Source organism: Miscanthus floridulus, chromosome 2, assembly GCF_019320115.1.
Source record: "Miscanthus floridulus cultivar M001 chromosome 2, ASM1932011v1, whole genome shotgun sequence".
In the NCBI taxonomy this organism is placed as follows: domain Eukaryota; kingdom Viridiplantae; phylum Streptophyta; class Magnoliopsida; order Poales; family Poaceae; genus Miscanthus; species Miscanthus floridulus.
Window position 1 is genome coordinate 8,728,981 of NC_089581.1, and position 70,489 is coordinate 8,799,469.

General features: G+C 46.2%; 5 protein-coding genes across 5 annotated transcripts; 3 read left to right on the forward strand and 2 right to left on the reverse strand.

The window, feature by feature from the left end:
• Positions 1-7,812: 7,812 nt before the first annotated feature.
• Positions 7,813-10,239, forward strand: LOC136537853 (non-specific lipid transfer protein GPI-anchored 13-like). Its single transcript, XM_066529827.1, has 3 exons — positions 7,813-8,332; positions 9,147-9,251; positions 9,758-10,239. Exons 1-3 carry the CDS (start codon positions 7,960-7,962, stop codon positions 9,883-9,885), a joined length of 606 nt encoding a protein of 201 aa, XP_066385924.1. The 5' UTR covers positions 7,813-7,959; the 3' UTR covers positions 9,886-10,239.
• A 16,375-nt stretch (positions 10,240-26,614) lies between these two features.
• On the forward strand, positions 26,615-32,059 carry LOC136516371 (exocyst complex component EXO84B-like). Its single transcript, XM_066509758.1, has 7 exons — positions 26,615-27,069; positions 28,457-28,554; positions 29,011-30,049; positions 30,480-30,992; positions 31,118-31,306; positions 31,419-31,552; positions 31,740-32,059. Exons 1-7 carry the CDS (start codon positions 26,878-26,880, stop codon positions 31,906-31,908), a joined length of 2,334 nt encoding a protein of 777 aa, XP_066365855.1. The 5' UTR covers positions 26,615-26,877; the 3' UTR covers positions 31,909-32,059.
• Positions 32,060-32,808: 749 nt separating this feature from the next.
• Positions 32,809-33,786, forward strand: LOC136516380 (germin-like protein 3-7). The gene has a single exon (XM_066509766.1). The coding sequence runs from the start codon at positions 32,915-32,917 to the stop codon at positions 33,596-33,598; it is 684 nt and encodes a 227-aa protein (XP_066365863.1). The 5' UTR covers positions 32,809-32,914; the 3' UTR covers positions 33,599-33,786.
• A 2,404-nt stretch (positions 33,787-36,190) lies between these two features.
• Positions 36,191-38,924, reverse strand: LOC136537854 (UDP-glycosyltransferase 91C1-like). Its single transcript, XM_066529828.1, has 2 exons — positions 38,267-38,924; positions 36,191-36,930 (listed from the first exon to the last, which is right to left on the reverse strand). Exons 1-2 carry the CDS (start codon positions 38,922-38,924, stop codon positions 36,191-36,193), a joined length of 1,398 nt encoding a protein of 465 aa, XP_066385925.1.
• A 6,868-nt stretch (positions 38,925-45,792) lies between these two features.
• On the reverse strand, positions 45,793-58,890 carry LOC136516383 (homeobox-DDT domain protein RLT3-like). The gene is made up of 18 exons (XM_066509771.1): positions 58,659-58,890; positions 57,940-58,030; positions 57,458-57,862; positions 56,665-56,717; positions 55,604-55,837; positions 55,444-55,506; positions 54,839-55,061; positions 54,645-54,745; positions 51,349-51,435; positions 51,137-51,268; positions 50,081-50,221; positions 49,842-49,964; positions 49,273-49,728; positions 48,385-48,750; positions 47,641-48,291; positions 47,386-47,490; positions 47,077-47,269; positions 45,793-46,342 (listed from the first exon to the last, which is right to left on the reverse strand). The coding sequence occupies exons 1-18, from the start codon at positions 58,671-58,673 to the stop codon at positions 46,320-46,322; spliced, it is 3,462 nt and encodes a 1,153-aa protein (XP_066365868.1). The 5' UTR covers positions 58,674-58,890; the 3' UTR covers positions 45,793-46,319.
• Positions 58,891-70,489: the final 11,599 nt, after the last annotated feature.

Consider the following 70,489-nt stretch of genomic DNA (forward strand, 5'->3'; position numbering starts at 1 on the left):
GAGGCTACATATATGGAAGGAAATAATAATTATGCATGGAAGGAAACAATAATCATGCATGGAAGGAAACATCAGTGATGCCAAATAAAAGATGTGCAGGTTATACATGGTGAGACCGGTAAACCTTCTGCAATTTCCTAAACGAATATTCCCACCATTAGTATATAGGTCCATTTCCCTGCGTTTCTTCGTGCTCCTATTAGCACATAATATGAAAGTATTGTTGTGTCCATCACCATTTCTAGTTGACTACTTCCATTAGCATATACTTCCTCTACCCCAAAATATAAGCCGTTATGGGATGCGTGCAGATCAAACTTTCTCAACTTTGACTAGGTTTGTAAAAAATACGTGCAACATTTATATTTTCAAATAAGTTTATTATAAAAATATATTCAATGTTCTATGTGATGATACTAATTATGTATTATAAATATTAATATTATTTTATATATAATTGATCGAAGTTAAAAAAAAAGTTAACTTCTTGGGAACCAAGAATGAATTCTATTTTGGGACAGAGGGAGTATATGAAAGCAGTGTTGAAAATATTTTAATAATCAAGTTCGTCTCTGTCTGATTAGTAAACTTAGACATCATAATGACATAAAAAATTTCAACTCTCATGGACACCTCCCTCATGGACCAGTGCAAAGCATCTCAATCCTACAGCATACACAAATGGCAACCTTAAAGTTATGATATTTTCAAAGGGTGGATAATAAAGACCATTTTAGACGTTCTGGTATTAGAGTATATATGTGTAGACACATAGGCATGGTGGTGCAAGTGAGCAGCCAGCAGGAGTCGAGAGTCAGGGGTGTTTGGATCCTAGGACTAAACTTTACTCCCTGTCATATTGAATTTTTAGATATCAATTAGGAGGACTAAATATGAGCTAATTATAAAATTAATTACATAAGTTGTGGCTAATTCGCTTGCCAGCGCCGTGTACAGGATGGTATGGAGATGTGGTGGAACTTATCTGTGGATTTGTTGGCGCACGAAAGAAATGAATATCGGAAATCTCTTCCTGCCGGTATAAAAAATGATCTTAGCCACATCACGAAAAGATCTACACAGTAGAGTTTGTGAGCCGCGACGCCACGCTCTCTGTGACTGTGTAAATTTCACGAACTTGGCTTTTTGATTAAATGTCACTTTAACGTCGGTCATATACTTTTACAGTATTGTTATCTTATCGTGCGATTCGTGTGTTTTTAGTACAAAAGTTTAGCTGTCCCATAGCAACGCACAGGCACGAATCTATTTGCATATATACTCAAACCTGTGTGTACATGATTATATGGAGATGCAGCGAAACTTATTCATGGATTTATTGGCGTATGAAAGAAATGGATATCGTAGAATTCTTTTTGCCGATATAAAATATTATTTTAGCCGTATCACGAAAAAATCTATATAGTAGAGTTTGTGAGCTGCGACGTCGCGCTCTCCGTGACTGTGTTAATTTCACGAACTTTATTTTTTGAATTAAATGTCACTTTGACGTCGGTATTTAATTTAACAGTATTGTTATTTTATCGTACGATCCATATGTTTTTAGTATAAAAGATTTAGTTATCCCGTAGCCACGTATAAGCACTCTACCTAGTGTATAGTAAAAAGACCGTAACACAATGTAATAGCATACCTGCTAATATTACAAATCTTCAGGTGTATCTCATGTGAAACGAATATAGCACTGGTATCGTGTTTGTTTTTTTCATTAAAAAACACGATAAGTCTCGAAAACGAGCAAACTTCACAAGTATCTCATGTGAAACGTGGTTGTTGCTTCTTCAGGTGCCATAACAAATAGACAAGGCACCGTCAGGCGTTAGCGGCACGTGCGAGCTGTAAAATTTTCTTCGTGGCGCTGCTTTGGCTGATGCTGATTTGTGTCAAGGGAAAAATATTGTTCTTTCCATGAAAAATACTGCAGAAGAAACATGTATCTTTCGACCGGAAAATCCTCCTGGTGCGCCCTAGGCCACGTCCCACGATACTTCCAGGCGGTGGCTCCGATCTCCGATGAAATGAAATGAAACCCACGACGAAACGCATCTAAAAACCGTTACGCGAGATCCACGAGATATGGCGTTGCTATCACTCTATCACGGCACCGTCGACCAAGCATTGATGAGCCTCTTCAATGCGCCGATGGCATCCTCCCTCTTCTATCTTCGGCTGTGTTTAGGCCCCGTTTAGTTGAAGCAAAAAACCAAAATTTTTTGCACAGTACTCGTTACATCAAATCTTACGGCACATATATGGAGTACTAAATATAGACGAAAAAAAATTAATTGCACAGTTAGCCGAGAAATCGTGAGACGAATCTTTTAAGCCTAATTAGTCCATAATTGGACAATTTTTGCCAAATAAGAATAAAAGTGCTACAGTAATCAAAAGTCAAAAATTTTTAGAACTAAACGGGGCTTTAGTTTGCGATTTTTGGGAATCTAGCTACTGTAGCAATTTCGTTTTAATTTGACAATTAGTGTTTAATTATGTACTAATTAGGCTCAAAACGTTCGTCTCGTAATTTTCAACCAAACTGTGTAATTAGTTTTTTTTCGTCTACATTTAATGCCCATGCACGTATCGCAAAATCCGATGTGATGGTTACTGTAGCATCTTTTGGAAACTAAACAAGCACTTCTTCTTGTTCCTGAAAGCAAGGAAGAAGAGGGACAGCCGGGCTGTTGCCGAGACCGGTGGCATGAAGGCGGGCAGTGAAGGAGAAAAGAACACGTACCGGCGACCGGCGGGCTTCGTCTGACTCTGACATGAGGGCCGCGTAGCAGTCCTCCAGTCCGTCCCCACAAACGTAAACACCCACGGCGCTCGGCCAAGCAGGCAGGCAGGGTCGCGGGGATCGGCCGGCACAAATCCCACGAGCCGCACACCCGGACCCGCGTGGTCAGCACCAGCGCCAGCAGGCAGCGCCGCCGCGGCTGCGTGCCAACCGCGAACCGCCCGCTACAGCGACGCGACGCCCCAGCCCCATCACCCGTCCTGCCCTGAGCAGCTAGCGTTCGATCAAACGGCAGCGATCCTGTTCTTCATCTGATTCTGATCCTCCCTCTCGTCCTGGTTGCATTACCCGTGCGCGGTCTTCTCGCTTTTCGGTGCAGCTGCACATTCAGATTCAGTGCCGCGATGCATTCACTGTTCGCCTAAAGGATCTTTTAGCCTGTTTAACGCTATTGAGACGCGTGGTTTATCCTATTTAAATAGTCGTTTTGTCTGTTTAAACGACTGTTTAGCTTAGATAATACTTAAACATCAAGTAACTACTCCCTCCATTCATGTTATGAGACTTTTTTTAGATAGATAGTTCTCACTATACACTTAAATATACACTATGTCTAGATACGTAGCAAAAGTAATGTATTTATAAAAACTAAAACATTTTATAATTTAGAAAAAAAAGTAGTAGCTATGTACCGTTTAGAATTTAGAATATGCATGGTTAAACGACACGTGACCAACAGTTACATTTGGAGCAACTCTAAAAAAAACTCTTTACATCCTTCTATATTGATAGGATTTATATCTTTCCGTATCGATAGAAATAGATATGTTGGTGAAAACATATCTTCCAACCGTTTCTTTAGTTACATCTCTAAATATTGTTATTCTCTATTTCTAATTTCTTGCTAGCCGAATATAGAGAGCGGGCTAGCTCTCTAGAGTGCATACAAAATATAGATAAAGTTGTTAGATGAAGGAAATATGTAGACAATGATTTTTATTGGAACGACTCTTCAAGTGAGGACTTAGAGAGGGAGTTTAAGAAAACTCTTGGAGATGCTCTAACAGAGCCAAGTATTTGACTATAAGCCATATTGTAATCTGGCGGTCTGGCCTTCAGGAGAATGCTCATATCTGAAAATTATTTATAGAGGTGGGCGTTCAAGTCAATCGTGTCTGAAAATCTAAAAAAAAAATTATCACTATTATTGTGTCTACCACTTTTTACCCATATCCCACATTTTATTTTCTATTCCTCTTCAAATTCGTATGTTATTGAGGCTCATCGCTGCATAGACCAGCTTGTGCTTACGTGAAATTCAAGTTCTTCGCTTTTCTTCCCTTCCTGCTCCACATTAGTAAAAACTCTGACTAACTTAGTTACAAGATTATTATTGTACTTGGTCTTTTTTTTAGTGAAATAATCTACTTGGTCTTGCTACCATTTAGGATAAAACTGGTTACCGTTAATCCTCTGATTACTAACGGCTTGAGGTGGAGGGCGCGTTGTGTGATTGGGCCAGGCAACCACTCTGGTCTCAGTTTATTTACGAGCAGGGCAACGGAGAGAACGACTGACTGCTGCTTGTATTTATTGTCAGTCGCGTTTGGTTTATGATGGGCTACCGTCTCGTTAAGCTCTTGCTCAGAAAGAGATGTATGAATAACACTCGGGGAGTTCAGAGCTGTGTGCACGAACGTTGGAGTGATCGATCGATGGAGCTGCGTAACCGAATTGGAGTACTTTCAACGTACTACATGTTCAGTCAGTTCGAGGCGATCGACCGGATGCTTCAGAAGAAAATAATGCGTTGATGCCGATGATACATGCCGTCCAGAGTTCCATCCCCGCCTGTGGCCTTGTCGCCCATGGGCGTGGCGGCGGCTGTGGCGCCAGCTCCGGTGTCACCAAGTGGCATCTCGCAGTCGCAGCTTTGCTCTGCCATCACGGAACCGATCTAGGTCGAACCTCCACGTCTCCATGTTCCTAGGAGGCGCCGTGCGGTTGAATGCACATTCTCACCGTCATGTCGTAGCGGGAGGCTTGCGGCCAAGAGCAGATGCAGAGCCTCCAACCCGACCGTGCAAGCCCAGAACGTGATGATGGCAAAATGGGGACTCCGCAGGCAGATGCGGAGGGCGATTTCGATAAGTACATGGCCCTATTCAGCGAGCCTTTCTCGGAGTCCAAGCGCGAGGCAATCAGGATGCTTTTCCCGGTAGGCTGCGCGATTGAGGGCATCCAGCTGGTGGAGGGGGTTGACCTCGAGGTTTAGCCTACCTTGGGGTACCCGCTCTAGGTCGTCCAATCGTTGCCTATGGCCTAGTTTACTAGCTCGCTGTACCTTAGCCCGTTGTTGCTTTTAGTTTCTCTTGTGGTAGTAGCCGGGCTTCGTCGTAGTTTTCTTTAGTTTTTTCGCTTCTGTTTTTCTTCCTTCTCCTCGTCAGGAAACCTTTGGTTACCGAGTGTTGAGCCGTTTGTTGTTTGGTTCGGTGTTGTCTATTTTCTCTTAATGAAATACGTGCTACTCGGCACGTTTGAGAAAAAAAATACATGCGCCACATCGCTGTACTACACGGCGACTCTGGACTCTTGTATGTAACATCGACCGTTGGGCGCCTATCAAGAGAAAAATCACTTTCTAATGTGGATGCGTTTCAGTGCCGTCTGGTGTGTGCGAAAACAGCACGTAACCACCTCTTCCATGGCACATTTACTAGAGCTGCAGTAGCACAACTGTACCTGTACGTGTGGTTGCGAGACTTGTTGAGACGCATTCAAACGTCTCCTTGATCTCTCCCTGTCGATCTTTACAACATTTGTGAAGACGATGTAGAGAGGAGCATGAAGAAAACGTGTACCGATCGAGAGCCAGTAGCTGCACCGCCATTTATGAGCGGCGATGTGATGATAAGAGTACTACATTCTGAAAGCAACCAAGCTGCTACCAGTGTACAGAAGACCATGCGTGTGCGTGTGCGTGTGCGTGTGCGTGCTTGTGCTTGTGCTTGTGCTTGTGCTTGCAGGGTCCATTCGCGTGTCCTTAAACTCGATTTGATCCGTTTTTTTTATACGAAACAGTATTTTTCTCTAACAAATTTTTTTAGATTTCTTCAAAATTCCTCCAAACGAACGGAACCACAGTGTCGAGCGAAAGATCAACCAAGAACTCAGTGTACTGTGTGTGTCCGACTGTCCGTCGCCGTGCAAGGCAGCGACCAGTCGGCCATGATAGTGAGGCACGCATAACCTAACCTATATAGCATAGCAAAACAAACCAGCAGTAGCAGGCAAGCAACCTGTACTGTGGTCGCGCCATATCCGTCACGACTGGCACGCTACTGTTCTACTGGTACGTACAGTACTGGAGCTGCGTCATCAGCTGCCAATCAATCCTAGCCGGACGGACGGATGGGAGGGTGGACGTCATCAATGATCGAGCAACAACTACTATTGTTATCGCTAATCAAGTTGTAAAACTACATAGTATGTAGACCAAAACTATCGATGACTATTGCACTTAGCAATCGATCGGACATTCTTTTAGGACTGATTTGGAAACTCCAATTTCTTTAGAATTCTGGACTTTTTTTTATCCATAATCTATAGGATATCATTTTAATTATCATCTTATTTATTTAGTGGGGTTCCATCCCTGAGTTTTCCTCACCTTCTTCCAAAGGAGCCCTTACAGTGTCAACCGGCAGCTACAGGCTACAGCAGCTGCGGCGAGAAGCCTGCAGTACACAAGTGCCGCGAGTGTGCTGGTACGCTACTGCTGTCCACAGCCTCAGGTCGTGTTTAGTTCGGGGAAATTTGAGAACTTAGCTACTGTAGTATTTTCGTTTTTATTTGACAATTAGTATTCAATCATAGACTAATTAGGCTTAAAACGTTCGTCTCGTGATTTTCACCTAAACTGTGTAATTAATTTTTTTCGTCTACATTTAATGCTTTATGCACGTATCGCAAGATTTGATGTGATAGCTGCTGTATCACTTTTTGAGATTTTTTTTTTTTTGAAGTAAACGTGGCCTCAGCCCTCAGGGGCCCCGTGCCGGGACACGGGAACAGTCACGGCGAGACTGGATGCATGCATGAGCAGGGCCCTGGCCCTATGTCACCGTACGCCTCTGAGCTGACCAGCTGTCCAGGTTCGTTCGTTCCTTGCAAGCACGACACCGGATCAAGTAAAGCCAAGAGCTAAAGACACTCCCCCGTTCCAACTATTCCGCCCTCCAATGAACAATCCTCTCGTTGTCCTGTGTGATTACGGTGAGCCCGGCCCGGCCGTGACCAACCAAGGCAATAATAATGGTGTGCTAGCTCGTCTAGGGCGTATGGACGTGCGCAGGGACGACGACGACGACGATCCCAGTCACGACTGGTCAGCACGTACCGTTCCACAGTGCGACCAGCAATCATGCTGCAGTGACCTTTATAATGTATGATGGGGCTAGTCGGCTAGAAATCGAAAAAGCAAAATTACCACCAGATGCTATAGCTTAGCTTCTTGTCATCACATGCCGTCCGTGTAAGATATGACGATGCTTCTCCGATCTCATCGTCTCTCCATTAGCACGCTGCAACGTGTATTATATCGCCGCCGCATTCAGGCGCTCCCGTTCATTCATGCATGCATGTGCCACGTCGTCCCAGCTGGAGCAGCAGTGACCGCCGCCGGTGCCGGGGCCGGCACCAGCAGAGCACACCAGGCAATCCATTCCCTCGCGCCCACGTCGCGCGGCATGGCACCGGCCCGCCCGCCCGGGACGATCCCTAACCTGGAGGGCCGGAGGTCGCGAGGGCGAGGCGTGACCACGAACTGCGCACGCACGCCACGCGATCTCCCAACCAACCTTCATCAATCCATCGGAAGCATACATACGGCCGGACCACCCATGACCCATCAAACAATCAATAATACTCCTACTCCTACTCGTACTGCCACCGGCCGCCTCGCCACGCCATCGCAAGGAAAGCTCGCTGTTGCTGACGACCTCGCGGCCGGAGGCCGCCGTAGCCATGCCTATAAATACGGTGCAGAGCACGCACCCACCCATTCATACCGTATCACTCGCCTGCCTCCTCTCCCGCCTCCCTCCCTCTCGCACACAGACGTCGTACGCGGCGGCTAGCTAGCTATCTAGCAGCACGATCGCCGTAGCTAGCGCACGTACAGACGATCGACGACCGACGACATGGCGGCCGCGGCAGCCTTCTTCTTCGCGCGCGGCGGCGGTGCGGCGGCGCTGGCGATGGTGGCGGCCTTCGTCGTGCTGTCGGCCGCCGGCGTGGCCCGCGCGGACTTCGCCAAGGACCGCGCCATGTGCGCGGACAAGCTGATGGGCCTGGCGACGTGCCTGACGTTCGTGCAGGACAAGGCGACGGCGCGCGCGCCCACGCCCGACTGCTGCGCGGGGCTCACGCAGGTGGTGGCCGCCAGCAAGATGTGCATGTGCGTGCTGGTCAAGGACCGCGACGAGCCGGCGCTCGGGTTCAAGATCAACGTCACCCGCGCCATGGACCTGCCCTCCCTCTGCAGCAACCCCGCCACCTTCTCCGACTGCCCCAGTACGTATAACGAATGAACGTCGTAACGGAACACCCTCCTGCTCCTGTCGCTCCTGCAATGCACCGACACGTACGCCGTGCACACCGTACACACACCATGTACCTCGCTGTGCACGGAAAAAGTTAGCTAGGGGCCACCTGCAGCTGCAGGGCCAATCGCATGGTCGTCCGGCCGCCCGTGTGCACAGCTCGTTGCTCCGGTGGTCACAACTTTTTGAAGTTTTTTTCCTTAACTCTTTGAGTATAAGTTATAGTATCTGAACGCACACCTACCCCACACCACCACATGCACACCCACCCCACCCCACTCCACGCGTGAGGCTGCAGATACACAGGACCTGCAAATTTATTAAAGGAGGAAAACCTCGTGAGGCACGCAAGTGTCGAACCCAGGGTTCGAACTCACGCTCGGCCGCTAGCACACCTGGCGAGCAAGCCAACCGAGCAAATTTATTAAAGGGGAAAAACCCCGTGAGGCACGCAGAGGGTCGAACACAGGGTTTGAATTCACGCCACGTGAGGCTGCAGATACACAGAACCTGCAGATTTATTAAAGGGGGAAAACCCGGTGAGGCACGCGAGTGAGCTAAGCTCGGTCCTCAACCTTTTTGAAGTTACAACAGCCCATGCACGTGCTACAGTAGCAGTACCACTGAACAACAGTGCGTGTCAGGAAATCCAGAGAGCAAGAAACTAACTTCTGAAAACCCAATTCACCTTCATCCGAACCTTCTCTGTCAAATTTCTATATATACTAGCTGTTCATGTACTAACCACTCGGTGCTTGGTTTTGGTTTGCGATGGCAACCTGCAGAGATTCTGGGGATGTCGCCCGACTCCCCCGAGGCGGAGATCTTCAAGGAGTACGCCAAGAAGCACGAGGGCAAGAACGGCACCACCATACCTGCCGCTGCAACCGGTACGTACTGCTTGCGAGTTGCGACTATCTTCTCTCTTCAATCTTCATTTCCCAGTTAATATAATCCTAGCTTGCAGGATCGATATGGAATTTGCAGTCTGCATGCATATGGTCTTTTTGAAGTGTCGTAATGCTAATTGCTACTGCTAGTACAAAAATCGCATGAGAATTAATTAAGAGCCCTTGCCGCCTTGTGTTTATTTCCGTGGTCCTGAGTCGTGACCCACCGGGAACCCTCTCCAACGACCAGCTTTCTGTCTGCGTCTGTGTGTTCCAATTCCGTGAGGTCCCGTAGCAGCAGGGACGCGCGGGGGTACGATCGGGACGTGCCGACATGCGGAGGTCCACGCTATCCCGAGGTGCCATGCCGCGGTGTTATGCCGGGAAAACTACTGAAAACTACCAGTACACTTTTCTGCATCACTGCATACATGTACTACGGGGTACGGGTTGAACATTTTCAGGCTTCCTCCACGCGCTCACGCATGCGTTGGTTTGTGTCGCAGGTGCCGCGGCGACAGGGAAGAGCACGAGCGCGGCGCCGACGGCGGCCGGCGCCGGGAGGCAGCCCTGCGCGGTCTTCTTCTACCTCGTGTCGGCGCTGCTCGCCTCCGTTGCGGTCCTGCTGGCCTGACGGCCGGCCGCGGCAACGCAGCGCTTGCATGCATGCATTCATGGCCGGCCGGCCGGCGCGGCAGGGGATGGAGATACTACTGCACGGACTAGAAGGAAAAGCCCGGAGAAATTAAAGGAGATGAGCAAATTAAAGGACACGAGTACTCTTTTTTTTTTCCCCCTTCTTGTAGCTTTTTAAATTTTGTGGGAGTTGTGAGACGTCGTCGGCTTGTGCTGACGGTGCACCAGCGACACAGCTTTGTACTCCCAGCTAGCTGTTGGGCTGTGTGGCCTTCCAGCCTGGGGATTTTAATGTGGTGGCCAGAGACTGTCTAGTTGTCTCTCTGAATCTGATGATTCTGATCCATTGGCACGTTGTATGCTTGGTTTTGGTTTCTTTTCCGTTTTAGTTCGTCTTCTTGCTTTTAAGGCTCTCTTTGGCACGGCTCATCTAGCGGCTTTTGATGAAGCCGTGCCAAATGGCACTCTACAAAACGGCTTGCGCCTAGAAGCCGCAGAGAAGCCGTTCGGTGGCTTACACAGGGGAGGGCAAGCAAAAAAATGTGGCTTCCCCCGGCTTCTTCCTCACCTGCGCGTTGCTTTTCCATCCTTGCCCCTGGGCCTGCTCTCCTCCCCGGCGCCCGCGCGCCAACGGCCGCCTCCCTACGCCGTCGGCCTCCTCCTCCCCCGCCGCCGGCCTCCTGCTCCTCCCCGCGTGCCCCCGTCTCCTCCACCACGGAGGCCGGTCTCCTGCTCCGCCCTGCCACCAGCCTCCTGCTTCGCCCCGCCGGCCTCCAGCTCTACCCCACCGCCGGCTTCCAGCTCCGCCCCACCGCCGGCATCCTGCTCCGGCCAGCGCGCCCTGCCTCCGCCCCTGGTTCCTCCCCTGCGGCCAGCCTCTTGCTTCGCTGCGCCGCGCCCCGCCAGGATAAGGCCGGGAGGGAGAGGCCGATTGGATAAGGAGAGAGGAGGGGAAAAGAAAAGAAGGGGAGAAGGAAAGATAAATAAAAAGTGAAAGAAAAAGAAAAGGAAAATGAAGAGAAAAAAGAAAAAGAAAAAGAAAAAGAGAGAAAAAAATATAAGGGTATTTTGAACATTTGACATCTTTTTTATATTCTAAAAAGCTAAGATAAGCTAATATGTTTTTATTTTTCTTCAGTTTCAAGGTCTTTTTACCAAAAACAAGGATCCATGTACTGTTACACTAGTCATAGTTGTAGACAATGGATCTTATTGTACACTCCGTCACGACACATTGTAAAATGAGATCGTCATTGTCACATATGGTTCCTTCCGTCCAAAAATATAACTTTTTTTTTTAATAATTTTCAGACAGAGTAAGAGTAAGGACGATGGCAAAATACATGTGTTCCATCGTCTCATTTTCTTTCCCAGTTGATATATAGGTTTGGCAGTCACCTTTTGCATGTGTCCGTGATTAACTTTCGCATTAGGAGGCATTGTCCCACGTTTTATGTAGAGTGTTACTTTTTAGACAGATGTTAAATCTCTAAAAGGTTATTGTCGATGTTTTACCACCGATAGTCTGCCACGGGTTCTCCGGGACAGTATTGTTCGGACTTCAGCGTATGCAGAACTCGATGGTGAACGCAAGAGACAAACGATTTATTCTAGTTCGGGCCCTCGATCGTAGATCGAGTAATAACCCTACATCCAGTCGGCGTTAGCCTCTACGTTGGATTGATTATGAAGTGTCGTATCATCGTCCTTCTCCAGGAGCCCTGCCCTCCTTTATATAGTCAGGAGGCCAGAGTCCTAGTCGGTTTACAATGAGAGTTTCTAGTAGGATTACTTAATAGTACTACTACTAAGATTACATGGAAAGAATCTTAGTTAGACTAGATCTTCTTTCTCCCTTGTGGGGTATCCTGTGGGTCCCGCATCGACAAGCCCCCGAGCACTTCATGGTTGAGCTCTGAAAGTCTCGTTTTGCTCCTTCAGGTCTTGTTGAGTAGGAACAAACGTCATCCGAGTGCTTTCTGGAGTGAAACCTTGTAGCGCTTCTTGGGATCTTCGAGTGGTGAGTGCTTTTTGAAGAAAAAGTACATCTATCTGGTTGTAGCCCCCGAGCCTCTTGCTATTTGGAACAAGGAGCTGGAGGATCTTATCTTGAAGTTGCTCTGATTGTTCATTGAAGTTTTGTCAAAAAGAACTCGAATATGGCTCATTCCGGGTTCTTTTTGTCGTAATGTCTTGAAGTGGTCTGCGTTGAGGAAGTCTTTTGGTGACGTGTGCTTTTTCGAAGAAAAAGTGCACTCACTGAGTGTAGCCCCCGAGCCTCTTGCTATTTGGAACAAAAAGTTGGAGGGTCTTGAATCTTTATGTTTTTTGAAAATTTGTGTTCTGAAGTAGTCCTCTAGACTTGATTATGTCATCATCCAAGTAGTTTTGCGGCATCTTTCCAAAGCGGCCCTTTAGTCTTGGATTAAAACATCCAAGCTTATGTCCGGGTTCTTTTTGGGTGGGTGCAATTTTTCGTAAAAATTGCACTCACTGAGTGTAGCCCCCGAGCCTCTTGCTTTTACTAGCAAAAGTTGGAGGGTCCAGATTCTTGTCTTCAAAAAATTCTGGGGCTATGTATCCCGCAGCCCCGAGCTTTCTCCGAGTTTTTCTCTTTTAGAAAAGAAGTCGGATGAAGAGTCTTGATGTGTTGTCGTCGTTGTAGTCTTGAGTTTCTTGTATTCTTGGTCCTTTGTCTTTGGTTCCGAGCCTCCTAGAGTAGTTGAAATAAAGGCCGAGCCCCTGAGCGTATATCCGTGTTGTTTTGTTCAGAAAGAACTCGGTTACGATGTCTTGGCGTATTCTTTGATAGTCTGCTGTTGTCAGATGTAGTTGTATGGTGGTGGTTGAGTGTAAATGTTGTTTGTTGACGGGTTGTACCATGGTGGTATATCCTTCCGAATATGCTTGTCCTTGGTCACTGTTCCTTCACGTCTGAGTCTTTTTTCATTGAGTTCTATCTTTTCACTGTTTCTTTTGTCAGGTCTTTACCTTTGGTGCTCCCGGTTCATGTGCACTGCTCTTTTGGTCTATAAATACCCTCCTGTGGTGCTTGTTTTTGAATCATTGAGCATTCTGTTGTGTGGCCTGAAGTCTTTGTAGTCATGGATATGGTAGTTTGTGAAGTTGAGCAGTCCCCGGGCATATTTTGTAGTTCCTGTGTGTCTTGTCGTAGCTGGAGGAAGTCTTGTGATAGGGATTAGAGGTAGGCTAATCCCGCGACAGCATTATGCCAGGATGTACGTGGCGGTAGTTGAAGGAAGTCTTATGATGTGGGTTTCGTTCCTTCATCTGGCAGTTCTGGGTTGATCCTCGTCGCCTGTCTTGAGGTTATCCGGTGCAGATCAACACCATATCCAGCATCACATCGGTCTTGGGTAGACAGATGCCTACCGGCCTTCTCTGCTCCATGTTGCCCTGCCGTGCTGCCGATTTCCGCCTTGGATGCACTGCGTCCTTCCTTTGAAGAAAACAGTGTAGCTGATGGCGGTTTGTCCTTTCGAGTAGCAATTTGGGACACGTAGTCATTCTAGAGCCTAGCCGTGTCCGTGTTCCTCTTTGCTACTTTGCTTTTCGTGGTACCGAGTTCGTTGGGTCTTGTAAGATTTGTAGTCTTTTGTTTTTTAAGCCGCTTGTAATGGAACGAATCTTGTCTTCTGAGTTGTCTTTTACTTTTCTGCTGTGATCCCTGTCGTTCATGAGATTACCGAGTTCTTTCTTAAATAACCGGGTTCCTTTGTTCCTTGCGAGGTAGCCCTTTCTTTCTTCTTGGTTTGACGAGTTGTTCTTGTAGCGATCTGATAACCCTGTCGTGGTGTTGGACGGATAAGTCTGAAATCTGCCCATTGGTTTGTACCGTTGTGTGGATTTGTGCCCTCCGTCGTTTTAGCTTCGTCGGTAAATGGACCGTTGCGTTCTCACACTGTGTTTTAACGGGCCTTGTGGGCCGTTTTTATTACTAAAAAATCTATTTAAAGACCTTTTATCTTCCTTTCCTTTGCTGCCCAGCTCTTGCCTTTAAACCCTAGCTTTTAGAAATCCACCACCGTCATTGTCGCTGTCACCCGAGCACCACCATCCTAGCTTCATCTTCCCCAGTGCCCTTTTGCTTCCGCCAGTTCATGGGAAAGAAGAAAACCACAAGCAAGTCCTAGGCGACCTTCGTGGACGAGGAGTCATCCCTTTCTTTGATCGAAAACCAGGAGTTCGTGGCCATGAGGGCTGCTCAGAAGGTTTGGCTGGCTCCAACAACGAGCGAAGATCAGCTGCGCGAGCTCGTTAGCGATGGCTTGATCCAAAGCAAAGTCATCGCTGAATGGAGAGTTTCGGGCGAGCATCGGGTTCCAGCTCCGGGTCCTGGTGAGATTGTCCTCTTCGTTTCCTTTGTCCACGCCGGACTTTGCCTTCCTGCTTCCGCCTTCCTTCATCAGTTTCTTGGTTATTTTGGGGTTAGTCTGAACCATCTAACCCCTAATGCCGTTCTCCATCTTTCCGTTTTCGTTCATCTTTGTGAAGCTTTCCTTGGAATCCCTCCTTCTCTATCTCTTTTTTGCTTTTTCTTTCATCTGAAACCTCAACCCCACCGCGAAGAAACTAGCGTTCTTGGTGGTTGCGGGATTCAGTTTCGCCAGAGTCTTAAGATTAAGTTTTTTGACTATGACCTGGTCGATTCTGTAAAAGATTGGCATGCCGAGTGGTTTTACGCTGCCAATTTGATCCCTTCCCTTGTCGTCCACTCTGGATCTGGTCCTGTGGTGAATGATCGATGGGACAAGAAACTTGAGTCACCTGCTGAGATTCAAGTGATCCAGCCACTCCTTGATAGGATTAGTACGCTGAAATAGCAGGGTTTAACCGGCTTCGGTATTGTTTTGAGTTTTCTTCGTCGCCGAGTTTAGCCTTTGAAAGAGCGGGAGCACCTTAGCTTCGAGTATTCTGGGGCCGAGGATCCTTCGCGCATGGTCCTAGCTCTTGAGCTGACCGGTGAGGAGGTACTCGAGCGTCTCCAGAAGATGCTGAAAGGAGTGAGCGTTATTCCTCCCGCTGTCTCCGAGTTCTCTACCAACAACCCGCCCTCAGCTGTGAGTTGTCTATCTCTTTGTTTGGGTACTTTATGTACTCTTGCTGCTTCCATTTTTGCTTAGCTTTTCCTTGTCTTGCTGTTTTATCCCTTTTCGCAGGAGCTTGGGCGGAACTTTGTCGACCCGATCCCTCTTGATGTTCTCCCTGCCGTGGCGGAGACTGGGGATAAACTTACTGGAACTTCTGCAATTAGTAAGTCCCAAACCTCTACAGCCCTTCCTGGGGTTTCTTCCGGATTTGTTGATGTATATGAAGAATATGTTCCTCATCTAGTCCCTCGCGGTCCTCGCAGTGTCCCAAAGAGGGGGGGAACGGATGGGTCTTCATCTAGCCTGCCTGTCTCCAAGAAGCATCGCAAACTAAGTACTCCCTCAGGTACTCCAGTTGTTGCTAGCATGCTCTTAGGTGAGCACATTTAATACTCTTTGTTCCTTTGTTTTTCTGTTTCTCTCTTGAACCGAGTACTTTTTATTCTTTTTTCAGCAGGTGCTCTGGTTTCCTTAGTTGAGGGAGAGGAGGATGACGAAGTACCCCTTATCATGCGGCGGTGAGTTGTTTTTCATATTCCTGTTGCATTGAATTTCTCTTCTTTGTCTTGACTTTTAGTCTTGAACTTTTTTGAAGTAATCGAATGTCGCGTATGAGTTCTTCTGAGGCTCCCGCGCCGACGTCTTCTGAAGCTCCGGTATCGAGTTCTTTGGTAGCTTCGGTACCGAGCTCTACCTCTCCTCCAGTGTAGAGTTCTTCCACGGCTCCAGCCCCGGCTTCTTCCGTGGCTCCGTTATTTGCTATCCCGCTCCCGTCGCCGGGTGGCGGGGACGTTTTCGCCGTCATGGTTCCCCCTGCGAGGCCTTCTTTTGGCTTCGCGAAGAAGAAAGTGTCTGGGTGAGTAGATTCTGGTTTCATCCTTTTGCTTCTGTTTTCCTTCTTCTGGTTCTCATCGGTGATTTCTTTTATCAATTTTTAGTCTTTCATCTTCTCTCATTTCTTCATCAACTTCTTCTCAGCCTTCCGCCGTGCCATTGAGTTCCGAGCCTTAGGACTCGCAACATACTGTTGGTGAAGTTGCTGCGGGGGCTTCGGAGCTTCCTGGCGAAGTTGCGGACTTGGCCGCCCCGGAGGTGACTGTGGCCGTCGCGTCGGGTCCTTCTGAGGGATTGGCTTCGGCTTCCCGGGAGGTTGCTTTGGTCGTTTCTTCTTCGCCCCAGTCGGCCTCTCCTTCCCCTTCTCTTGTTTCCGGTGGTCCCTCTTTTACCGATGACGTGGTGCAACAGTTCGATGCCACCCATCGGCTATCGGAGCTGACCGCAGCCTGGGGGAGCTTGTCGACCCTCGCGACTTCTTTTGGTGAAAAACTCCAGGTAAGTTTTACTGCTACTCCTCCTTTGTATGCTCATTTTTCTTCTGTCCTTACGCCTTGTTTTTCTTTGTCTCTTTTTGCTCAGTCTTTCTCTCATGATCATTCTGGCTTCTTTTTCTCATCTGAAAATGAGAGAAAGTTGTCTTCTGAGGTGAACGCTCTGAAAGCCGATCTTGACCTCCTCCGGGCTAAGTTGGAGACAGAGCGTCACATGCACCAAAAGGAGGAGAAGACCCTTCGTGCCCGAGTAGTGGAGACGGAGAAGCAGAGGGATGCCACGGTGGAGTCTGCGAAGAATGAATGCAAAGGTGCCACGGGTTCTGCTTGTTTCTTCTTGTATTTTGACTTCTTTTTTCGCTGACTTGTTTTTCGGTGCCTTGTCTAGTTCTCCGAGTTGAAAAGCAGAAGCTCTCAGAGAGTATCGATGAAATGAAGGTTCTTGTCCGCTCTAGTCATAACAAGGCTGAGGAGGTAATTACTCGTGCTGAGAAAGAACTCGTCCTTGCTAAGCTGATTAGGCGTGGAGCTGACAGAGATCTTGTGCAGGCCCAAAAAACTATTGAAGGCTTGTCTGGGAAACTGGCGACGGCTACTGAAAATTGGAACGTTTTGTGGAAATCTTTTCATTCAGTAGCTGATGTTCTCCGGACTCCAACGGATGACGGGCAATCTTGGGCTCAGTTCATTCCTCGGATTCCGACTTGTTTCCAAGAGTTCGCGAAGAAGTGCGCTCAAGTATGTACCAAGAATGTGCTGGCCCAGGTCTGGGTCCTTGCTCCAGAGGCGCCTCTGTCCAAGATAGCAGAGGAAGCTGATAGCCAAGAATACCTTGATGCTATTGAGAGGATGGAGCCTAAGGTCGAAGGTTTAGCCAGTAGGGTTGTAGACAGTCTTAACATTGATATTTCCCTTCCTGATGACAATGCCTGATCCAATTGATCAGCCTCTTGTAATATTACACTCCTCTTTAAATGAAGATTCTTTATTTTTGTTGATGTACTCTTTGCCCGGGTGTGGTCGGATTTACTTGACTTGCTGAGTACTTTGTCCCGTTTTCGTCTCTGCTCAACTCTGTGTGTTATCCTGACAAAATCCCTCGATTTGTCGAGTACTTTTCTTTTCTTCCTCTTTTGTGATCCATCGAGTGCTTTGTCCGTGCTATGACTTGTTAGATGTAGATCTTTGTGTTGACAATCTTTCGTCTGTGCTATGTAAAATGACTCGGCATAGAAAGTTGCCTTGACAAACTTCGGCAGACTTGTTAGGTGTAGATCTTTGTGTTGACAACCTTTCGTCTGCGCTATGTAAAATGACTCGGTATAGAATGTTGCCTTGACAAACTTCGGCATCCGAGTGCTTTCTTGAGTGGCGCTTGTGCTTTTCTGAGGAAAAAAGTATTCCTATCTGGATGTAGCCCCCGAGCCTCTTGCTTTTCAAAACGAAGAGCTGGAGGGTCTTTTTAAGCTTAATTTCGGTTGACTAGTTTTGGGTGTTAGCTTTTAGCTACCCTCATCGGCGGGCTCAAGCGTCTTTTCAGCTATTTTGCTCTCGGTCGGAATGTTCAGGCATGTTTTTAGCCATTTTGCTTTTTGTTTCGGGTGTTTAGCTTTTAGCTACCCTCATCGGCGGGCTCAAGCGTCTTTTCAGCTATTTTGCTCTCGGCCGGGATGCTCAGGCATGTTTTCAGCCATTTTGCTTTTTGTTTTGGGTGTTAGCTTTTAGCTACCCTCATCGGTGGACTCAAGCGTCTTTTCAGCTATTTTGCTCTCGGCCGGGATGCTCAGGCATGTTTTCAGCCATTTTGCTTTTTGTTTCGGGTGTTAGCTTTTACCTACCCTCATCGGCGGGCTCAAGCGTCTTTTCAGCTATTTTGCTCTCGGCCGGGATGCTCATGCATGTTTTTAGCTATTTTGCTTTTTGTTTCGGGTGTTAGCTTTTAGCTACCCTCATCGGCGGGCTCAAGCATCTTTTCAGCTATTTTGCTCTTGGCCGGGATGCTCAGGCATGTTTTCAGCCATTTTGTTTTTTGTTTTGGGTGTTAGCTTTTAGCTATCCTCATCGGCGGGCTCAAGCGTCTTTTCAGCTATTTTGCTCTCGGCCAGGATACTCAGGCATGTTTTCAGCCATTTTGCTTTTTGTTTCGTTAAAACAACTCGTTGAAAGTCATGACACGACATGCTGTGGATGAATATCATCTTTATTGATCATGAATATAAACTAATACATATGTTGTCGAGGAATATTGTCCTTTGTCGATTGTGAACGTTGGTCCCTTGTGGCTTGCATATCTGTTTTTTCTTGAGTTGTTTTTTACGCGTAGAATCTTCTTAGCTGGCTGATGTGCCATGTATTGTTGACTTCTCTTCCGTCTTCGGTTATTAACTTGTATGTGCCTGGTCCGGTGACTTTTGTGACAATGAACGGACCTTCCCATGGACTGAGTAGCTTATGTCGTCCGTCAGTTTTTTATATCCTTCTTAGCACTAAGTCTCTGACTTGTAATGATCGAGGATGGGTACTCTTATTATAGTGTCGTCTTAAACCTTGTAGGTATCTGGCTGATTGGAGGGTAGCGTTTACTCTGACTTCTTCTGAGCTGTTGAGTTCTAATCTTCTTATGTGTTCTGCTTCTCCTTCATCGTATTGTTCTATCTTTGGTGATGTCCAGATCAAGTCGGCAGGCAGTACGGCTTCTGACCCGTAAACTAGGAAGAAGGGTGAGTAGCCTGTTGCTCTGCTTATTTGAGTTCGTAGCCCCCATACTACTTTAGGCAATTCTTTAATCCATTTGGACCCATAGTCCACTAGTTCTTCGTATAATCTTGGTTTTAATCCGGCTAGTATGAGTCCATTAGCCCTTTCTACTTGTCCGTTGGCTTCTGGATGTGCAACAGACGCGTAGTCTATACTGAAACCACAGTCTTGTGCCTAGCTTTTGAATTCTATAGCCATGAAGGAGGAGCCTAGATCTGTGATGATTCGATTGGGCATGCCGAAGCGGTGTATAATGTCTTGGATGAACTCGACTGCTTTGGCTGCGCTGTATTTTGCGAGTGGTTTGTATTCAATCCACTTGGTGAACTTGTCGATTGCTACAAAGATGTACTTGAAGCCGCCTTTTGCTTTCTTCAGAGGTCCTACTTGATCTAGCCCCTAGCAGGAAAAAGGCTAAGCGGGTGGAATGCAGATAAGACTATGAGCTGGCACATGGGCTTGTCTTGTAAACATTTGGCAACCTTTGCATTTTCTGACAAGTTCTTCTGCGTCTTTCAAAGCGGTTGGCCAGTAGAATCCGGTGCGAAATGCTTTGCCAACCAGTGTTCTTGAAGCGGCATGATTTCCACAGCAACCTGAGTGTATTTCGTCTAGGATCTCTTTTCCTTCTTCAAATGAGACACATTTTAGGAGTACTCCTGATGATGCTGCTCTTCTATAAAGTCTATCTCCTACTAGAACGTAGTTTTTGCTTCTGCGAACAACTTGGGTGGCTTCTGCTTTATCTGCTAGCAATTTATTTTCTTTGATATAGTCGATGAAAACTTGTCTCCATGAAGTGTTGATTACCAAGATCTAAACACCTTTAGCCTAAATTTCATAGGTTGTTTCACCGGGTTGTTTGATAGAGGGAACTGATAGCTCTTCTATGAATACGCCGGGTGGAACCTTCGCCCTGTCTAATCCGAGCTTGGCGAAGACATCTGCTGCAATGTTGGAATCACGCAGGACGTGTAGAATTTCTAATCCTTGAAAATGTTTTTCGAGTTTCCGTATTTCAGCACAGTAAGCACTCATGTTTTCTTTGGTGCAATCCCAATCTTTGTTGACTTGGTTGATGACTACTGCTGAATCGCCGTATACGAGTAATCTCTTTATTCCGAGAGTAATTGCCACTCGTAGCCCGTGGATGAGGGCTTCATATTCTACTTCGTTATTTGTAGCTTGCCATAATATCTGAAGGACGTACTTGAGTTGTTTTCCTTCTAGAGAAATGAGGAGAACGCCTACACCGGCTCCGCCTAGTTTGAGTGATCCGTCAAAGTACATCTTCTAGTGGTCAAGGATTGTATCTGATAAAGGCTGTTGAATCTCTGTCCACTCGGCCACAAAATCGGCAAGGGCTTGAGATTTGATTGCTTTCCATGGGGTGAAATCGATGCTAAGAGCTCCGAGTTCAACTGCCCACTTTGATATGCGTCCCGTCGCATCTCTGTTGTGTAAGATGTCTCCAAGCAGGAAGTCTGTTACCACGGTAATCTTGTGGCTTTCGAAATAGTGGCGAAGCTTGCGTGAGGTGATAAGTAGAGCGTAGAGTAGTTTTTGTACATGCGGGTACCGGATTTTGGATTCTGACAGTACTTCACTGATGTAGTATACGGGACGTTGCACTTTATACACGCGCCCTTGTTCTTCTCTTTCTATGACTATTGTCGTGCTGATTACGATAGAAGTCGCCGCAATATATAGCATCATATCTTCGTCTTTCTTTGGAGGTGTCAGGACAGGCGACGAGGTGAGGTATTCTTTAAGTTTTTTAAAAGCTTCGTCGGCCTCTATTGTCCACTCGAACTTGTCTGTCTTCTTTAGTAGTTTAAAGAAAGATAACCCCTTTTCGCCGAGTCTTGATATGAAACGGTTGAGGGCCGCCATGCATCCTGTTAGTTTCTGCACATCTTTGATACTTCTAGGTGGGCCCATTTCTGTTATAGCTCGAATTTGTTTAGTGCTGGCTTCAATCCCGCGCTGACTGACAAAAAATTTGAGTAGTTGTCCTGAGGGAACTCCGAATACATATTTATTTGGGTTCAACTTCCATCTCCATCTCTTCAAGTTTTCGAAGGTTTGCTTTAAATCTTCAATCAGAGTGTCTGGGTTCTTTGTTTTCACCACTACATCATCCACATATGCCTCCACATTTTCACCGATTTGATCTCCAAGGCAAGTTTGGATAGCTCTTTGGTATGTGGCGCCAGCGTTCTTTAGTCCAAACGACATGGTCTTGTAACAGTAAGCACCGAACGGAGTAATGAAAGACGTCTTGCTCTGGTCTTGTTCTTTTAACGCGATCTGGTGATACCCTGAATAGCAATCGAGAAAGGATAATAATGCAGATCCTGCTATTGAGTCAACTATCTGGTTAATGCGTGGTAGCCCGAACAGATCTTTTGGGCAATGTTTGTTGAGATCTGTGTAGTCGACGCACATGCGCCACTCGTTCGTGTTCTTCTTCTGCACAAGGACCGGGTTTGCTAGCCAGTCTGGATGAAGGATTTCCCTAATGAATCCGGCTGCCATCAGTTTTGTGATTTCCTTTTTAATTGCTGCCTTTTTGTCGGGTGAGAATCGTCGTAGCCGTTGCTTTACAGGCTTGGAGCTTTCATTAACATCAATTCTGTGCTCAGCCAACTCCCTTGGGACACCTAGCATGTCGGTCGGCTTCCAAGCGAAGATATCTTTATTGTCCCGAAGAAAGTTGGTGAGCGCGAGTTCCTATTTTGCCGAGAGGTGAGCACTGATGGTTGCTGTCTTGGAGGTATCTCCAGTGCCCAAGTCGATTTGCTTGACGTCGGTTTCTTTTGGTGGTGTGATGATGCTGGGCTTTTTAGCCGGTATTTCTAATTCTTCCTGGCTCGTCTCTGCAGCAATTGTGGCTATTTCTTTTCTTCCATTGTCGGCTTGTGCTTTGGCTGCAATTTGGATTGCCTGAACGTCGCAGTCAAAAGCACGCTTCAAATCACTTCAAAGAGAAAGGATACCGTTGGGTCCTGGCATCTTAAGCAGTAAGTACAGATAATGTGGTATTGCCATGAATTTTGCCAGTGCTGGGCGTCCGAGGATTGCATGATATGACGAATCAAAGTCTGCGACCTCAAATTTGATAAACTCTGTTCGGTAGTTCGAAGGAGTCCCAAAAGTAACGGGTAAAGTAATTTGTCCGAGCGGCATGGCTGCTTTACCGGGTACTATTCCGTAAAAAGGTGTGCTTGTTGGCGTGATCATCCCGGCGAGTTGTAGTCCCATCTTCCTTAGTGTTTTTGAGAAGATGATGTTGAGTCCGGCTCCCCTGTCGATTAGCACTTTGGTGACAGTCATACCAGCAATAGTTGGATCTAGAACCAGTGGATAATGGCCTGCGTTTCCCACGCTAGTCCATTGGTCTTCTCTGCTAAATTGGATAGGATATTGTGACCAATTGAGATATCTTGGCGTAGCCAGTTCTGCTGTCATGATAGTCCGTAGTGCTAGTTTTTCTTGATGTTTGCTTCTGCAATCTGGAGCCCCTGAGAAGATCACTGCTACCGTTCCCCTGGGTTTTTGGAATCCTTTGTCCTCGTGGTTGTCTTCATCTTTTTTCTGATTATCCTCTTTGGTGTTCTCCTTACTACCTTTTCTTGTATATCGATCATTGAAGGTGTAGCAATTTTCGATGGTGTGCCTCCCATTAGGGTGCAATGGGCAACGTATGTTTTCAATGTCATCATATCTTCTGGGTTTGGAAAACTTCTTTGATTTGTCGGCCATCGCCACGGTATTGTTTGGTCTACATTTTCTTTCTTGATGTCTGCTATTTCGATGATTTTGCTTGTCCAGGTTGTCCTGGTTGCTTCTATCCGGGAACCTCTCTCGTATTTTTTCTTCTGCAGTAATCATCTTTTCCACTGTTCGTCTGAATTCTTTATTGTTTCTCGGATTTTCTTTGCAGAAGTCTTGAAATTGCCATCTAGCCATGATTCCGTGAGAGAAAGCTTCAATTACTTCTTGTTCGGTGATGTCATGCACTTGAGCCCGTAGTTCGCCGAATCGTCGATAGTAATTTCTGAGACTTTCGCCTCCCTTTTGCTTGAGTCCTTTTAGTTCTGCATGAGTGATTGGGTGTGTAATGATTCCTGCGAAATTTTCACAAAAAGCTCTTTGCAAGTCCTCCCAATTTCTGATAGATCCTGGATTCAATTTGTCGAACCATTGGAGGAGCATGACTTCTAGTGCCATGGGAAAGAACAGAGCCTTGATATCGTCGTCACCTCCGGCTAGTTCAATTGATTGCGAATATATTCTGAGCCATTGTCTTGGTTCAGTTTTACCATCATACATGGAGTGGTTAGACGGTTTGAACTTGTGAGGTAATCGTACCGATGCAAGTTTACTCGCGAAACAGGGGAATCTGTCGTGTGTTCCGGTTTCTTTGAATTCAGATTCGGCACCTTCTTCTGGCCAACTGTCGTTTTGATGGGAATAATCTTGCGAGGCTGTCTGGGTAGGCACCCTACTCCTGGTCTTCCTTGGTTGTTCAAATCGGTGGCCTTGATTATGTTCCTTCCTACTTTCTCCATCATGGCTTCCACCTGGCCCAAGTCTTTTGAAAGCGGACTTCCTTTGATTTTGATCTTTTCGCCTATGGGTTGTTGATTTGGTGGGTAGTCTTGATTGGTCTCTCTCTTCATGCGTTCTCGGGATCGTTGATCGGAGTAAGTCTTGGAGCTATTCGTACTTCTCACTGGGATGTGAAGTTGTTCTGAGTTCTTCTAATGCTTCTCGAATCTTATCGTAAGGCGTATTCGCCGTGCGTCTTCCTTCGACTTCTCATTGTGATTTTCTTCTGTCGTATTCAGCCAACTCTGACTCGTATCTGATCCAGGCTTCCCTGCGCTGTCTAGCACGGTGTTGGCGCCCTTGCTTCAACTTGTTTTTTCTTTCTCTAGCTTGTTTCTGACTCTCGGTTTCTCCATCGTAGCCCTGGGCAAAGGGTGATATGTTGGATTCTGATTCATCTGATGACCTGACATCGGGTGCTTCTGGGGGATTTAATGGTGACCGAGGATGTCGAACCATGAGTACTTCCCGTGCGTGGGCCGTTCTATTATTGGTGTTAGTTTTCATAATGTCGGAGTTGCTGATGACTTCAGTGGATGCCTCGATGTCGCAGACCGAGTCTCCTTCTTGGTAAGGTAGAATAGCTGTTGTTGTTGTGCCGACTAGTTGGGTTCTACTATCTTCAGGAACGGACCCTGGCCAATGGATGATACAGTCTTGCGATGTTATCGTTAGCACGAGACCCTCCTGGGCTCCTGTCAGTGGTATCCCAAGCATTGGATTGAAGGATCTTTCGAACTGTTCCTGATAAGATGTTGCCATGTTTAGGAGTCCAAGTGGAGGAAGATCCGACTTGTTGAAGGGATTCCGCGCGTACTCCGAGTTGTATTCTTGATAGGCCAAGGCCGAGTTCTTAAGTCCCATCGGAAAAGAACTCGGTTTTCCGAAAGGACTCGGATAGGACTCCAACTCGAATGCGGAGTTCGAATTCGAGTCGGATGCGCAAAGCTATGGAACCTGAGTTGAATCAGACACTATGAGCTGCGCGAATCTTCCGAAGATTTGATCTGTCGTGGTCGTCGAAATAGAATCGTCTTCATGGTGCTTCGAATCTTCGAGGAGGCGACTTTGGAGCTTGCCATTGTTGTCCGCCTCGCAGATCCATGTGCCGAAGATGAAAGTGGATCCCGTTGAGAAGATCATTTTGTTGAGGTCCATCGAGCTCTCGGATGCAAATTCGCCGAAAGCCCCTACCTGGCGCGCCAGCTGTCGATGTTTTACCACCGATAGCCTGCCACGGGGGTCCCCAGGGCAGTATTGTTCGGACTTCAGCGTATGCAGAACTCGATGGTAAACGCAAGAGACAAACGATTTATCCTGGTTCGGGCCCTCGATCGTAGATCGAGTAATAACCCTACGTCCAGTCGGCGTTAGCCTCTACGTTGGATTGATTATGAAGTGTCGTATCATCGTCCTTCTCCAGGAGCCCTGCCCTCCTTTATATAGTCAGGAGGCCAGAGTCCTAGTCGGTTTACAATGAGAGTTCCTAGTAGGATTACTTAATAGTACTACTACTAAGATTACATGGGAAGAATCCTAGTTAGACTAGATTTTCTTTCTCCCTTGCGGGGTATCCTGTGGGTCCCGCATCGACAGTTATTTATTTTAGGATGAAGGGAGTATTTTGTAGATAAAAAAATAAAGTGGCTCAATTATCTGGTTTTAGTTTCAACTAGAAACTCAATTATTCACCTAAACATTCCTAACTCTAGCTCTACGAATTATTTTTTGAAGGGAAAGCTCTACGAATTTTTGGAGATAGGAGTATCCAGTTATAATCATCATACCAATTTAGTTGATGTGTTAGGCTATTTTCATTGGGGTGTTTCGATATGCGTTTTTCAAAAGTGTCACATCATTTTTAGAGGTTTAGATTGATGAATGGAACAATCCTACATGACATGTTATTTAACGAGCTTGAAACTCTCACAAAATTTGAACTAAGAGTGACTTTATATAGGAAAAAAGAAGCTAAGACAACTTGCTTATCCAAAGCGAATGTCAAGTATCCGGTCCAAGGAAGTATTTGCTCCATTTGTCCTATAATATAGCTAGTTTTTTTTTAAATGTGTCCTTCGTTTATCTTGTCCCGCTACATATACGGGTGGCAGCACTTTGCCAAATTAAACATGCATGTCCCACAAATTAAACATACGTGCAGATGCGGACTGAGTAGCACTGTAGCAATGCCCCAACATGGATAGATGGGAGGTGTACGTGTAGTTTTGACGTTTCAACGTTCAAAGGCACCTAGGAAAATCAGAAGTAGCTCAGGTTCTATCCGTATCCTCTAATAAACTTTTATAAAAGCCGCAATAATTAAAGAATCCAGCTATAATAAACTTCTATAAGATATGTGGAGAGTTATTTTTAATAATTTTATATTATTATCTCTAACGATCCATACACAACCATATTCTAAGATGAACTTTAAACGATGTAAAAGTAAAAGTAGCTATATTCTGGAAGAGTATCTGGGCTTAACTAGCGCAGATACTTTTCCTTAAATAATCATCCCCTACAACTGTCAAAGTCTGTTTAGTTCCAAATAAGTCATTTACTTATAAGTTAAAAAGTAAAATAAGTGACTAATTTTGTCAAACACCACCAACTTATAAGTCACCTCTGCTTATAAGAAATAAGCTGGTTCACCCCTGCTTAAAACTTATAAGCCACCCTTTTTCGTGTGGAGCCTACATCTTTTACTTAACAAACATAAGCTTATAAATCTTCTACAACCAAATAGACATAACTTAATAAATCACCTGACTTATAAAACCAATCAAGACCCTCTGATACCACCCCCACCACACACACACCAACTGTCACTCGTAACTTTCAGCGTAATTGCTGTGCCCCTCTCTGTCTTTCCCTCTGGTAATAAAAAATTCTCAAAATAATTTGATGAACAGAACAGCTAGTAATAACTGGCAACCTTTCCACCTTTGGCAACCGTCCAACACGAGTCTCCTCTCTTCCGTTCCTTCCCTCCTGAAATTCTCCGCTCACGCCAATCGAGGCACGGAAATGTCTGAGAGCCCGAGTTGAGCAACCAGCCAAGCGAGAAATCCACTTCGAAAAGCTTCTGGATCTCCCGAACGGAGGCGGGGTAGGGAGGGGAGGGGAGCACGCCTGGGCTCTCCGCCTGCGGCCTGCGGGTAGGGTTTCTCTCTCGGCCCGATGGCGTCCGCCGCCAAGTCGTCGAGGTCGCGGCCCGCCGGCCACTCCGGAGTGTTCCCGGTGAACGCGGCGGCCGGCGCGGGAGGCAGCGACGGCGGGGTGCAGCTCGCGGACAAGCTCAAGATATTCAAGACCGACAACTTCGACCCCGACGCCTACGTGCAGTCCAAGTGCCGCGCCATGGACGAGAAGGTGAGGAACTCGTCCGCCCCGGAAATTTGCCTCCAGTGGTGGCGGAAGGGTCGCGTCTTCTTTCGCTCAGAAGTGCGAGGGGCACGGGGTTCAGGGGTGTTCGACGCGTTTTGAGTAGTTTAGTGCGAATTTGGAGTGATTACGATTCAATTGTTGAGAATTTTTTGTTGGTATAAATCGCTTTGGGTTTAGGTTACATATGCAAAATTTCTAACAAAGTTACTATTGCACCGCGTAGACTGGAATTAGTTTCGATGATGGATTTTTGGTGTTGCGCCTTTTTGCTGGAGCATGGAGGAAACAGAGCACTGGAGCAGAGTGTGTAGAGATGCTATTTTTGGCTTCCATATGTGGGCATGTAGTTTTGTTAGTGTTTCTGATTATACCTCTGTCTAATCTAAATCTTAAATGAAAACTCGAGCGGAATTGTGGTGGCCCTGTCAGTGAAATTGATCACATATATGCTCAAGTGAAACCTTCTTTTGTTAAAGGGAAAAACAAACAAACGAAACTTTGAACCCTGTAGCATTTTAAGAGTATTTTTTATCAAATTTCTTCCTAGAATCCTAGGAAGTGCATTCTGAGAGACACATAGTCCTAGTTCTAGGCTTCTGTTTCCCTTGGTGTCAATACTCAAAAGGTTGCTCTGAGAAGTTTTTTTTTTTTTCATCATCCCTTTTTCCGTGTGTATTGGATAGTTCTTACGTGACTATGAAACATTCAATAAGTGGAGATTTGCATGCTAAGTTCAGTTGATTCATTTGGTAGTAGTGATGTCTTGTCACATTTTATCAATGAGCGGGATCAACTATCAGTCTATCACTAGGTCAATCAACAATCTTGAATTTTGGAAACCTAATGCTTTTAACTGCACACAATGTTGTAGCTTTTTCCTTAATTGAGAGGCAGAGCTCCTGCCGTTTGTTTCAAAAAAAAAAAAAGTTGTAGCTTTTTGTTTCCTGGTCAAGTTTCCGGCATTTCCTGAAAGCACAAGCACAACCATCTGTAGAAATTTGTACTGGTTCTCATCCCTATTAGGGAATGCAATTGCTATACTACGAGTTCTTGTTGGAGCTTCACATGCACCGCATTCAGGGACAAGAGCCTATTTTTTTGTAGGCATAATGCACACATAGTTCCCTACATAAGCTGTGTTATATTATATACTAAATTAGGTTAAGTTAGCAATATATTTTAGCTTAGGATCTTCTTACTCTTGTGATTGTAGAGTCCACATGACTTTTTGTGCAAGCTCATGCATTTGAACTCTGGTGTTTTCTTTCTGCTTTGTATTTTTGAAGCATTTTCCTTTAACTATGACTGTGTTAAAAATCTAAAAAAAATCTTGGAAAACTGAAACAGGGTTAACGTTCAAAATTTATAACAGGAAATAAGGCACCTGTGTTCCTACCTGCAAGATCTAAAGAAGGCTTCTGCTGAAGAGATGCGCAGAAGTGTTTACGCAAATTATGCTGCATTCATCAAGTGAGAACACAATGGTCCATTTCAGCCTACATGAAATTTGTACTGGTGGGAGTTTCCAATAAATTGCTTAGAAATGTTCTGGATGGCATTTTTATATATGATACTACAGGCTATCTGTTGCCTATTTATTTCTTTTCCACCTTCGGAACATGGATGTTCCAACTTCTCCATTGATAATTTTTCTTGGTGATTTGAATTACTATTTGTCAAGTACCACCACCAAATAATTGATAACAAAAGGCCATCAACTAATTATCATTTCATCTTCAGAACCAGATATTGTTGCCATCTTTACATATCATGAAATTTATTGTCGTGCAAAATTGTCAGTTATATATTTATGAGATACCATGTTTTCCACATAGTTTCTATTTTAATTTGCTTCATGTACTCTTCCTTTCCACTGCCCAATTCATGAATTTGGAATACATTTATGAAACTAGTCTCCTGGTACAGAACATCAAAGGAGATATCAGACCTTGAAGGGGAGCTATTATCAGTTAGAAATTTGCTAAGTACACAGTCAGCTTTAATCCACGGTCTGTCCGAAGGGGTTCAGATAGATTCGTTGACCACAGGGCCTGAAGGTTCTGCTGAACACGACATATACAGTGTTGAAGATCAGGAGCCATCAGAAATATGGAAATGGTCCACGGATTTCCCTGACATGCTTGATGTTCTGCTAGCCGAAAGAAGAATGGATGAAGCACTGGATGCCTTGGATGAAGCAGAACGGATTGCTGCTGATGCCAAACAGAAGGGAACTCTAACTACGGCTGACATTCTGGCTTTAAAGAGGGCTATATCTGAAAATCGTCAGAAGTTGGCTGATCAGCTAGCTGAAGCTGCATGCCAGTCTTCTATTTGTGGCGTTGAACTTCGAGCTGCAGCTTCTTCTCTCAAGAGACTTGGTGATGGACCTCGTGCTCATAGTTTGTTGCTCAGTGCACACAATCAAAGACTTCAATTAAACATGCAAACAATACAACCATCTAGCACATCATATGGCGGGGAATACACTGCTTCTCTTGCGCAACAAATTTTTCCTGTTATAGCTCAGGCTCTCAACGACTCAGCCGAGGTCTTTGGTGACGAACCAGCATACACGTCTGAACTAGTTACTTGGGCTACTAAGCAGGCAATGTCATTTTCGCTGCTTGTAAAGAGGCATGCTTTAGCCTCTTGTGCTGCTGGTGGGGGCTTAAGAGCTGCTGCGGAATGTGTTAAGATAGCAATTGGTTATTCAGACTTGCTGGAAGCTCGTGGTCTATCACTTACATCAGTTCTGATGAAGCAATTCAGACCCTCAGTTGAGCAAGCATTAGATTCCAATTTGAGGAGAATTGAAGAGAGTACTGCTGCTTTAGCTGCAGCTGATGACTGGGTACTCACCTATCCAACTGGTCTACGTCCATTGGCTAGATCATCTGCTGGTAATCTGACACTCCAGCCGAAGCTCTCAAGCAGTGCTCACCGTTTCAATTCAATGGTTCAGGTAATGTTCAGTGCTTGAGCAGATGAAAAAAAAATGTTTCCAACAGTTGTAATTGCAGCCTTTCTTTTCTCAAACACGCAAGAGCTGCGTATCATCGAATTAAGAAGAAAATAATTGCAGCCTCTCTGTTATTACGCTCTCCGTATGATGCATTTTTTAACTAACTAGCTTGTCCTAACATCATATATACAAAAAAAGGAAGGAGTATCGACTGTTTTGAAACTTATAGGTTTCCTTTTTTCTTTACCCCATTAACTTTAACTATGTGAGGTGCGGACTTCAAGATGCAGATGCCATTTTTTTTTTGTAGACATACTATTAATTAGTCTTTGTACATTTTTTATGCAACATGTATGGTTTATTTCCATTTTACTCTGAGACTCAATACATTTATTTGCTTATTATATTTCAATGTAACTTTGAAATGCAGGATTTCTTTGATGATGTTGGACCACTGGTTAGCTTACAACTAGGTGGTTCCGCGATGGATGGGCTTCTGGAAATATTCAACTCGTATGTAAACTTGCTCATAAGTGCTCTACCAGGGTCAGTGGATGATGAAGTTAACTTGGAAGGTTTAGGGAATAAGATTGTTAGAATGGCAGAGACAGAGGACCAACAGTTAGCTTTGTTAGCTAATGCATCTTTACTAGCTGAAGAGTTGCTACCGAGAGCAGCAATGAAGCTGTACTCTATGAACCCGGTCAGCATGGATAGCTTGCGTAGAAGAGGTCCTGAAAAACAAAATCGTGCGGCAGAGCAGCGAGAATGGAAAAGGAAGCTCCACCGCATGGTAGACAAACTTAGAGATAGTTTCTGCAGACAGCATGCTCTAGATCTTATATTCACAGAAGAAGGTGACACTCATCTGAGCGCAGAAATGTACATCAATATGGATAATACTGTTGAAGATCCAGAATGGGTTCCATCGCCGATTTTCCAGGTATTTCCATATTTTTTTGCCATGTGATGACAAGTCATGGAAATTGATTTGTCGCATGTTGCTCCTTCCAAAATTTCCCAAGAAACTCTCGTCTTCTGCATCATCTCACCTGTAGTTCATTGCAGGAATTGTATGCAAAATTAAATAAGATGGCAAGCGTTGCAGCAGACATTTTTGTTGGTAGGGAAAGGTTTTCTACGCTGCTTATGATGAGACTTACGGAGACAGTCATGCTTTGGCTCTCAGACGACCAGACCTTTTGGGAAGAGATTGAAGACGGACCAAGGGCTCTGGGTCCACTTGGACTTCAGCAGGTAATCTCCCTTTTAACTTCTCGTGTGTGTTTCTTCTCCATTTCAGTTTGCAAAACCTCCCAGACCTTTGCCTGACAGCTAACATTCCCTTTTACTTTACATTCCTTTTCAGTTCTACCTGGATATGCAATTTGTCATCCTTTTTGGGCAAGGGCGTTTCTTATCTCGGCATGTGCATCAAGTCATATTGGGCATCATTGATAGAGCGATGAGAGCATTTTCTGCTACGGGGATGGACCCTGATAGGTATCAGTGTTTTTCTTGGTTCATCACATCAGTTTCATCCTTGTCGTGCTCAATAAATTATTTCATTGGCTGCTCTCGGTAGAAGCTATGCAGTATTGCGTTGTAAGGTCCCATATACCTGCTTGTGAGGGCACGGACGCACGGTAACCTTGAAGTTGAAACTAATGTGCTCAATTAATGTCTGCAGGGTCCTTCCAAGCGACGACTGGTTCATCGACATTGCCCAGGAGAGTATCAGTAGGATCAGCGGTAAGCCACGATTCGCCAATGGGGACAGGGAGAGGGAGGTGAGCAGCCCCACAGCCTCCGTGTCAGCACAGTCCGTGTCGTCAGCTAGATCTATCGGCAGCTCCTAGCGTGCAGCGTGCAGTGTGCAGGTGCAGGATAGACGTGCAAAGTTTTTGTATCGATACTGTAGAACTTTGTTTTGGATGTGTTTGTGCTGGTATATATGTGTATGCATAGGCCAAGAAAATTCTTGAAGCTGGTTTTGTTGATTTGTTCTGAGACTTTGGGCCGGTCGACGCGTCGGTATTCCTTTTCCTTCTGGTAGCTGTAGGCATGCTTTGGATGCCCGCGCTGCTTGGGCTTAGTCCCAGTCAGAGGCAGGGAAGCCAAAGCCCAATGGCCAAAGGTGTGCTGTGTGTAATGTGCTAGCTGCTGCGCGGCCGCCGACTGCCGCCGACTTTTACTGGTCTTTCACTCTGGTTGTTATGGAACGTAACCACGCGCTTGGGGTTGGTTCATCTGCCATAGGATGGGACATGGGAGACGAGACTTGTCAATTCTCATGCCTCTTTCATGGGTTCATGGCTGACCAGGTCACCACCAAACCACATAACTTGCACCTCATGCCGTATCCCGTCCGTCATCGCTGGCGATCGATGATTGCCGATAACCCGTCGTCATGGAGCACTCGGGGTCACGATCCGACGGCCAGGATCAACTGACCCGTTGCAACTTAACGGAACGCTACTACGCTAGGATCTGAAAGCACTGAACCTAGAGTATCTTGACGATCGCCAAGGCACCTACTACAAGTTGACAATGGCGACCATGACAGTGCAAGGAAATATCGTAGACGACTTGTGGACATCTCCCTCACAAAGTCACCCAGGACTCCACTGGGCAGCAGCAGCCTTTGAACCCTTCAACTCCTTGGACGTTTGTAATGTACGTCCTCTTCACGTACGCACTAACGCACCACACATACAATTGCTTCGCTTTATATAGCCATAGCATCATACCTCCAAAAACGCCAATCAAAGCTCTGCACGATCACCCACACGGCCACACACATCTGTACTAATACATCGATCGTGTCACCAGCAGAGCACGAGCACGGTGCTCCGATCCAGAGCCATGTCGAAGCCGTCGTCGTCGTCGCTCCTCCTCCTCCTGCTGCTGTCGGCGACGCTGGTCGCCACCACCTGCCGCGCCGACCCGGACCCAGTGCAGGACTTCTGCGTGGCCGCGGCGCCGGGCGATCACAACGCGTCGTACTCCACCACCTACCCGGGCTTCCCGTGCAAGCCGACGTCGTTGGTGGTGTCGGACGACTTCTTCTTCGCGGCGCACGCGAGCGGCGCGAGCACGGACAACCCAAATGGCGCGGGAGTGACGCCGGGCAACGTGGAGGCGTTCCCGGGGCTCAACACGCTGGGCCTGTCCATCAACCGCGTGGACCTGGCCCCCGGCGGCGTGAACCCGCTGCACACGCACCCGCGGTCCGCGGAGCTGGTACACGTGGAGGCCGGCGAGATGCTGGTCGGCTTCGTCAGCACGGAAGGGAAGTTCTACTCCAAGGTGGTTCGGGCCGGGGAGAGCTTCGTCATCCCGCGCGGGATGATGCACTTCCAGTACAACGTCGGCACCGGCGCCGCGCGCGCCATGACCGTCTTCAACAGCCAGCTGCCCGGCGTCGTGCTCGCCGCGCAGTCCCTGTTCGGGGCCGAGCCGGAGATCCCCGACGCCGTCCTGGCCAAGAGCTTCCAGGTGGACGCCGACACCATCAAGCTCCTCAAGTCCAAGTTCCGCAAAGGATGACCGGTTACATGGCCGGACCTGCTCGCTAGATTCTTCGTTGTTCCATACAATTTGTTTAGTACATAATGTTGTTTCGCATTATTAAATATACTTTGATTTGATCAATAATAAAGCTCATAAACACTGCATGGTTGAGCCACTAAGACAAGGTAAACGTATATAAGGCCTTAAATCCAGAGGTAAGGTTTTAGGGTGTCACATCGGGTGTTATGTGGGGGTGTTACATGAGTTGTTCGGATACTAATAAAAAACAAATTACAGAATCCGTCAGTAATCCGCGAGACGAATTTATTAAGCATAATTAATATGTCATTAGCACATGTGTACTATAGCACCACATTGTCAAATTATGAACTAATTAGGCTTAAAAGATTCGTCTCGTAAATTAGTCGTAAACTGTACAATTAGTTATTGTTTAGTCTATATTTAATACTCCATACATATATCATACATTTGATGAGATATGGAGTAAATTTTAGGAGGGCCTGGATTCTGTAAGGCGAAGAGACCATATCTGTAGACGACTACCTGTACGTTGAACCTCCGGACTCCAGTCTTTCTTGCCGGAGTCGCCGGCCGCACCGCTCGCCATTACCGCGCCCACTTCCCTGGACACGGCGGCGGCGGCCACGACCGCCTCTTCCATTCCATCGCGTCCACCTTCGCAGCCCTCCTGGTGTGATCGCCTCTCCTCTTCATCTCCGCTTGCTTCCCGCTCGGCAGGGGGGGGTCTGAAGCCGCAGCCCGACCCCCTCCTAGAGTCCTAGTGGCGTGCGCTTTGAGCCGGCTGACGACGAGCTCCTCGACGGCCATGGATTCCAAATCGCGCGCAGAGCACCACCTCGATGGCGCCAACGATCTGTCTAGCTAAACTCGGGAGACGCGTCGCGCGCGGAGGATCATTCTGACGAGATAGCAGCTCTCGCCCACCTCACCGCCGTGCGCGTGGATGCTAACGGCAAGAGCCATGATTCGCGCGCGCGACGACCAAGTTGTTGTCGAGCCTCCGGGTCCTTCACTATGATTTATGGCTTTATGTTCACCGCCACGAGGTCGCGTCGCGTGGGCCCCGGCCCCAAACCTCATGCATGGTCCAGAGCGCCTGTCACGCCTCCGTCGCCGTTGTTCTTTACACGCTGGCGGTTGGCCACATTGGAATGGAAATGGATAGTGGTAGGGCTATAGCGGTAGACGGCAGCCGATTGATCACACCGGGACTGTGGTGTCCGTGTGTATATTCTCGGTGCGGCGGCTCCACCATTTTGTGCTATCTGATTTTCGTTGCCAATGCGCGCTCATTGCTCTACAACCGTCCGCCGAGCTCGCTGCATCACTTGCCGTGAGCAGGCCAGCAAGAGCACCAAAGTCTGGGTGCCAGTCTGATCCGGCGGCCACTTCTCAGGAAGTGGAAGCATCGAGCTGGTGGACACCCGCTCTCCGATGAAGGCTGCCCAATGGACGTCTGGGTGCCAGTTTGCTCCGGTGGCCGCTTCTCAGAAAGTGGAAGCATCGCTGGTGGACACTCGCTCTCCGGCGAAGGCTGCCCAATGGACAACGGACTCGCCTCCGTTGTCGCCGGTGCAGGGGCTTTCACAAGTCATGCCGCCACAGGGGGGACAACACGACGTTGTGGATGCCGAGGCGCACCCAGAAAGCTCCAGCGCCATCCCACCAGTCGCGGACCCGGCCACCTCTCCCCAACCCAGCCCAGCACTGGTCGGGTCAACAACCCTAGGAGGTGCAACGATCGTGGCTGCGACGGACGCTGTCAACCACACTCCATCACCTCAGACGACCTCGGCCGAGCGCTTCACCAACCAAATGATAAAAGAAGAGGCAACTGCCACTCATGGAGCTGCTCAGAGATGATGCGGCCCACGGCGGACGTGCACCACCACGCGAAGCAAAAAAAGATAGCGGGCGCAGCGCATATCTCACATCCCGGCATCCAAGCGAGGTGAGTACCTTGTCATGAAGCGCCTAGGACTAACCAGCGGGATGCCGTCGTCGTCGACGTCGGCCAAGAAGGCGTACGAAAGAGATCTTCAACGGTGACCCCGCTCATATGCTGGCGTTGTGTGAGTTGTTCTCGGCGGACGGCGAGGTGGGCGCGCGCAAGCAGTGCCGCCACCGCTCGGCAGCCCCGGCATATGCCTCCTAGCCGGCGCCACAATTTGGGTTGTTCACTGTCCAATATAACAATATAGCTTATAGTACACTAGGGAGGGTCCGGGCGTGCATGTAAAACTTTATTGACCCCCTAGGGCGTCAGATAAGGCGTGTTGTATTGAACATTTTCTCTACCTTAATATAAAGACATGTAAACATTTTATGTGATCGAGAAAAAAAAAGATAAATAAATGGTTAAAGTGTAATTGGACTGGAGGGAGCAGTAAATAAAGCATAGTCGTCTTTGCGTTGCAGAGCTTATTTCCAACAGTAATTAGCTTACCGTTCGTGCAAAGCTTAATTATCTTGGATAGACACAGTCAGGAAGTGTAGTTACCCAGCCCTTGCCCCTTGTAGCGTGTAAGGTACCCTACAAGGTCGTCCATGTACTGATCCTGCCGTCGCGGATCGCTAAGAGCTTCCTTAAGCTTCATCGCGTTGCTGGCGAACACCTTGCCGTCCGGCGTCCTCCTCCAGCACGACACGTCGCACCGCCTCCACGACGCCGTCTCTGTCGAACGAGCCGTCGGTCTCGTCCCTCGCCACCTCCACGCCGACGCCGCGCTCCGCCATCGTCCGCGCGATGAGGCCCTGGTCGGCGACGAACGGGAGCATCACCAGCTGGTGCCCGAACACGAGGCCCTCGATGGTGGAGCCCCAGCCGCAGTGCGTCAGGAACGCGCCCACCGCGGCGTGCGCGAGCACACGCACCTGGGGCACCCACCCCGGCCACACAAGGCCGCGCCCCCGCGTCCGGTCCTCGAACCCGGCGGGCAGCAGCTCCCCCTCGTCGTCGTCGGTGAAGGGTGCGGACATGCCGGCCGGTTGGCGGAAAGCCCACAGGAAGCGGACGCCGGCGATTTCAAGGCCCAGCGCAAGCTCATGGAGGGTCTTGGCGGTCAGCGGCGCCTCGCTTCCCAGCGCGACGTCGATGACAGACTTGGGTGTCTGCTTGGCCAGCCATTGAAGGACCTCGGGACGTGCCCCTAACACTGATATGGAGTCGTCGTCGTCTTCGTCGTCGAGTACAGGCTGTAGCAAGACCCCGGCGGGGACGGCCGGCTGTTGGAAGAGATCGGTGAGGACGGCGAACACCCCGGGCACGTCGACCTCCTCGCAGCTGCGGTAGATGATGAGGCGGGTCCGCGGGTCACGGGTGCCATCTATGTTGGAACCGGTGGTGACCACCAAGTTCACGATCTTGGAGCTGAGCTGGCTTGCAGCCGGCCCGGCTCGTTACCACGAGCCTGTGCTCCCACATGTCCTAGATCCACCGGAGCTACAACATATAAGGCATTTGGCTTTTCCAACCCAAAAGACTAGTCTGATAGGTGAGGGTTCTCCCGCCTTATATATTGTGCTCCCTCACCATCGCTATACGATGTGGGACTAAACCCAACAATCTCCCCCTTAGTCACACATCGGGGTGCCCCCGCCATATGTGACGCTCGAGATTTTTTTATCGGATTTAGCTTTTCTGATCATGGGCTCCGATACCAATTGTTGGAATCGGTGGTGACCACCAAGTTCACGATCTTAGAGCTGAGCTGGCTTGCAGCCGGCCCGGCTCGTTACCACGAGCCTGTGCTCCCACAGGTCCCAGATTCACCCCAGATTCACCGGAGCTACAACATATAAGGCATTTGGCTTTCCCAACCCAAAAGACTAGCCTCATAGATGGGTGCTTCTTTTCCTTATACCGGAGCTACAACATATAAGGCATTTGGTTTTCCCAACCCAAAAGACTAGCCTCATAGGTGGGTGCTTCTTTTCCTTATATGTTGTGCTCCCCCACCATCGCTACACGATGTGGAACTAAACCCCAACAGTCTCCCCCTTAGTCACACATCAGGGTGCCCCCGCCATATGTGCCGCTCGAGATTTTTTTATCAGGTTTAGGTTTTTTTTTTGACCATGGGTACCGGCTCTGATACCAATTGTTGGAACCGGTGGTGACCACCGAGTTCACGATCTTGGAGCCAGCCCGGCTCGTTACGAGCCTGCGCTCCCACAGGTCCTAGGTCCACCGGAGCTGACAACATATAAGGCCTTTGGGCCTTACTCAACCCAAAAGACTAGTCTAATAGGTGGGGGTTCTCCCGCCTTATATGTTGTGCTCCCCCACCATCGCTACACGATGTGGGACTAAACCCCAACAATCTCCCCCTTAGTCACACATCGGGGTGCCCCCGCCATATGTGACGCTCGAGATTTTTTTATTGGGTTTAGCTTTTCTGACCATGGGTACCGGCTTTGATACCAATTGTTGGAACCGGTGGTGACCACCAAGTTCACGATCTTGGAGCTGAGCTGGCTTGCAGCCGGCCCGGCTCGTTATGAGCCTGCGCTCCCACAGGTCCCAGGTCCACCGGAGCTGACAACATATAAGGCCTTTGGGCCTTACTCAACCCAAAAGACTAGTCTAATAGGTGGGGGTTCTCCCGCCTTATATGTTGTGCTCCCCCACCATCGCTACACGATGTGGGACTAAACCCCAACAATCCATTGCCTGCCACAAGCGGTCGAAGTCGGACACCCTGGACGCGTTGGGTCGGAACGCGGTGAGGATCCAGTCAGCCTCGTGGCGGCGGTAGGTGATGGCGGGAGGGAACGACGGCAGCCACTTTGGCGGCACGGTGAAATCCGCCGACATCGTGCACGGGTGAGCGGCGTTCGCCGACCGCGGCCCCATAAACGCGATCCAGGCCGCCTGCACGATTAGGAACATGGCGCACGGCACCCCGTGCGCCTCGGCGATCGCGGGGAGCCAGTGGTGGCAGAAGTCCATGATGATCCAGTCGGGCCTCCTCCCACCGTCGGCGACGGTGTCCGCGAGAAACTCCGCGAACGGGGCGGAGAGGCCGTCGAGCGCCTTCTTGAGCAGCTCCTGCTTCTCCGGTGGCATGTCGGCCGTGGACACGGCGCCCTCGGGCAGGCCATCCACGACGGGCGCGGGCAGCGCCACGAGGCGCACGCGGAGCGACAGGTCCGCCGGCACGGGCGGCAGCCTGGCAACGTTCCTCGGCGTGGAGAGGAAGGTGACAGCATGACCCCTCGCCGCCAGGCACTTGGCGAGCTCCATGAACGGGATCATGTGGCCGAATGCCAGCCACGGGAACAGCACCACATTCAGCTTGCCGGCGGCTGCTGCTTCCATTTCATTGACGTGATCATGTTCTGTCCCGTCCAGCACGTGAATGACGATGTCCCCTAAACAATCATATATGTGCTATGAGCTACCATCCACATGATTGTGACATTATGCCTAATTGCTAAAAAATAATAGTATTCGGACCAAGGACGGAGAAGTTCTGACCCTCAGTCTTTCTAGCTTTTTTCCCTTAGTTCTTAAGGTCTCCTCAGTTTTGAGCCTTTGAGCTCGTGTAACTTTTGGTTGTATATATCTTTTATCTTAAAAAAAGTTAGAGCATTTGTTTTATTTTATAGGAGGAATGCGATAGACAAAAATCATGTACGCGCTTCACACGCGTCCACGCATGAGTGGACAGAAACAATGTCGATGAGGAAGAAGAACAATGCACCACAAGGTTAGGGTTTGGGGTGGAGCATGGGGTTTGGAGGGGATAAGATTATAAGAACAATGCACATTCAAATCCTAGTTACAACTTTTCTGAGCTTGTTCGTTTAATTTCCATACCGAGTGGATTGGAGGGGATTGAGGGGCAATTAAAGAATTGCACTCAAAATACCTTGCAACATGAAAGAGAGAAGTAGAGCACAAAATACAAGCGAGATGATTACATATCGGCGAATAGAGCACTACACTACATCGTTCACTGTACAAGCCACGCCGGGTCGCCGACAGGGGCATCTCTTGCAGTTGCAGCATGGCGAGTTGGCGACTGCTTCCCTCCGTGCAGCTCCGCGGCGACGCCAAGCGGGTCTTTGCTATGTGGCGGCTGAAACATGTGCTGGGCCAGCCGCCAGCCCATCATGGGGATCAACCCTGTCTGTGTCAGCCCTTGGCAGCGGCGGATCACCGCAACGTGAGCACGACAAAGGATTCGGCTAGAGAAACCCTGACGCCGACGAGGTTGCCCCTCAGCCTTGGCGTACTGTTACTTGTCTGATAAAAATGTCATCATTCTCTTACAGAGTCACGGGCACTTATGTGCCTTACAGGTTCTGGCTCGTGGGCCCACGTCGTCATACACAAATGGGAAGCATAACTGGACCAATACGTATTCTATTGCAGTAGACGCCTTCGACGCTCACTCCGTGGCAGCCGGTGCTCCCAGGCTGACACCTCCCCCGCCTTGACTTGCCACTTGCCCCCAAGCTGGCGCTGTAGGGAAGCATTTCTTGACGACGTAGTAATCCTCCCAGGTGGTGGTCGATTCTGGTAAGCCAACCCACTGGAGCTTCACTTGAGGGATGGCCGCATTGCCCTTCTTCACCATGCGATGCTCGACGATTGCCTTCGGTACAGTATCTGCAGCTTCAAGATCTGTCAAAACTAGTAGTGTATCATATACAGGTGTGTAATCTGGTGTGTATGGTTTCAACTATGATATATGGAAAACTGGGTGTATCTGAGTGTCTGGAGGTAGTTCCAGCTTGTATGCCACTTGACCAATCCTCTGTAGTACAGTGAAGGGTCCATAATATTTGTATGATAATTTTGGGTATGGTCTGTTGGGCACTGTGGATTGTGTATATGGTTGCAGCTTCAATAGCACTTTGTCACCAACAACAAACTGATGATCTCTCCTGTGCTTATCTGCCTGTACTTTGAATTTGTTATGTGCCCTTGCAAGATGTTTCCTGAGAGCCTGGATGTGTCGTTCTCTATGCTCAATCTATTCATTCACTAAAGTTGAGGCTGTCTAAGGGACATTAGGTGACAGACCTAGGTCAGGTTCATAACCATAGAGGACCTTGAATGGAGTAGATCCCAAGGAAGAGTGGAGGGATGTATTGTACCAAAGTTCAGCAAGTGACAACCATGATTTCCAGGTGTGAGGGGCGTCATGAACAGCACATCTGAGATACATTTCTAAACACTGGTTCACCCTTTCTGATTGACCATCTATTTGTGGATGGTAAGTAGTGCTGAATTTGAGGTTTACCTTGTATGCCTTGAAGAATTCTTTCCAAAATTGACTGACAAATATGGTATCTTTATCTATCACTATAGATTTAGGCATGCCATGCAATTTGACCACATTTTCCATGAATGTTTGAGCTATGGTGGCAGTTGTGTATGGATGTTTGATAGCTATAAAGTGGGCATATTTAGTCAATCTGTCGACTACCACTAGGATGACACTGTATCCTTCAGACTTTGGTAATCCTTCTATGAAATCCATAGTGATATCTTGCCATATACCTATAGGAATAGGGAGGGGTTGCAGGAGGCCCATGGGATGCTGAAGTGAGTGCTTGGCTTGCTGGCAAGTGTTGCATTGCTTGATGAAATTATCAACATCATTTTTCATTCCTTTCCAAGCAAAGTGCCTTTTGAGTCTGTGATAGGTTGCTGCTACCCCTGAGTGGCCCCCTAATGCACTGGAGTGGCAGACTGCAATGAGTTTAGTTTGAAGTGCTGAATTACTGTCAATCCAGACTTTGCCTTGAAACCAAATGATGTCCTTGTCTAAAGTGTATCCCTGGTGGTCAGGACTGGTTATAGCTAGAGTTCTGAGCATCTCCTATGCTTGAGAGTCAGTAACATAGGAGTTTTTGACTTCCTGGACCCAGGCAGGCTGAACTGTGGATACTGCTTGTAGTGCCATCAAATGACCTACCCTTGATAGGGCATCAGCTGCCATGTTCTCTTTGCCCTTCTTGTACTTGATTGTGAAATTGAGGCCCATCATCCTGGTCATAGCCTTTCTCTGCATGTCAGAGTGAAGGTTTTGTTGACTTAAGTAAGCTAAGGATCTATGATCAGTTTGTATATAGAATTCACCCCTTTCTAGGTAATGCCTCCACTTGTCTACTGCCATGATCAATGCTAGAAATTCTTTTTCATAAATGGACAGTCCTTTGTGTTTTTCTCCAAGTGCTTTACTCAAATAAGCAACAGGTTGCCCTTTTTGCATCAGTACTGCACCAATACCATCAGCACAAGCATCAGTTTCTACTGTAAAGGTCTCATTGAAATTTGGCAGAGCCAATACTGGTGTGTGAGTCATTGCTGTTTTCAGTGCCTCAAATGCTGCCTGAGCATGCTGGTTCCAAACAAATGTCTTGAGTCTGAGTATTTGTGTAAGAGGTTTGGACAGTCTGCCATAATCTTTGACAAATTTTCTGTAATATCCTGTGAGGCCTAAGAATGCCCTGAGTTCAGTCATTGTCTGTGGGACAGGCCATTTGAGCATATCAGTGATCTTGCTGGGATCAGTTGAGACTCCTTGGGCTCCTATAATATGCCCTAAATATTCAGACTGTCCTTGGCAAAAGTGCATTTGGATTCCTTGAGATACAACTGGTGCTTTCTCAAAGTTGCAAAGACTTGCTCAAGATGGTCCACATGAGCTTCCATGGAGGGACTGAAGATGAGGATGTCATCTAGGAAAACTAGAACAAATTTTCTCAAGAATGGTTTAAGGATTTCATTCATGATGCACTGAAATGTTGCTGGTGCATTTGTTAATCCAAAAGGCATAACTTTGAATTGGTAGTGCCCTTGATGGGTTTTAAATGCTGTTTTGAATTCATCCTCTGGCAGCATCCTGATCTGATGATAGCCAGCCTTCATATCCAGTTTAGTGAATACCTTGGCTCCTGTAAGCTCATCCAAGATTTCTTCAATGATTGGCATTGGGAATCTGTTTTTGATTGTCATGTCATTGAGTCTTCTGTAGTCGACACAGAATCTCCAAGTACCATCCTTTTTCTTAACTAGGAGAACAGGGGAAGCAAAAGGGCTATGACTTTGTGTAATCAGGCCAGCTTGTAATAGTTGCTGCACTTGGTTTTCAATCTCTGTCTTGTGTAGTGGAGAGTAATGATAGGGTTTGGCATTGATTGGTGTGGAGCCAGGCAGTAATGAGATGGCATGATCATAGGCCCTTCTAGGTGGGAGGCACTGTGGATCAGTGAAGATATCCTTGTACAATGCCAATAGGTGTTGTAAAGCCTCTAGGTGGGCTTGCTGTTTTGAGTGATGTGGTCAGCTTTGTGGGCCTCTTGATGAACCAAAGCAAAAGTCCATATGTCATTGCCTTTGGATGCATTGTACAGTTGAGTAGCTGACATCGATGACAACTGCAAGTCAGGTTCCCTGATGCCTTGCAGAGTGATAGACTTGCCTTGTTCAGCAAATTTCATTGTTTTGAGCTGCCAATCGAATTCCAGAGGGCTATGTGACTTGAGCCAGTCACACCCTAGTATAGCATCATATGGCTGCATATCCAAGACCACCATATCTGTTCTGAAGCTTTGTCCTTGACAATAGCATTGCAAATTGGGAACTAGCTGATTAGTAACTATGTTAGCACCATTTGGTAGTTGCACTTGCCTGGGTGCTATAGGGATGGTTTGTAGATTGGCCATCAAGACAAACTGAGAACTTATGAAGCTATGTGTACTGCCACTATCAACTAGGATCAATATTGTCTTATCTTTGACTGTAGTTTTGAGTTTGATGCAATTAGTCTTATCGCTTGTTGAAATTGCATTCAAGGATAGCTGACAAAATTCCTCATGCAGTGCATCTTCTGCTGCCAACTCATTGAGAACCTCCTTAGTGAGCTGTCTATCCAGATCATTGATTGCTAAAGCTGAGCTTGGGCTTGTTTCTTTTGGGGCAGATCTCTAAATGGCCAGGTACAAACTTCTCACCACAATGAAAGCATAAGCGATTTGTTCTTCTGTAATCTCTCAACTGTCTATCATTCCATAGGTTAGGAGTCTGTGCCTTGGCTTCTAGTTTGTTGTAGTGAGTTGCTCTGGCTTGATAGGGAGCTTTGGGGTATCTATTCTTCCCTCTGTCTAGTACCTTCTGCTGTACTTTGGCCAAGGTGGAAGCTTTGAGCACTGTAGTGGGCATTTGAGCCTCTACCATTCCCCCTGATTTCCTCTTTGAGCCCCTTGACATAATGTTGGGTGAAGAACATTTCATCATAACTTGCATTATGCATTGTGACTGCATACTGCAAAGACTGGAATTGAGTGGTATAGTCTTCCTACCAGTCCTATTTGTCTGTGCTCCAGTAACTCAGTCATAGATGACCTGAAGTCATCTGAGCCAAACTCCTGTTGAATTACATGGCAAAAATGTGTCCAGCTTTTAAAAGTGTTCTTCTGCTTGAATGCTTGGTACCAGCGTGCAGCATTCCCTTTGAGATGGACCCTAGCAGCTGTGATCCACATACCCTCAGGTATCTGATACAAGGTCAAAATAATCTCTGCAATTGTCTAGCCACACTTTGGAGTCAGTGCCATCAAAATCAGGGAAATCCATTTTAGGCATCACTTGCTTAGGCAGTCTGTGGTCTTTATATTTTCCTTCACCCTTGTGATCGTCTTGAGCAGAATAATAATGATCTGTTTTGACCTGCTGCCTTTGATTGTTCAGCTTTCTCTTTCTTTTGTTCACCAGCAAACACATTGTGAAAGGAGACATTGTCCTCAAAGTCTAATGCTGCACTTCCCTCTTCATCAAATGTTGGGCCTGCATCCTGGTGTTGTTTTGCAGTGACCTTTGCCTCCTGTTCCATCTGCCTGATAGTAATTCTCGCAATAGCTTCCCCATTATGCTGAATCTGCTTGAGCAATGTTATGCTTGTTCCTGGGCATATTCATCCATTGCTGCAGACCTTAGGTCCATCTGGGCTTCATTTGTTTCTGAGTGGTATGCATCTCATTAATTTGACTGAACATAACGTCGAGATTCTTTTGCAACTGCTCCCACCTGGAATTCTCTTCCTCAGATCTGTCGCGTCATAGCTTCAAGCAGGAGTCTTGTCTGTGGGGATGGAGACAGATCACTCTTCCTTCTCGGAGCCAGATGTGCCAGCAGCAGGTTTGGTGCAAGGACCTCCCCTGTTGCGCTGCTGCTACACTTCACCGCCGCCTGGGAAGTGAGGCAAGGCCGAGGGATTTTACACTGAGACAAGTGGAGTGCAAGCACAAGAACACCAGCCCAGCAACCCAAGCTCTTGGACGCTCCCTCTCCTTACACCACCGCACCAAAATCTCCCTGCGCGAATCCAGGAATTTTACACGCGAACAACTGTCGCGCAACCCTCGTCGACGGTCGATCTGTGCCAGAATGAGATAACAAGCGAGCGAATTTTGGTTGTGCTCACTTCGGTTCACGCCGCCGAACCCTCTTGTCGATGCAGAACCCCAGTCGAGCACCTGGCGGGCGTCCGATGTAGCTTGCGCCGCCGGTGTCGTCTTGCTGGTCTTTGAAGGTGGCGAAGCCGGTGCTGACGCGGTCGTGAGGATCCGCGACAAGCTGGAGTGGTGGTGGTGGTGGAGGAGGTGGTTTTGGTCGACGCGGTGCTGGATCCCGCGACGAGCCGATAACTGACGGCGAGGTTGAGCGAGCGCTCGCAGCCCCACACGCCGAGGATGAATGGCTCTGAATACCAACTGTCAGCCCTTGGCAGCGGCGGGTCACCGCAACGTGAGCACGACAAAGGATTCGGCCGGAGAAACCCTGACGCCGGTGAGGTTGCCCCTCAGCCTTGGCGTACTGTTACTTGTCTGATAAAAATGTCATCGTTCTCTTACAGAGTCGCGGGCACTTATGTGCCTTACAGGTTCTGGCTCGTGGGCCCACGTCGTCATACACAAATGGGAAGCATAACTGGACCAATACGTATTCTACTGCAGCAGACGCCTTCGACACTCACTCCGTTGCAGCCGGTGCTCCCAGGCTGACAGTCTGGTACTAGAGTCCTTTACATCCCCTCAAAAAAAAAACTAGAGTCCTTTACAAAACGAAACGAATAAGCAAGTGTGATGTGTCAACTACTCAACTGTCATGTGTATGAGTAAAACAGGGGGGCTAGGAACCAACCCAGGTTTACATGTTAACAAATTGCATCTGCATGTGTGGTGTCTCCAAGACTCCAACTGCCACTCTATTAGGAAAACAGGTTATACACCGTACAAATAGGGCGCACCCAATGTTGAAAGTTCACGGACGAGGAGCTACGTAGCATATACAGAGATAGAAGGAAAAAAAACTATAACCACCCCTTCGTTAAAACTAAGGAGGGCGCAGTTGGTGGTAGCAAGTCTCAACCAGCACCACCTACAGACAGCAGTCTGTTTCAGAAATGGCCTACACCCCAATTGTGTCGCTACAAGGAAAGCCAAAACTTTAACATATCCGGAGCAACGATTATTGACAAAACTGTTGTCTACTATATGACACAATGCTCCGGTGGGAGGAAACAATATATTCCATGATTTACAGCAAGTTGCGAGATCTTGTTCTCAAGCTCAAAGAGGACCCATGTTCTCTCCCCTAGATGAAAAACTTTCATCAAGAAAAAACTTGCAAATGACGCCAGAAAAAGAAGTCAGCTCGGGGTGCTTGAGCATCACGCAAAGGAATCCATCTTCCTAGCTACCTAGCACACGCCACCTGTCCTGCATCATAGAATCAACAAAATGTAAATTGATGAAATAACAAAGAAAAAGTGCAGGAACAGATAGAAACTACAAAGTAGAAATTTCAACTTATAATAACCAAAATTCTTGTTTGTAAGTGTTAGTGATAATACCGTGCAAGAACATATACAATGAAGCCTTGCCACAAAGTTGAATATCAATCACAAATATCTTTCAAGAAGTATGAATATTCCTATTTGATTGGCGCCTAACTTTGCCACAGCCAAGGTTTTAGGCAAAAAGTGGCGGCCACAAAAGGTGTGGCCAACAAAATGGGCACCACAGCTGTGAATTGCTTTAGTGACATGTAGGGCATAGGGCTAAGAAAGTTGTGGCGTGAACCAAACACACTAAGGCCCCGTTCGCTTCCTGGGGATTGGCCGCCGGGAAGAATTCCGGGCCGGATTCATTACTTAATTTATACTGAACTTTACACTTCAGGAATAATTCCTCGCGTCATACCGGCTAAACGAACAGAGCCTAAGGAAGTGCCTAACTTGTTGCTACAAACCAAACCAGCCCTTGCTTGACTATGAAACTCTGATAGTAATTGATAGAACACAATGAACCATAAATGCAGCTTCTAGACCTCAGTACATTGAAACTGTTATTTTTCCAAAGACAACATTGCAACAAAAATCAGATGCATCATCAGCTATGGGGAATAAGATGACTATGAACATTAGACATTGCGATTGTGAACAAAAACATACTTGCCATGGCTTTATCCAAATAAGGCGCAATGAGGGCATCCAATTGGACAACCCAAAGTGCAACTGCTGATGTTGTTTGTGGCATTGTCTGAAAGTAGACAATGATGTCATCCAGATATGTTCTAAATCTCGCAGAAGATGAACTTTTGTACAACCAATCAACATCCATTGCCCCAACAAAATCGACAAGAACCTGCAGCGGAATATAAGCATGGTAAGAGAAAAGGCAGTAGAAACTAAACATACTACTGCAATGGAAGGTTCAGGTATTAAAAAACAAAAATAAAGACCAGAAAATCTTTTACTGACCTGCAAAAGCTCTGGCAATGATGATGTTCGTCGCAGCCGCTTAACCCACAGCTTGTGAGCAGACTTCATCCAAGAACCAGTAAAAGCTGCCTCAGGCATAGATGCCTACATGTGACAGATTATAAGAAAATTAAATCCGACTAGAAACATGTGTTTCTCAATTTATTTGTATAAGTAGGTTATAATCCGATGTGTGGACAAATTGGTCCCGATTATGAAACTGCATAGGAGTTGCATGTGTTTTGAAATACTAACCTCAATAGCATGAATGGCTGCTTTAAGTGCCTGTAGCTGTGATGGCAGAAATTTATGATTTGGCACCTCATGTGAGAGCTCAGGTTCCCTGCACGTCGCCACATGTACAGCATATTTTTCTTCAAGATCAAAACCAACCTCGAAAGTTGAATGGCATATTCTGCAGTGCTTTTCATCTCTCCAATATAGATCATGACAACTTTCACAATGAACTAGTGACTCCTTAAATGACTTCTTGCCACTTTTAACAGCAGTAAGGATGGAGTAAAAAGAAGTCCAGATCCACTTATCAAATGCTTGCAACCGTTCCCACATAGATATTTTTTCATCACCTCTCCTCCCACTTTCAATTACTATGGCAGATGATGAATCCAAATTACTATCTTTGAGGCTTGTAGGAACAGAAGTGTTCTCAATGTCTGAAACAGGTGAAGCTCCATCTACACTACTTGTCTTGGGCGAAGCTCCATCTCCACTACTTGTCTGGGAGCAATATGAATCAGATGAGGCTGGAAGCCTGGCTGCCTTCCCTCCTTCCACATGTTTTTTCATGGCTTCAAAAAGGCAGGCTTGTCTCTTTTCCATGGATGTAAGGAGATGTGCTTCCCTAGTGCCCCTGCTATCGAGGACAGATAGCAAGGAAAGTAATTCCTGCAATGACCCCAAAAAAAGGATAAGGTAATTTTACAAAATTAACCTCAAATAAGAAAATTGATATCTGAGTAGAGTTGGCATGTGGACAACCTGTGGTGAATCGATCACCTCCCAGTGACCATCTTCTGAGGACTCAAAGTAGACCCTACGATGCCCTGGATCATCTTCCCTACAAGGACCAAGGAAGAGCCAATAGCTATTATACCTACGGTCTGATCCTAAGAGAACAACTTGTGGTTCATGAGCAGCGACAGGCAGAACGTTCCTTCCAGGGTCAGTGGTGTAATCCTGATTTTTTCGCCTTCCTGGTCGGCCTTGATGACAACAATCCAAACTTCCTGATCCATTTAAGGACTCATCGCTATACCGACAAAGGTTTTTTGTTGATTTCTTTATTTTCCCGCCTGATTGTGGTGGATGCACTCTTGGCACATTATGCAAGACTCTTTGTGGTTCCTAAAAGAAATGAAAAGTAATGGGATACGCTTCAGTTATTCAACACAATACAAGTGAGGAAAAAGATATTTTCAGGAAACAGTGATCAACCTACACTACACATAATAAGTACTACCTCCGCCCAGAAAAGAATGAAATTCTAGTTCTCCTTATTCAAACTACCTAAAGCTTGACCACATTTATCAATATTTATGATATCAAATAGTTATAATATTACAATATATTCAATGAAGAATCTAATGGTACTTATTCGGTATCATAAATATTGATACTTTTCTACATAAACTTGGTCAAACTTAGTATGTATTGACTATGTACTATGTTAGAATTGCATCCCTTTCTGGACAGAGGGAGAATAACGACACACTTATGGATCGGCTCTCTTGCAATAAAAAATAATCAAAGAGTAACAATCTTTCATGTATCTGATAGTCAAACTGGCAGTAAAGTTAAAGTAAAATTTCTTGAGAACAAAGATGGCACACTGCAAGTGAGAAGTGCTGAATAATTACTAAAGATTACCTCAAGTCTTGGAACAGAACCAGCACCAGAAACAACATCCATCAAAGCAACCAAACAATCCAACTTCTCATCAATGCTTAGATCTGAATACTCGCCTTCCATCAATGCCAGAAGCCATCTTTCACCTGAATAACTTTCATCAATTTCACTACATTTATTTGGACTTTCATGTGCATTTTTCTCCTTCCTTCGAGCAAGTCTACTTTCATTCTCAGGAAATTTGAACTTTTGTGAACTATCAGATCCATCATCACTTCTGCTAGCATCCTCCTCATCATCAACACTTCCAGAATCATCACTATCTAATATAGAATCTTCTTCCCCTTTAATTTTGGGGTCAACACGGAGACGATATGCAGAAGGTGCAATCTTCTCAAATAATGTGATGTCACTGGAGAGAGCTAAAGAGATCAACTGCTCTAGTTCTAATGGGCTTGAAACATTAAGATCAATAATCTGAAAAGATAAAAATCAGGGAAATGTTACAGACAAATTCAGTTAAAAAACAGAGGGAAAATCAGTTGTTACCAATATCAGCAATTTATTTCCAATACTAACAAGATAAATACCTCAGATGATTTGGCTAGTACTGAAACCTTTAACCCACAACTTCCTGCCTTAGACAACAGTGCAAACAATTCTCCTTTCAGTGTGCGGGGACGTAAACCATATTTAACCATTTGGTTTTTCTCCTGGAAGAAGGTACCAAAAGAATTTTACTACTAAAGATACTTGGATCACTAGCAGATTTGCAGAGTAGCAACATGGATCGATTTAAAACTTTAGAATGCTGAGCTACCCATAATACCTTGTTAAAGAATTCCTGATTCAGCAAATGCTGTTTTGGCCCATAGCCTGAAGCAACAAGGACTTGACGAAGTATTTCAACCCAAGTAAGAGCATTAAGCGACCTGATCCAAACATTGGCATCGAATTCTTGTTCTCTAACCTGGAAAAAAACATCTTCAGAAGAAAAAAAAATGCTTCGTCGAAGCACATTGATTTTGGAAGACAAAAAATTACACATCAACACATAGTATTGTAGAACAATTTTTGAACTGTTCCATTATTTGCATATGCTTTATGAAAAGCAAGTGTTTTCCATAGCTGCAAGCTTTGCAGGTCTGCATCCATGAACTTTTGCAATTACCATTTTATCGTTTATCTGATCAAAGAACCAACTCCGGTGCAACCCCGAAATAAATAGTCAAGCTACCTCGTTCCACCAAACAAAAAAAGGCAATTTATAAATATGAAGGTACTCCAAAGTGTTCAGACATTAGTCAGCATTCTGTCTGATGAACGACTTCATAGTGTTAGATGAAACTGCGATGCTACAAACATTAGTAAAGTGACTATACTTACATACTATTGTTTGATGTGCTTCTTGAACAATACCTTTAGTAAATTACAACAAACAACTCTACAGTACAAGCTAGTACAACTAGGTAACAAAATTGCTCCTATAAAAAAAACTCGACCTGCGGGGGGTTATGACGGCCCCCGGGTTTTCCGTTAAGAAGAAGATCTTCTCACACAGATCGAGAAAACCCCCGAACCCCCGCCCCCATCCTGACGCAGGAGGTGCCATAACCCTGTGAGAACCGGGCCAGAGCCTTCCACTGCGCTTTGGCACATGGGGACGGGCGAGGGGATTTTTTTAACCTCAGCCTGAAATCCGCTCCCACGGGGAGTCGAACCCAGGACCTGAGGAGTGCCGCTGGGTCACCTAACCGTTTGAGCTAGGCGCCCTTTGGCCAAAATTGCTCCTATAATTACCAGATGTAATCTTATTGCCCCTTCAGGGAAATGATTAGCTCAACTATTGAAATAAACTATAGATAATAAACACTTTGAAACTCACAAAGTTCAGGAAACTGAGAAATCTGCAGTCTTTAGAAGATCGTGGAACAAATACACCATCACTTCCCATTTCAGCCTTTAACAACAGTAGCTTGAGAAGACCAACATGTACTTCCCCCAACAGCAAGGAGTCCTGGAAATCACATTTGGATTATGGGAAAGTAAAACAAGAAAACGTCCTAATTCTAAAGAAAACTGATCAAAATTTTGAACCTTGTCATGGAATGCTTGCACAAACTCATCAAATGTGAAGGGGTGGACATCAGTACTGCCAAAATGAGTGTATACAAACCGGATAACCTGTCAGGATTAATTCTCCAATCAATATATGTGTACCGATCATTAGATAACAAAATGAGGTAGAGGAAAATCAACTAAGCATATGGCCCATATAAAATGTAACTGTTCTGAACATCCAAGTGAGGTCACAAGGGACATACAAGGGGACATCCCTTGGTGTATGCTTTTCGCGGACGATGTAGTGCTAGTTGATGAAAGCCGGACAGGAGTAAATCAAAAACTAGAGTTATGGGGGGAGACTTTGGAGTCCAAAGGTTTTAGACTCAGTAGAACTAAAACTGAGTATATGAGATGTGACTTCGGCACTACTACTCGGGAGGAGGAAGATATTAGTTTGGAAGATCAAGTAGTGCCTACGAAGAATAACTTTCGATATTTAGGATCAATGCTACTGAGAGACGGGGATATTGATGAAGATGTTAGCCATAGAATCAAAGCAGGGTGGATGAAGTGGCGCCAAGCATCTGGTGTCCTATGTGACAAAAGGGTACCACAGAAGCTAAAAGGCAAGTTTTATAGGACGGCGATTAGACCTGCTATGTTGTATGGTGCAGAATGTTGGCCTACGAAAAGACGACATGTTCGTAGAAATGTGTATGTTGCGTTGGATTTGCGGTTATACAAGAAGGGATCAAGTTCGGAACGATGATATACGTGATAGATTAGGGGTAGCACCAATTGAAGAAAAGCTTGTCCAACACCGGTTGAGATGGTTTGGACATGTCCAACGGAGACCTCCAGAGACACCGGTGCGTAGTGGAATCCTAAGCCAGGATAGTAACGTGAAGAGAGGCAAAGGAAGACCGAAGTTGACTTGGGTAGAGGCAATAAAAGGAGACTTGAAAGGATGGAATATACCCAAAGACTTAGCCTTAGATAGGAGTGCTTGGAAAACAGCTATTCATGTGCCTGAACCTTGATTGCTTCTGCTGGGTTTCAACTCTAGCCTACCCCAACTTGTTTGGGACTTAAAGGCTTTGTTGTTGTTGTTGTTATGAACATCCAAGGCGCTTAAATAAGTTACGGTGTTTAATGGCGAATTTCCCAACTCTTGTGGCTGCTACATTGATTATCTTACAACCTTCAATGATTCTTGGGCTAAGTGCCCATCTTCTCAGTAAGGTTTAAAGTGGTATCGAGCTGATGTACATTGCTAGGACTAGGTCACACGTGAATATGCTTCCGACAGCACAAAAATCTGTACATGAGTCTACTGAAGTGCAAAGATTCATCTAGTATGCAAGGCCCAGTGGCATCAACCCGTGCATATCACTGCAGGAAACAACTGAATTCATTTCTTAGCAAGTTAATCGGTTAAATAACGAATATCTCACGGTGCAACTGGTCAGCACAACACGCCATAGAAGCGGTTGGCTGAGCCAGCCCGGGTTCGAGTCACGGCACCAACTTCTTAAGATGAAAATCAGGGGGACATCTCTCCCCCTGGTCAAATCTAATAACGAATATCATTATTACTTGATGACAGAAGATAACTTCTTCCTACTTGCATGGGAATTCTTGAAGAATTTGCTGATTAAAATTTGGCCATAGAGAGGATGACCAATAGCCAAAAACTTTGTATGATAAGCCAGTGAAATAATGAGGGAGATGGTCCAAGAGGTTCTTTTACTGCAGTGTATTAATAAAAATGAATAAATGGGAACTAAAACTTATACGAATGCTGGAACGGCGCAAGGAAAAAAGGCTAGTTCACAGAAGAGAAACTATACAGGAGAAACAAAGAGAAGAGAGATGGTCTGAGAGTTTCTTTTGTCCTATGTGATTGCAACAAAAAAGCTAAATGTTGAAGCCTGTCTTCCAGTTCTTGAAATTTGGTTGTTTTCCTTAGAAATATAAAAATATACGTATATCAGTTCCTCTGTTTCCAGATTTGCCAAGCTACCACTATGAGGATTTACATGAAGAAGATGTAGTGACATTCTTTCCTATGACTCATACTGAAGAACTGCAAACCAGTGTCCCATATTATACCTAAGTAATTCTAACATATGATTCAGAAGCTGCACCCAATGCTGCTGCATGGAGCCATTCTTCACAAAAGAGGGAAGAGTCTAAGGAATTTTTGTTGCATTGCATGCCATTCTATATGCCAGTCCAGATTAAACAGTTGTTCCATTTCCTATTGAGCAGGAAAAAAAGGCCCTCTGAATAAGTTGAATTATAACATTACATCCCACCAGCACAAGCCAAGCAAGTGAAAATTATCCATTTGTGTTGTAGGTGTTCCAGATGAGGTGCACCCAGGGTAAATCCTTCATTCCTTCTTGCTGTCAACTTCATCCAGATGCTTGAAGAGGAGACCTGAAGAGCGCCATGGCACATTAGGGCACATGCCATGGAGCAGCCCAGGCCATGCTAAGGCTAGTGCACTGTTCATTCACGCAGCGGCGGATCCAGGAAAAATTTTAGGGGGGGATGAACAACACATACCTCCGACTGCTGCTCGATCTTAAGTCTCAGCCCCACCTACACTATAGAACTTTGCCTAAAAATTCATGGGGGCTCTAGGGGCTCCACTGCTCCGGTATGGGTAGGGGGGCTCGAGCCCCCCCCCCCCCCCCCCCCCCCCCCCGCCCCACCGTTGGATCCGCCCCTGCATTCACGTCTACTGTTCGTGCAAACAGTAACAACGTGGTAGTGTTTGTGGTGCCTCTAGGATATGCTTTGCTGTCTAGAGATAAGATGGTATGCTTTGCTGTCTAGAGATAAGATTATATTAGATTGAGTTGTTTCTAGAGACTGATTTCTTAAGGGTCAAGTTGCTCCATGGGGAAAAGAGTGTTTCGGCTAACTTCTCTCTATCCTTGACTTCCCAGAACTACTACTTGAAACTTGAAAGCTACTAAAACCATGTATAGCATGTGTTTCATCTCTAGGTATTGATGTTCCAAAGTAAACTAAATGGAATTACCATAATAATGAAGAAGTCGCATCTCAGTATCTAAAAGAGTAAAAGCATTCCAACTTCCTGGATTAACACATGCAATCGCGATGGATGGTTACTGGAAGCCAGCACAATGTGCCTACTTTTATTGAGAAAATGTGCTACCTTATTCACAAAAGAAAACTGGATGGAAATGCTAATATTAAGTGTTTCTTATGCAAGATCAGCTGATCAGGTCTGTGAAGAAGATGATGATGATGATGACAAAAAATAATAAAGAAAAGTAGTAGTTTATTCATATGACCTGAAAAAGCTTTTTCACCATTTCAGGCGACGACTCCCAAGGTTTTGTAGAGAATAGCTTTTTCATCTTCAAACTTTGTGGAGGAAACTTGGCAAGTAAATCTGCAAGATAAATGAGTTAATACTTTATAAATAATTATTTTCTACAGAAGGTGAGTACATACAGGGATGACTTATTGAGACGGATATGCAAACCTTTACAAAGGGGGCAGTCATGTCTACCACTTGAAGACAGGTGAGCTGAACATCTTAATGGATTGGGACCTGCTTGTAATTCACTGAGCTCAAGCTCCTCATCATCCACTAAAGTCACTAGTTCAGTCTGTAGTTCTGAAGATTCTGATTTATCAACTGAAAGATGGCAATCCATTGGAGGATACACCTTTGGACCAGTAACTCTCTTACACTTACACGGCACCTATACAGAGGAAATCATCAGCATTGTTCAACAAAGTAGAAATTCATAATTCACTCATATGACCCAGAAGAAGGGCAGGCCTGGTGCAGTGGTGAGAGCTGTCTCACTGAGTCACCAGGTCGCAGGTTCGAAGCAGCCTCTCCGCAGATTTTGCGGGGGGAAGGCTTGCCTCGGTTTTTCCCTTCCCCAGACCCCACTCATGTGGGAGCCTCCGGCACTGGGTCTGCCCTTTTTTTACTCATATGACCCAGAAAGTAAACTGCCAAAATTGAAAGGTTTTGTTTTTCCTCCAAATGACCAACTTAGCAAATGTGCTAATGCTACTGTAGTCTGTAGAAGCTTTCTGTTTTTTCTTAGTCCTCGCGGAAAGCAAGAAAAATACCTTTTTTCTATTAGCTAGAACTTTACTCCTTTTGACTATCTTTTTCCGTGTCATACCTTGATTCTGCACATAGGTAGGAACCATAAAAGATTTGTGAATGGCTAATTCTGTAATGACAATATAATGTTCACCAAATAACATCAAATAAATGAGACTTTACTTGAGTCTTCCTTCCATTATCACGATCTTCTAATCCATCAAAATCATCAAACGGTCTAAGGGACCTCAAACAACCAGTTTCATCAATGAAATTTGGGCCGCTTTGGCATTTCACGTTATGAGAATACATGGCATGCCACACTGTCATGAGACCTTTGCCAATTCCATGTTTCCGCACAGGAGCGGTATCCTCATACACATCAGATCTCTGGTCAGTAGTAGTAGACTCCATGATCTGCAGTTGAACAATTTGATAACATATATGGTGCAATGTCAGAAAGCTCAACATGGAAAATAATATGAACTGATATTTTTAGTTTATGGGACACAATAAAGAACTTCTGAGGAAAATAACAATGGACTAGAAAGATAAAATATGAAATGGTACTGGAGGTTATTTCAGCTCACATTGACATGTATGAAAATTTCAATCAGCGTTTTTTTTTATCCGCAGTTGATGGTAAAGAAAAATAATTTCAAGAAAGGGCATAGTGGAGCCTAATCTTACATCTGACCATAAAATGGTGTAAGCAGGGCCCTCAAAGACATTTCCAAATATATCTGAACAAATGATGTAGCCACTATGGTAGGGACCGTGGATACTTTATGGCAGACTGGCAGTACAAATTTGGGTGTTATTAGGGACCGATCCACAGAACAAATAGGATAACCTATTGAACTTGAGCAAACTGTGCCAATACTTGTTTCATTGGTTATGCTATGCTGTTGCCTATCTAGCCATATGGCTTTCTGAGCGCGCTGCGCCTTGATTTTGGAACTTAAACTGTGGATGCTTTAAATCTATAAAGCAGGGGAAACCTTTTATTAAAAAAAAAATTGTTTCATTGGTAAGAACTTGCATTTATGATAACCAAAAAAACTTGCAAACACAGGTATGGTATTGCAAAGAAACAAAAAATATATCAAACTGAACACCCGTTCATCTGGATAAAGAATATCATATCCTTGCATGACACAAGTAGCATAGTGGAAGTTTAATAAAAAATATGCCAATGAAATAAAACATGAGTAAGCAGTCTAAATGTTATTGAATTATGGTACCTTTCTCTTCTTCACAGTTCTTTGTTTCTCAGAGGAATGATGGCATGTAGTGTCTGCAAAATATATGTAAGAAAATGAGCATTTTTATCAGTTGCACGCAGCACCATTAGTATATATCAACTGCATCTACAAGAAAATGATGCAACTTGTATATGAAAGATTGGGACCATGTTAGCAACAGTACTGTTAGAAAACATTAAATGAAAAATCAGAAATACATGTTTGGTTGTAGCCAACAATTTGTTTGCAAAGCATTAGGGAAGGTTTGGCAAAGAAATGAATCTAGACAGGTGAGGAGAAGATGTGAACAGACACATTTGTGCCAGCCTGCCAGGAAATCAAACACTGGCAAACACTTGTCCAAGGGACTCTTGTACTTGAGATTTGGCATTGTAGTGTTTGTCAATCAACCAACCAAACAGATCTGTTTATACCAAGTTAACAGAAAACTATACTAAAGTTCTACACCAGAAAACAAGTAAATGTAATTGTTCAGCACTGGTGAACAGTGACAAACAAAATCAAGCAAATGCATAATATGACTTCAGACACAATAGCAGAATGAGTAAATGAATGACTCAACAAAAATGTAGGGAGAATCAATAGCCTGCCAACAACATTTCGCAGCCTAAAGTGAACAGTATACCAATTGAAGTGGGCATGAGAACATAAATGAAGAAGAATAAGAAACAAACGTAGCTGCTAGTGGAACCGGTCACATATTCACCCATTGGGGGAGCAAATCAAAGATTTAGAAATAAGATTCAATAACCTACAATTGTTACTAGTGTACCTCTGTTACAGCCATGTGCACTTTGGGGGAGGGGGTCGAATTCACTACCAAGGGGTGGACCATCCTTGCGGAAAACTTTGCTCAGGATATAATCCTTGGGGAACAGAACTTGTGATATAATTTTACTTCCCTCTCCTGCAGTGCTCATACCCCAAGTGTCCAACTCCGATTGTGAACGTGAAATACCATAGATGGGAGCTTGGTTACAAGAGGAAGAACTGCTGCTGGATCTAGGTCCAGTGGACCGTGCTCTAAATTGCCTTTCCATCTGAGCCCCAATGACTCCCATCTCCCTCCTCCTGTCTTTTCTCCTCCGCTCTTTGAACCATATACGGACCTGACTGTAAGTCAAACAAACACAGGTTGCATACTCTCCCATTTCCTCTGGCTTTGGATACTGTACATCTGGATAAAAAGATATATCAGCAACAATGAAATGTATAACAAAGATAAAGGACTTCCAAGCATTAGCTTATAATTACCAGAGTAAAACTTCTCCAGCATCTGGATTTGCTGGGGAGATTTTTTTGCCCCTGCATTATCCCTTTTTGCTCCATGGCCATGGGTTACCATCTGAACAACGCCAAAATTATGCACAAGGTAAGCAAAGCTACCCAGAACCCCAACTCCAGCGCATAATAACTCTGTAACTCAGTGTTAAGAGCTAAAATTCTAAGAACACTGCCAATACAAAATGGTTGGAACTGCTCAGCAAATACTACTACATGTTTTAGAACAAACACTGCCAACAAATATATGACCGCACACAAATTGCTTCATTTGACACAAACACCCCCGCACACTAATTGCTTCATTTGACACAAACAGATAAGACCAATTCGAGCACAAAACACCCCCGTAAAATGCACTGACCAATTCGAGCACAAAACACCCCCGCAAAATGCACTGTAAAAGAAGGCGGCGGCGAACAGGAAGCATGGTCATCACTGCGAAAACCCAAAATCATGATCCTAAAACCCCACGCGCTCAGGACCTCACAACCCAACCGCAAATAAGAGCTCGCCAATCAACCAATTAAACCCAAAACTGAACGCCTCAGCCCTCAGTCGTCACACGGTCACACCACATCCCGTACGCTGATCACGCCCCCACATAGCTCCGCGCCCTCGAACCAAACTGAATCCCGCAGGAACCAGTCCACTCGCTGACGGGCCAGCTGATGGATCAGAGAAGCACGTACCTGGGCGCGAGGCATGGCGGCGGCGGGTGTTTTCAGCAGACGGGCACCATGGGCGTTGCCGCGTTGGCGTTGGTGAGCACGGGGGCGGAGGAGGAAGCGAGCGGGAGGGGAGCGGGGGCGGCAGCGAGCGTGTGATGGCAAGCTGGTCGGCGAATTAGCGGGCGGCTGTGTTACGGCGGAGATGGGCGGAGGGGCCAAAACCCTACCAACGAGTGGCCATTTCTGCTGTTCGTGACTGAGCTGCACTTTTTCGGGCCTAAACCCTCGGAGACGATGATAGTTTGGGAGAGATTTTTTGGCACTGTTTCGGCTGGTGTCGACGTAGCCACGTTGCGCGCAGCCTGGCAGCTGCAGTGCACAGGCCGATGGGCCGGCGGCTGGGGCGCTGGGCGAGCAGCGAGCGGAGTTGGCTGAGCAAGCGCGGAGCAGAGGAGGCTAGGCGAGCTAGACCCGAGCAAATTAGGCCCAGCCCTAGCCCGCTGGGTTTTGGGCCACCCACGGACCTTAGTGGAAAGGGCCTGGGCCCAGATCTCGCTGTCTAGAAAATCTTTGTCGACAAAAGATGTTCAGCAGTCATCCGAAGGGTATCCCACGAAGATAGATTGATCGGTGGAGGTGCGCGTGATCAGAAACCGGATGGTGACACAAGACGTAGAGACAGGAATTTAGACAGTTCGGACTGTCGGATCGATGTAATATCCTACGTCCTATGTCTTTGGTGTATTGTATTGAATACAAAAACGAATATAGCGGACCAAGCAATGAATGACCTAGCCTAGGTAGTCCTATGTTTGATCAATGCTGCCTTGTATGTCTTGATCCAAGATTTCTCAGCAAAAAAAAAGAAATGGGATTATTGATCAATTCACCATCCTCTTCATCTGATTGTGCTTCCACTTTATCGTTTGTGGCCACTGAAGCTGCTCTTTCCTCCTTACCAGTGAAGTACTAAACAGAAGAGGCAGAAAAGAGAGTAGCTCCTATCTGACCCTGCCGGGCTGACCCTCCCTAAAGGGCGGCAACTATTGCCACCTCAACCTCCAAACTCCGAAGAATCAGACTCAGACGGAGCTGCATTACCGGATTGCCATCCGCGATTTAGACAGTTTTGGACCGTCAAATCGACGTAATATCATACGTCATGTGTCTTTGGTGTATTGTATTGAATACAAGATCTATGGAGAACGATCGATGTCCATTAGGATGTCCACTAGGAGACCCCTGCCTCTCCTTATATACTCTGGAGGGGTAGGGTTATAAAGAAAGTATCCTATTTGGTACTATACAATGTCTTGCGGTGCACGTCGACCAGTGTCGTGCATGCCTTGATCTTGTGGGCTATGCCACCTCTGATGGTGCGGTACATGTCTTGTCTTGTGGATACCCGAGCACCGAGGACCGAGGACCCGAGCACCGAGGAGTCTCCGGCATAGCTGGTGATATCCGAGCACCGAGTCCCCGACATAGCTGGCGATGTCTAAGCACAGAGGAGTTCCGGACGTAGCTGGCGATGTCCGAGTACCGAGGAGTCCCCGGCGTAGCTGGTGATGTCCTAGCACCGAGGAGTCCTGGACGTAGCTGGCGATGTCCAAGCATCGAGGAGTCCCCAGCGTAGCTGGCGATGTCTGAGCACCGAGTGGGGTGAAGTATGCCCACTTAGTCCCCGGGCACAAAGAATCCGAGCATCGATGAGTAACCGACGTAGCTGGCGATGAAGCACGAGCGACGAACAGTCTGGTCAACTGGTCGGCGGCAAAGTGAGCATTGAGTAGAAACGACCGGCGAACAGTCCGATCAACTGATCGGCGACGAAGTCCATGAACATAGCGGTCCGACTAGTTGATCGGTGGAGAAGTCCAAGCACCAGGTGGTCCGATCACCTGGACGATGATCCTACAATACAAATATGTAGAACGGGTAGTACATGATATAAAAAGATATGAACTCAGGAGAAAAATCAGCAATGACAATTAAATAGCGTATGTAGCTCGACGATCAGTTAGTGTGAAGATGTATTTATATTTAATACAAACCGTCCGACTAGTTACTGTGTAGCTGAGTCTTCAACCCTAGCTAGCCTGTAAACCATAACATGGAGCACTGAGCCCGTGCGCGTGTAGGAAGAACAAAGCGTCGCTAAGGAGCCGCTGCTGACCACCCATAACGTAGAGGGCAGACGCTCGTGCACGTGTAGAGAGGAGCCGGAGACAAGGCCATCTCTGGGGACATCTGAGCATCACACATGACTGTTCGAGAGTTCAGAAAATTGTTTGGAGAGCAAATATAGAAAAAATAGTTCGGAGAAACGTTATGGCAATATACGAAGATTGGAGAATATTTAGAAAAACATTAAAGCATGACTTAGCTTTAGACAGAACGTCCTATCGGCGGCGTATGGTGTTATCTGGTCGGCGTTAGGCAGATCAGATACGGAGAGATCGTTGTCGTAGCCGCATTCAATCTGGTCCAAGAAGCGATGCTACATGGCGCTTTGGGATGGTCGAGCGGAGTAGTCGATTGTCGTAGTCAAGCGGTCAGAGCTACTCCCCGATATATTCTTGATGAAGCCGAGTAGCTGTTGAGTAGTTCTGGATCGTCTTCTATGTTGTTGCCATTGCTGCAGGGCTTTGTGTTGAGTCGAATCGTCGGATCATGCATGGAGATGTACGTATACATGCAAGCAATCAAGATTGGTTTGGCTTGCAAGTCGTTGCAGGTGTGTCACCGTCTCGTAACGACAAGACTTCTTGATTACTGAGACCTTGATTTGAACATTGATGCGTGTTGGAGACGGAGAAGGCAGAATTGTAGATCGACTTGTGATTAGATCGGGTCTGAACAAAACTGAGATGAAATCGCATCTGAAGTGGATGGAGACGAGACGACACGTAGTATTCTTGATGCCAAACTTGCTATGGAGCGCAGAATCGCGCGGAAACGTAGGAGTATTAGGACGAGTTGCGTAGCAACGTCAAGCCGCCACGAATAGCCTTAAGACGATGACTCCATCGTAGGTGAGCGACGCCGCCGCCAGAAGACAAATTGCCATGGATGGGATTGATCTTGAGGTCCATATGGTTCTCCATGGATCAGCACGCACAGCCCCTATCGGGCGCCAACTGTCGACAAAAGATGCTCGACAGTCCTCCGAGGGGTATTCCACGAAGGTAGATTAATCGGTGGAGGTACGCATGATCAGGAATCGGATGGTGACACAAGGCGTAGAGATAGCGATTTAGACAGGTTCGGGCCATCTGATCGACGTAATACCATACGTCTTGTGTCTTTGGTGTATTGTATTGAATACGAGATCTATGGAGATCGATCGATGTCCACTAGGGGACCCCTGCCTCTCCTTATATACTCTGGAGGGGTAGTGTAGGAAAGCATCATATTTGGTACTATACAATGTCTTGCAGTGCACATTGATCAGTGTTGTGCACGGCTTGATCTTGTGGGTTGGGCCACCTCTGATGGTGCGGCCCATGTCTTGTCTTGTGGATATCAGGGGCCATACCCCCACAATCTTTTATCGGCCCGAGTCCAGCCTGAAATATTTATTTATCCTTATTTTAATTGTTTTACACTATAAACTTTGCGGGGGGTTGCCCATGCCTAATCCGAAAAATTAGGCCTGACTCGCAAACCCTGTCATGGGCGGGATTATTCCAACCCGAAATATCAAGCCTTTTTCGGCCCGGCCTACAAAATGCTCATGTCTAAGATGAGCACTTAGCGGAGCTACAGAGGAGTCATTGTCTCTCACCGAGTCGGGGTTGCTAGCGGTGACGCTCGATGATTTTTTTTATGATGAGATTGGGAAGCTAGGAGGGGCAAGGTCGGGGTCACAGTCACAGGGAGACAGGTTCGGGGGTCTAGGTGTCTGGCGACGCTCGGTACTAAGGTCGCTTGCGTGTTGGGCCTCCTCATGGGTCATGGTTGTGGGCTTGGCCGCTGATAGACCTCGGCTCGTTTCAACCTATCTCATGAGCTGGCTTGTTAAAACAACGAGATGAACTTCCAGCTCAAGTCATATAAAAGAAAAAAATGAGCTGAGTCGAGTCGAGTCGAGTCAGCTATGAGTTAAGCTGACTGTTGAGCCGTGAGTATTTTGTCTAGTCCTATTTAGGTTGGCATAATGGAAATATCAATATATCTATGTGATATTTTTTAGACCAGTTCTTAAAGATTACTCGATGTGTGGAATCTCTGTTTTTTAAGGCAATTTCCAGCCATCTGGCTCCCTTCCTCCATGTGGCCCTTGAAAATTATATGCCACTTTTGCCCTCACAAGGCATGGCACGCTGTGCTTAAGGATATCAAGGAACGTCATCACTTGATCCCTAATTTTCTACAGGGATTCCCTGCCAAGACAAAAGCAATCCTTAAGAACCCATGCATTAGGGTTCAAAAGAAAACCCATGCATTGGCGGCCAAGCTAGAAAGAGGATGACGAACTACACGTCTACCAGCTATCGTTACCAAGATTGTCTCCAACAAGGAACTCATGGGCATCCAAACCTAAAATGGGTAGCAAGAGACCAAAATCAGCCTCCAACAGAGTACCTATATAAGAGACCTATTTTGGGTTACCTAAGAGATACAACTCAAATATGGGCATCCTCTCTCCTGGAAACCCATTTACAGAAAGAATTCTCTTCTGAGTCTTGTTGTTGGAGAAGAGGTATTGAACCTTTTGCCTGTAGTACTACCCAAAAAAACGAATGGGTCTTGTATTTTAGATGTTGTTGTTGAAGATAGCCTAACACACAAACCACTACATACTTGAGAACGAGATCGATCGCTAGTCCCTAAAACCTCCTGCCTGAGGGTTTCTTCATCCATGACAAGGCGCTGGTCGAGAGGCTCGGTTAGTTAGTATTCATGGGCTCTTGGCTTGCCTAGCACGTCTACCACTGTGCTGGCGTAAGGAGGTGTTATCCCACCTAAGCGGCACAACGGGGACATTACAACTGTCCCCTCATATTGAAACAGATGACCAAAATTAAGAAATACATAATGACATTTGGGAGTTAACTCAACGGTGTGCTAAGTTAGACAAAACAACACTTGGATGATCATGGACATGACTTGACCAAGCTGACAACTCCGCCACCAATTACGTGTTTTTGTAAACCTCACCCTTCGTGTTTGTGTAAGTGGATGTAAGAGCGAGACGAGAGAGAATCCCTAGAGACACAAAAACATTATATTTGTAACACCTTCACCCCTACTCAAACACTCCGAACATGATAATACATGTCCGTCTATCCCTAAATGTTCGTCGCCACGATTTACATGTCGATAACTTTGGTTCGATTTATAGAAAATACGTGCAATATTTTTATCTCTAAATAAATTTATTAAAAAATTGGATTCAAATATCTATCCAAATTATGTATCATAAATATTAATATTTTTTAATATATATTTAGTCAAAGTTGTTTCTCGAGAAGCAAAAACGACAGACATTTAGGGACTGAGTGAGTCCCTCTCTGAACAGTATAAGTAAGACGCCTTGTCCAAGGCAATATAGTTTTTTGCGCCCCATGTGTTATTCTGAGAACCCCATGTGTCGACAAAAGATGCTCGGTAGTCCTCCAAGGGGTATCCCACGAAGGTAGATTGATCGGTGGAGGTGCGCGTGATCAGGAACCGGATGGTGACACAAGGCGCAGAGACATCGATTTAGATAGGTTTAGGCCGTCTGATCGATGTAATACCCTACATCATGTGTCTTTGGTGTATTATATTGAATATAAGATCTATGTAGCTATCGACTAGGGGACCCCTGCCTCTCTTTATATACTCTAGAGGGGTAGGGTTACAAAGAAAGTATCCTATTTGGTACTATACAATATCTTGCGGTGCATGTCGACCAGTGTCGTACACGCCTTGATCTTGTGGGTAGGGCCACCTCTGATGGTGCGGCTGAAAGGTCCTAATATGGCTAGAGGGGGGTGAATAGCCTATTTAAAAATCTACAAATCAACTAGAGCAATTTGATTAGTATGACAAATAGCGAAATGCAAACTTGCTCTAGCTCTACAAGGGTTGTAAGCCACCTATTTAATAATTCTAGTTGCAATGATTACTAGACACACAACTTGCAATGTTACTATTCACTAAGAGCTCTCAATCTTGGTACTCTAAAGAGCTCCACTAGATGAACTTAAAATACCAAAGCAAGCTCTCAATTCTAATTACACTAAAGAGCTTACCACAACTAGTTTGAAAGAATATAAATGAGTGAGTAGGGTGATTATACCGCCGTGTAGAGGAGTGAACCAATCATAAGATGAATACTAAATCAATCACTGGGAGAATACCAAAGGGCAAGAGACAACCAATTTTTCTCCTGAGGTTCACGTGCTTACCGACACACTAGTCCTCGTTGTGTCGACCAACACTTGGTGGTTCAACGGCTAAGAGGTGTTGCACGAACCTCGTCCACATAATTAGACACCATAAGAACCTACCCACAAGTGAGGTAACTCAATGACATGAGCAATCCACTAGAGTTACATTTTGGCTCTCCACCGAGGAAGGCACAAGACCACTCATAATCACCACGATCGGAGCCGGAGACAATCACTAACCTCCGCTCAATGATCCTCGCTGCTCCAAGCCATCTAGGTGGCGGTAACCACCAAGAGTAACAAGTGAATCCCGCAGCGAAACATGAATACCAAGTGCCACTAGATGTAATCACTCAAGCAATGCGCTTGGATTCTCTCCCAATCTCACAATGATGATGAAACAATGATGGAGATGAGTGGAAGGGCTTTGGCTAAGATCACAAGGTTGCTATGTCAATGCAAATAGCTAAGAGAGTGAGCTTGAGCTGGCCATAGGGCTTAAATAGAAGCCCCACGAAATAGAGCCATTGTACCCCTTCACTAGGCACAACACGGGGTGACCGGACGCTCTGGTCAGTTCGACTAGATGTAGGACCCTAGCGTCCAGTCGCCCGATGCTTGCCATGTGTCATCGGCTTCAAACGCCGATCGTACGATCTCAACGGTCAAGTGATGACCAAACGCATCAGTTAGAAAGTGACCGGACGTAGGACCCCAGCGTTCGCTCGTTTCCAGTAAGGTTCCAAACATGAAATTTCATGATCGGACGCGTCCGATCATGCTCAACTGGACTCACCCGGTGTTCGGTCACTCAGCGTTTCCTCTGTGCGCCTCACATCAGCGTATGTCAGCACTGACCGAACTCAGACCATGAGCGTCTGTTCAGTTTACATGCCAGCGTCCGGTCACAAGACCGAGACTGTGTGCTTACTGCTATCACTGATCGGACTCTGAACCCAGCGTCCGGTCATTGCACCACCAGCATCCGATCACTCTGTAAACTCCTATCTTTTCTGTATATGGCATCGGTGGCACCGTTGGACTATCCGCCACACTCCGTCGGTGAAGTTTCTAACCCTTGCTCAAATGTGCCAACCACTAAGTGTATCACCTTGTGCATATGTGTTAGCATATTTTTACAAATACTTTTAAGGGTGTTAGCACTCCACTAGATCCTAAATGCATATGCAATGAGTTAGAGCATCTAGTGGCACTTTGATAACCGCATTTCAATACGAGTTTCACCCCTCTTAATAGAACAGCTATCTAACCTAAATGTGATCACACTCGTTAAGTGCCTTGATTACAGAAACAAAATGACTCCTACTATTTATACCTTTGCCTTGAGCCTTTTGTTTTTCTCTTTCTTCTTTTCCAAGTTCAAGCATTTGATCATCACCATGCCATCACAATCATCATGATCTTCACCATTGTTTTATCACTTGGAGTAGTGCTACCTATCTCATAATTACTTTCATAAACTAGGTTAGCATTTAGGGTTTCATCAATTGACTAAAACCAAACTAGAGCTTTCAGCGACCCATGTCTTGTCTTGTAGATATCGGGGGCCATACCCCCACAGCTAGTCCTTGAGCCTGACAGTAGGTGACCTAGTCATGTGGTGCCAAGGTCAGAAAATAGAAGAAAGGCAGAAGATCGATCGAGCAGGTAACCAGTCCACGGGCTGAGCCCTGAATTGAAAAGCGCACATTCACCGCAAGGTGAAGTATGCCCACTTAGTCCCCGAGTGTACTGAAAGATGAAGAATGAATCTTGTAGCAGGGTCAAAGAAAAAGAAATCTGAAAGCTTGTCGATGTCGTCTGACATGCGCGTATCAAGACCCTAGACGTACTGCCCAAGATCAGCACCCTGATCCAAATAGCATGGAGCAGCTTGATAGCACACCGATAAGATGTAGCAAGATCCGACCATCAAGGGAGTCCTTGGCATAGCTAGCGACGTCCAAGCAATGAAGGAGTCTCCAGCATAGCTAGCGATGTCTGAGCACCGAGGAGCCTACGGCGTAGCTAGCGATGTCCGAGCACCGAGGAGCCCCCGGTGTAGCTGGCGATGTCTGAGCACCGAGGAGTCCTTGGTGTAGCTAGCGATGTCCGAGCACCAAGGAGTCCTCGGCGTAGCTGGTGACGTTCGAACACCGAGGAGTCCCCAGCGTAGCTGGTGACGTCCGAGCACCAAGGAGTCTCTGACGTAGCTGGTGACGTTCGAACACTAAGGAGTCCTCAGCGTAGCTGGCGACATCCAAGCACCGAGGAGCCCTGGCGTAGCTAGCGATGTCCGAGCACCGAGGAGTCCCCAGCGTAGCTGGCAATATCCGAGCACCAAGGAGTTCCCGACATAGCTGGCGACATCCAAGCACTGAGGGGCCCCTGGCATAGCTGGCGATGTCCATAAGGTGAAGTGCGCCCACTTAGTCCTTGAGCACGAAGAATTTGAGCGCTGAGGAGTCCCTAGCATAGCTGGCGATGTCCAAGCACCGAGGAGTCCCTAGCGTAGCTGATGATGAAGCATGAGCGACGAACAGTCCGGTCAACTGGTCGGCGGCGAAGTGAGCATTGAGTAGAAATGACAAGCGAATAGTCCAATCAACTGGTCAGCGATGAAGTCCATGAACCTAGCGGTCTGACCAGTTGATCGGTGAAGAAAGTCCGAGCACCAGGTGGTTTGATCACCTAGACGATAATCCTGCAATACAAATATATAGAATGGGTAGTACATGGTGTAAAATATATGAACTCCAAAGAAGAAATAGCATATGTAGCTCGGCGATCAGTTGGTGTGAAGATGTATTTATATTTAATAAAAACGTCCGACGAGTTAGTGTGTAGCTGAGTCTCCAGCCCTAGCTAGCCTATTAACCATAACACGGAGCACAGAGCCTGTATGCATATAGGAAGAACAAAGCATCGCTAAAGAGCCGTTGCCGACCACCCATAACGCAGAAGGCAGACGTTTGTGCACGTGTAGAGAGGAGCTAGAGATAGGGTCGTCTCTAGGGACATCCGAACATCAACATGACTATTCAGGGATTTGTCTTAGACTTAGCTATATGTCATCTTTAAGATGGTATACATGAAAGAAAATCATTTGGAAAGCAAACATGGAGAAAACAACTCGGAGAAATATTATGGCGATATACGAAGATTGAAGAATATTTAGAAGAATATTAAAACTGTGACTTAGCTTGATTCGTGACTGAGTTGAGGAGTTGTTGAGCCATAGTATCCAAGTAAAAGGATGTGGGCTCGATGGCTCGCTCGATGGATTAATGTAAGCAGATAGCTTGCTTCTAGTTTAGACAGTTTGATGCAGTCAGACAAGTGCGCGAAGTCATAGTCGGGCGAGTACGTAGAGCCCTCGTCAGATGAGTGCATGGAGTCTCAGTCAGGCTCGATCGATGTGGAGTCGGCAAGAGCTAGGACCTAGGAATCAGAGTCATACTTGATAGGATGAAGTCGGTCGGGGCTGGACAGCGCTGATGTGCACATTGATCCATTGAGATGCTGCCGTGTGTCGATGTACTTGCAAAATGCTGCACACCAGCACCTGAGCGATTTGTGCCATCTTGTTGCATGCCCACATGCAGCCACGTGTAGATGCAAGTTTCATCTTGATTAGTTTGTGTGGCCTGTACACACGCTCCTTGTTGGTCATGATACATGATCCTTGATCACCGAGACCCCGAATTGGAAATTCTTGGTGCGGTTGAGGTCGTCATGCTCCATGTCATTTCCATGTTGAACATTGCCGCCGATTCATCGTAGGTGTTGTTGAAGGAGGCCGTCGCAGCAAGATGAGTTGCCACAAACAACATTGGTCTTGAGGTATGCCATCTGGTTCACCATGGATCAGCACGCACAGCCCCTACCTAGCGCGCCAACTATCGACAAAAGATGCTCGGTAGTCCTCCAAGGGGTATCACACGAAGGTAGATTGATCGGTGGTTCATTATAAGGTTCAATCAGGCTACCTAGCTCTACCTAAAGTCTAAGTCCATCCCTCCTTCCTCCTTAGCTCTCCTCACACAAGAAGCATAGGCCACAGGTTGATCTCATGCATTACTCAACCAAGTCAGATAAAAAATGATGATCTTATCATCGAAAAGGCGCGTAGCGAGATAACAAACACATAAAAAAGGATATGCCCTAACTATATGCATGCCCCAAACTCTATATAAGAACTTTATAAATAAGGCAAAGAGAATCTCATCTCCTCACAGTTGCTTGCCAATGGATCTTAGTGCCCTTCAACTCGTATCGAAGGCTATGTCCTAGTAAGCATTTCCTCTATTTCCTTGTTTCCCACCTCTGACCTTCCGCTATGACCAGTCCACTAAGTTAGGTATCTCTAAAAAGTAAGACCATCATCTTCCCTTCATCAATAGAAGAACTCCAACCATGCTTTCTTGAATCATAAACTATATCATAGATAGAATAGGAACGATCCTTTCACTCAGGTAGAACTTTCAGCACCGGGGCCATTTCTTTCATTGGTTGCTTCACATCACATCTTTGCCAACGCCTACTCTAGCTAATCTCTGAGATATGATTCGAACAAGCAACTTCCATCGATCTGCTTTTGAACTTCCTTGTCTGACCAAACATGAAGGGGCAGGAAGGCTTATTGACAATATAAAACTATCCCACCAAACCATATATCCCAACTTTTTGACTTCCAATTCCAACTTTCGATACACACAAGGAAAGCCATCCCAGCCTAGAGATGAAGCCAACAAACCACTATCTATATAGTATGCCGACCAACCTCGCTAACCTATGGGCATTTCACCTATCTTTCTTTACTTTCTTTAATATTTCCAGTTCTCTCCCTTAGCAAAGTGTATTGATTTTCTGATTCAAATACAAAATTGAAGTTTGTACGTAATATCGAGTATTCCAAAGATAACAGTGTATAGGTACCAAGGACTACCAGTAAGGAGCTACCTTGGGGAATGTCGAATTCCCTATGGGAATAGATCTTGCCCTCGAAGATGGGGGCCATAAAAAAAGTAGCTATTTGATTGATGAGCATTTCATTCTTGTCGCCTACTTAGTGAAAGCTCTAGTTTGGTTTTGGTGAATTGGTGAAACCCTAACTGCTAACCTAGTTTATAAGTGATCATAAGATAGGTAGCACATTCCAAGTGGTGAAGCAAATGAAGATCAAGATATGAAGATGCCGATGTCATGGTAATGATCAAGTGCTTGGAATGGAAAAGAAGAAAGAGAAAAATAAAAGGCTCAAGGCAAAGGTATAAGTTATAGGAGCCATTTTGTTTTAGTGATTAAGACACTTAGAGAGTGTCATCATATTTAGGTTTGATAGCTGTACTATTAAGAGGGGTGAAACTCGTATTGAAATGCGGTTATCAAAGTGCCACTAGATGCTCTAACTAATTGCATATGCATTTAGGATCTAGTGGAGTGCTAACACCCTTGAAAATGTTTGTGAAA

Bases quoted from the DNA above. Each gene is read 5' to 3' on its own strand.
- LOC136537853 (XM_066529827.1), top strand. From the start codon at position 7,960: ATGGCGGCCGCGGCAGCCTTCTTCTTCGCGCGCGGCGGCGGTGCGGCG. The intron at 8,333-9,146 runs GTACGTATAACG...GGCAACCTGCAG, and splicing joins CACCTTCTCCGACTGCCCCA to AGATTCTGGGGATGTCGCCC. The intron at 9,252-9,757 runs GTACGTACTGCT...TTTGTGTCGCAG, and splicing joins CATACCTGCCGCTGCAACCG to GTGCCGCGGCGACAGGGAAG.
- LOC136516371 (XM_066509758.1), top strand. From the start codon at position 26,878: ATGGCGTCCGCCGCCAAGTCGTCGAGGTCGCGGCCCGCCGGCCACTCC. The intron at 27,070-28,456 runs GTGAGGAACTCG...AATTTATAACAG, and splicing joins GCCGCGCCATGGACGAGAAG to GAAATAAGGCACCTGTGTTC. The intron at 28,555-29,010 runs GTGAGAACACAA...CTCCTGGTACAG, and splicing joins AATTATGCTGCATTCATCAA to AACATCAAAGGAGATATCAG.
- LOC136516380 (XM_066509766.1), top strand. From the start codon at position 32,915: ATGTCGAAGCCGTCGTCGTCGTCGCTCCTCCTCCTCCTGCTGCTGTCG.
- LOC136537854 (XM_066529828.1), bottom strand. From the start codon at position 38,924: ATGGAAGCAGCAGCCGCCGGCAAGCTGAATGTGGTGCTGTTCCCGTGG. The intron at 36,931-38,266 runs GTTGGGGTTTAG...GTTCCAACATAG, and splicing joins CTTGTGGCAGGCAATGGATT to ATGGCACCCGTGACCCGCGG.
- LOC136516383 (XM_066509771.1), bottom strand. The intron at 51,436-54,644 runs GTCATATGAATA...TAATCCTGACAG, and splicing joins TGGTGAAAAAGCTTTTTCAG to GTTATCCGGTTTGTATACAC. The intron at 48,751-49,272 runs GTAATCTTTAGT...CATTTCTTTTAG, and splicing joins GTTCTGTTCCAAGACTTGAG to GAACCACAAAGAGTCTTGCA.